This window comes from Panicum virgatum, chromosome 2K (assembly GCF_016808335.1).
Source record: "Panicum virgatum strain AP13 chromosome 2K, P.virgatum_v5, whole genome shotgun sequence".
In the NCBI taxonomy this organism is placed as follows: domain Eukaryota; kingdom Viridiplantae; phylum Streptophyta; class Magnoliopsida; order Poales; family Poaceae; genus Panicum; species Panicum virgatum.
The window spans coordinates 9,574,656-9,646,081 of NC_053137.1; the positions used below are offsets into that span (position 1 = coordinate 9,574,656).

Genomic DNA, 71,426 nt, shown 5'->3' on the forward strand with positions numbered 1-71,426 from the left:
TTGGGTTTTTCATGGGACTGCATGGCACTGTGCGGGGCTGTCGCTGGACCTGCGATTTTTGCCGTTCGCGCTCACATTTTCGGTGTGGCGCTCGCTGGACGTTTTGCCGCTCCTTGTTTTCGCGATTTTTGCTCGGTGGATGTTTTCGCGCTTGCGTTTTCGCTGGAAGTTTTTGGTGCCGCTCCTTGTTTTCGGCTTGGACGACGATTGGGTCCGTATATTTATACACCTGGCCGGATTGCAACACAAACAAAACACCCGCACAAATGGCCTTCGATCTAAACGTGCCTGTACTGGACCTCAACGAGCCTCTACTAGAGGACATCGGTAAGTTTGCTTCTTTTCTTGCTTCTTTGCTTTCTTGTTTCCTTGCATCCTTGCTTTTCGATCGGTAAGCAGAACATTGTTGTAGATGACGACGACACCGCACCCTTGCCGGCGCTGGAAGATGACGGCGGCGGCATCGATGAAGTTGACGACGACGGCGGTGACTCGACGGAGTCGGCGACTGTCACAGCCCTAGAAAAAAAAGAAAAGAAAATAAAATAAAAATCCCACACCGGGCCCACCCGTCAGCCTCCCCTTCCCTCCCTTCTCTCTGTTCCGCTCGGCGCCACGCGCACGCGTCGCCCGCCGCCGGCCATCCTCTGGCCACGTGCCGACGATCCTCGTTCCGCGCGTCCTTATCCACACCGGTCGCCTACTCCCCCTCCCCTCTAGCTCCCGTGCCCGACCGGCCCTCCTCTCCAACCCTAGCTCCCGTTCCCCTCTCCATTGCCGCCGCCCCGAGCTTCCTCCCCGCCGCCGATTCACCGCCCTCGGTGAGCGTCTCGCCGATTCCTTGCACGGGGAGCTCCCTCTCGCCCTCCTCCTCCGATCCCGGCGTTCATCCGGCCCTTTCCCCTCCCCTGCAGGACAGCCGCCGCGCCGGTCCGCCCGCCGCCGCCCCTGCTCGTCGCGCCGCCCCTCCGCTGCGGCTCCTCGCCTGCGCCGCCGCTGGTGAGCCTCGCCGCCGTCGCCTCCACCCCGTGCGCACGCCCTTTGCCCCGCTCTGGCTCCGCCTCGCTGCGCCGCCTTGCGCCGCCGCCGTTCGCGGTCGCCGCGCGCGACGCGCGCGCGCACGGCGTCGTGGCCGCGCCCACGCCGCGGTCAAGGCCCGGCCTGCCTTGACCCGGCCTGGGTGGGGCGCCTGCCCGTGGGGCCCACCTGTCGGCCTCTAGCTGACGGGTGTGGCTGGATCCGGGTGTACCTAGCATTTTTGCAAGGGTTTCTTTAGGATTTATTTATCTGCAATCTTGTAAAATCCATAGAAATTCATGTATAGCTCTAAAAATTATGAAACTTGTTTTGTTGGATTCCCCTGGCGTAGATCTACTCAAGAAAAATATTGTTTTGCGTGTTACTTTGCTGTAGATTTATCTATAGGTTTATTTTGCAAAAGTGAATTTAATGCTTATTTAGTTGTATACTGCTCGAAAAATGTCAAACTAAATTTTGTTAGACTCCTTGTGAGGTGTAGTTTTCAGTGGTTTAACTTGTTCACATGATTCTTTGCTGTTTATCAAAGTTTTAGTTTGTTTTCTTATACTTTGTCTGAAAATGGTTTAATATAGAACTTTTTGCTGGAAAGTGAGTACCTTTTGTACTCAGGTTGCTTTCTAAACCTAGTTGCAGGTGAACCCGAAGTGGTGTTTGGCCACTTCTACCCCGCTGATCCAAACGCGGGGGAAGAGTAGGTCGTGGTGGCTGTAATGATGTCCTTGAGCAAGGCGTCATGACTTTAGTAAGTCTTTATCATAATCGAGCTTCGTGAGAGCATGTAAATGCAATAAACTTTATGTTCCTGTTTAATATGACTTTCGGGAGCCCAAGGCTTGTAAGTGAAGTTTGAAACCCACCTATATAGAACTTGTAATATTAAGTGTGTAAAACTGCTCTTTGTGGAATATTGGCGATGTATTCGATTGTAAACGGTATGTGCATATGCTGATCCTGGGCGTATGTTGGAGCACATACCGGGACTACCGGATTTGATATTATTTTGGATGAATGACGTGTCGGTTATTCGTGTCTCTAGATGTGGGATAACCAGGGTTTTCATTCCCGACCGGACCGGCCTAACCGCCGGGCTCCGGTACCGGTTTACCGGTCCGGTTAGGCCGGTTACCGGTCGGAACCGGACAAAACCCCGTTTGAATTTGTTTGAATTCAAATCTCGGCGTTCAAACGGTACGGACCGGTATACCGGCCGGACGGGCCGGTTTACCGGCCGGTTCGGCCGGTATACCGGTGATGTGGGAGGGGCCGCTCGAACTGTTAAACCGGCCGGTTATACCGGTATACCGGCCGGTTACACCGGTATACCGGCCGGTTGGGCAGGTATACCGGTTAGTTTTCCGCCGCTTGAAAAATAGATCCCGGTGTAAAATAAAAGAAAATTTCGGCATGAGCTATGCACATTTTAATGTAAATGACCATACCAAAGCAACAAGTTATAATCATACATACAAATACAATAGTAATAAGCGTGCATACAAAACCCCATGAAATGAAAGTTCAACGTAGAAATGGGAAGACCCCCATTTGGGACGCGGTTTGGTATTCGGCGTTGGACATCAAAGCGATACCTCGCACTCTAAGCAGCTCAGCCTTGTAGTGTTGCCAAGTTTGGCCTGTCCACGCCGATGTTGTCTGCCATTCCTGAACTAACATAGTGTAAAAATGGGGGTCTTCCCATTCGTACACCCATCTCGTCGGTGGCTGCATGCTGATGTCAGGAATGGGATAGTGAAAAGAGTGCCTCGAATTGCTGTAGGAGGAAGAAGAGTGCTGTGGACTATCATGGTCCGTTGGTCCACCTGTTCTCCTCTGCGATTGCGGTGCTCCATGGTCGGTGTCCTGAGTAGCATGTGTGAACTGAGTCTCCCCTGCAATCAACCATATTTCATAATTAGTAGTCAATAGTCAGAAATATGTGTCTATTTGTATGTGCAATGTATACCTGTGAAACGAACACCACGAGCACGACCACTACCACCAGCAGCAGCATCAGCACCACTACCACCACCACCAGCATCAGGCTCAGCACCGTCACCATCATCACCATCATCACCATCATCGGCCGAGCTGCTATCATCGGACTCCTGATATGGAGGACTAAGCTCACCTTTGCCATCATCAGTCTCGGTGTCGCTGCTCACTGGTTTTGCTGTTCCTTTGCCTTTTCGACGCTTCGGGTCACCCTTCTTAGGTCCCTTCTGCAACTTTCTCTTCCCTAGGTGAGTGTCACCTATATTTGTACGTGCCCAATCGCTGATGGAATCATTCCCCGTAGCCTCACGTAGATCTGACTCGTTTATTTGATCTCTGACAATATGGGACGGGAGAGGGATGTCGCCGTCATCATCATCCTCGTCCAGAACTGGAGCCCGGTTAGATCTACCATATTCCATCCATTCCCGCACCGGATTATTCTCATCATAGAAAGAAAGATGGGCCAGCTGGTCAATGAAATCACCTTCTTCACGCATCAGTGGGCCGGATACCTCCTCAAGTCGGAGACGAAGGTTGTAGTTGACATAGACAAGCTTATTAAGTTTCTTGTGCGACAACCGATTGCGAACCTTTGTATGCAGCAAGGCAAAAGTACTCCAGTTCCGCTCGCATCCACTGGACGAACAACATTGTGAAACAAGTCTCATGGCAAGGTACTGCAGCTTTGGAGTACTTGATCCGAACATCATCCACCATGACGCTGCATGTGCAACCGAGTATGTAAGCAATATATTCGAATAGAGAAAACAACAATTTCATACGGAGTAACTCTTACTTGGGGATGTCTTTGGGTCCATCGCCATCCGCATTGCCATTTCACTGCTATACTCGCCAATCTTCTGCCGAAACATGTCAAACTCCTGCAATGCCTGGACGGCGCTCTGGAGATCCGTCATGCGCTGAAATGTATCCTTGAGACCACGAAACATTTGTTGAGTTGGATCCATCGTATATGCATACCTCGGATTTAGGACAGCAGCTGCAAAATATAAATCACTTCAATAAGCTTTTTTGTGGTTCGATAGAGTTTAAAAACAGATGACTCGTGTGTGCTTACCTGGACCCACATACGTGCCTAGGAACACGTCACCCAACCTCCCGTCCACCACCTCAATATACTCTTTCAGTGTTGAAATATTTGTTCTAAACAAAGACCGCAGCTCCTGTTTCATATTCTGGTAGGCCATTACGACTTCGCACATGTTCGGCTTCTTGTCCTGATCAGCGAAGCGGAGAAACTTGTATATTGGTTGAACCGTGTCGATGATATATTTCATTGCATCCCACCACTCCATACTTGAAAAACTTGCATGAGTAAATCTACCTTCTTCGGTATTCGCCCATTTGCTGTTTTGGAACTCAGTAGATGCCATCCACTGCATGAAACGATCGCGTTTCCGATAGATGCTCTCTAGGAACATGTAGTTGGTTCCAAATCGAGTGGCATTCCACTTCACCAACTCACCACCGATTGCGTTCCTCATCATTGTATTCAACTGACCATGATTGTGTAACCAATTTGAAATTCGCTTGCATTGCTTGATCATAACACCATGTTCAGGCCTTCGAGCTATATCCTTCAACATCAAATTGACGGTGTGTGCTAGACACGGTGTCCAAACTATGTGGTCATACACATCACTTAGTAGTTCTTTGCATGCTTTTTTGTAATTTGAGCCGTTGTCGGTGACTACGTGCACGACATTCTCCGGTCCAATCTCTTCCACCACCTTTTGAATCTCTTGCAATGGAAGACAGATTGTTTAGTAACATGTCAAAACATACACCATGCGAATGGAACATGTTTAGGGACTACCTTGAACAAATATGCAGCATCTTGAGTTCTTCCGGTCGCATCAATAGACTTATGGAACCACATGACCCCATTGCAATATATCAAAAATTTGATGACACTCATCCTCGTCGGACCAGTCCATGAATCACACATCAACGTGACGCCAAATAAGGGCCAGTCTTTCTGAAACTTTACGTACCTCGTCTTCAAGTCTTGCTCGTTCTGATCAAGGTACTTGCCATCAATATCCCGTCCAGTGGGTGATGCGATACCTTCACCTGCAACCATATGAAAATCATAAGATACAAAAATGTAAGCTTATAGGTATCATTGAAATGAAAGAAAACTTACCCCACTTCTGTGTCTCCCTGACCGCGCTGATAAAGTATGGACTGTCAGCCTGTCTTCCAGGTACTCCTGCAATATGGAAAAACTTTGACCAAGCTTTACCAATAGCTTCCTTTGCGTTCTTACCCTTCTGTGTCCAGGAGCCTGTATCAATCCTTGGTTGTGTCATTCCTCTTCTCCCACCAGCTGCCAAGTTATAGTCCTCCACCACAGGACTCTCCCTCTGCGAAGTGGACTTTCGAAACATTCTATGCATAACATTCCCCCTCGTCGAACCACTACCCCCTCCACGCTCATATGCACCTTCTCTCTGTTCCACCCCCCGTCGGAACTCTGCTTCCGCTCTCGATAGATCCATGGCACGCTGCACCTGAGCCTCCTCATCTTCTTCATCACCGGGATAGTTTCCCTCTGCTGCAGCCTTCTCCCGTCTCAACCTCTCTCGGGCCCGGTCAGCAGTTGCCTTCTTTGCCCTATCCAACTCACGCTGAAAGAAGTCCCGCACATCAGGAGGCACATTCCTGCAATGGATCACCTCTGCCCCGCGCCCAGCCAAATGTTGTTTCAATCTAGTCGCACCACCTCCTCCTTTCTGCGTACGACAATAGTTACATCGCCATCCGGGATAAAGATTTTCACCGTGTTCCCATACAACATCTCTGCTTGCCATTGTCTATCTGCATACATGCACAACAAAAATATATCATCTAATATTCTTACTCCTACCTAAGTTATAGTGTCAAAAATCATCTAATACACCTAAATTAAATCTAGCTAAAACCTACTACATAGTGTAAAAAATCATGTAATATAAATAAATCTTCCCTAAATTCTAAATATACCTAAGTCATACACCTAAATCCTAAAACAAAACATCTAAATACACCTAAATCCTAGGGAAAAAAAATAACTAACCTGACCGCGGCTTACCGCCGCTAATTGGCGGCTTACCGCCTCCCCAGGCTGGTAAACCGGCCTCCCCGGGCAGCAAACCGGACGGGACCGGTAGATCTGCTACCGGTCCGGCTTACCGGTGGGGGAGACCAGTTAGCCGGGAGCTGAGGGCGGCTAGCCGGCGAAGGGTGGCGGTCGGCGACTTCTGGCGGCGGACTGGACTCACTGAGGGGGCAGCGGATGAGGGAGATGCGAGTGAGCCTTCTGGTTCTCGGACGCCTGCTTAAATGAACGCTGCAACGCGATGGGCCCTTAATGGGCCGCGGCTTTTTTTCTTTTTCTTTTTTTATTTAACTTATAAATTCCGCAAACCATACTAAATGAACGAATTTTGGAGAAAATTTGACATCATTAGATTCATTGCACCTTGAAGTATTTTTAGGAATTTTTTGGGAATTTTTCATTTTTTTTTTGAATTCAAATTTAAATTTTGAATTTGGACCGGTTTCATACCGGACCGAACCGGTACCGGGCCGGACCGGTTTGACCGGTTACCGGTCAAACCGGACTGGTTACCGACGGTTCGGTTAACCCTGGGGATAACACGTGGCACGCTCTGCGGCAAGCACGTGTTAACTTGCATCTGGATGATAATGACCGGCGGTTCGTTTAAAATAGTATCAAATTGGGCGGTTCTCACAACGGGTATCAGAGCTGAGGTTCCATGAAGTGAATCTAAAATTTACTTAATGGGGTGAGAGTAAAATAAAATTTGATCACTTGCACTAAGATTTACTTTGGTTAAAACGTTGAACTTAAGGTAAAATGCTAGCTTTCTCCCTTTGTCTTAGAGCTAATTCTTTCTTATTGCTTCACTTGTTTAATTAAGATAGGCTTAACCCATCTTGTCTGCATGAGTAGCGGGAGCGTAGGAAAACACTTTCATCTGCTGGAAACCTTTTGAGCCTTTTATCAGGGTTGAGAAGGTGAGAATCACCCATTGTCCTATGTGCTAGTAGGAGGGCTGTAGCGCTGCTGGGCAATGCGGTTGTTTCGGGTCGTAAGTGAGTGTTAGAACGTTAAGACGTACTCACGATGTGAGGAGACGTCATGTTGCATTCATACCTCGCATGCATGCATATTGTCTTTTGGTTTTCAAATCTGCATTTAACCAGTCTAGTGTGTCGTGGTCTAGATTTCGTTGAGCTCGTTCTTGTTAATTTTTAGTGGGCCAAACCTACCCTTCCTCTTAGATATGTTTTTCTAGTGTTGGTATGTGTTAGATTTTTATCTACACATTATCTTTCCACCCTGCCTTTGAGTATCATTCTCCATCTTTCATTCCTGACCGCTAACCGTTTTGTTTATTAACAGGATGGTGTTGCGTTCGGGAACCGAAAGGGATGGTGCTAATGGTTCGGGTGGCAATAACAACCGCCACAACGAGGATCCCCTCCCTAATCCTCCAGTTCACCCAAACCTCGCGGACGTCTTGGCCTGGCAAACTGAACTTATGGCGACCATAGTCAATCAAATGGGTAATGCCGGCAACCATGGTCCAAGAGTTGAGCCCCCAGTGAACAGGTTCGGAGAATTCTTCCGTACCAATCCGCCCATCTTCCGTGGCTCCAAAGATCCTCTGGATGCAGATTTCTGGCTCAATGTGATTGAAGAGAAGTTGGGCCTGATTGAGTGTGAGCCCCATGAGAAGGTTCTTTTTGCTGCTCATCAGCTTCATGATGCCCCTGGGGTTTGGTGGCGGAATTTCAAGGCATCTCACCCTGCCAACTACCGCTTCACATGGGAGGAGTTCCGCTCAGCCTTTCGCTCCTTCCATATTCCCAAGGGGGTCATGGATATCAAGAAGAAGGAATTTCTGAATCTCACTCAAGGAAGTCGTGATGTGATGGCCTATGTTAATGCCTTCAACACCCTCTCCCAATATGCACCTGAAGAAGTGGCCACCGATGCCAAGAAGCAAGAACGCCTGTATGATGGGCTCTCCGCAGAGTTACAAGACAAGCTCTTCACTACCAAGTTTGAAGATTTCAATGACTTGGTGAACATCGCTATCAGAGCTGAGCACAAGATGAAGAATCTTGAGGCAAAGAACAAGCGTCCTGCTCCTACCTCTATGGGCGGTAGCTCCTCACGTCCACGTCTGGGGCCTTCTCCTTTTCCACCTCGGGCACCGGGTACTCAACCTCCCCGTCCTATGTGGATTGTGCGCCACCCTCAACCTCCTCAAGGACAAGCTCCTAGGCCGGTCAATGCCTATTGGAGCAATCCAGATGTTGACGCAAAGAGTCCATGCTACAATTGTGGTGGTATAGGCCATTTCTCCAGGGATTGCCCCTCTCCGAGGCGTGGTGGTGCCTTCAATGCACCCAGGCCTAATAATCCTCTACCTCAAGCACAGCGTCAAGAAGTTAAGCCACAACAAGCTCCTAAACATGGCCGCCTCAACTAAACCACCGCCGAAGAAATTTCGGAGAATGCCGAAGTCCTTATGGGTACGCTCCTAATCAATTCTCACCCTGCTATGGTTCTTTTTGATTCTGGAGCAACTTTTTCTTTCATTAGCAAGAAATTTATGCTGCATAGTAAGCTTGAGATGCAAAACCTACCAGTGCCATACCATATAGAATCACCGGGTGGGGAAATCATTGCCAGACACTTTGCTAGTGAGGTTCCAATTCTCATTGAGGGAGTTACTTTTCGAGCCAATTTTCTCATTCTAGACAAGCTGGAGTTAGATGTGATTCTTGGGATGAATTGGTTGGGTAAGCATGACGGAGTTATCAAATGTGGGCCCCGCACCATTGATCTTTTGCACCCTTCTGGGAGTAGAGTTTTACTCTCTCTTGCCAAGATGGAATCTTGTTTATATGCCTTGGCGAGTACCAAAGCCACGGCGTTGGAAGATATTCCTGTGGTTTGTAACTATCCAGATGTCTTTCCAGAAGAGTTACCGGGTATGCCTCCTGATCGTGAGGTGGAGTTCGTCATAGAGCTCATGCCCGGGACTGCTCCTATCTCTAGACAACCTTACCGAATGCCTCCCAATGAGTTGAAGGAATTGAAGAAACAACTCAAGATTCTGCTGGATAAGGGTTTTATTCATCCGAGCTCCTCTCCTTGGGGATGCCCGGCTCTTTTTGTGAAGAAAAAAGATGATAGTTTACGGATGTGTGTTGATTACCGTCCGTTAAACGAAGTCACTGTCAAGAATAAATATCCTCTTCCTCCGATTGATATCTTATTTGATCAACTCTCGGGAGCTCGATATTTCTCCAAGATTGACTTAAGGTTAGGTTATCATCAAATCAAGATCCGGAAAGAAGATATTCCAAAAACAGTCTTCTTTACTAGATATGGTCTTTATGAATTCACTGTCATGTCCTTCGGCCTCACCAATGCACTGGCTTATTTCATGTATCTGATGAATAGCATCTTCATGGAGGAACTTGATGTCTTTGTGATCATCTTCATTGATGATATTCTCATTTATTATAAGACCCAAGAAGATCATGCTCGTCATATTCATATCGTCCTCCAAAAACTTAGAGAGCATCGTCTTTATGCCAAGTTCAGCAAATGTGAGTTTTGGCTTGAAAAGGTCTCTTTTCTTGGTCATGTCCTTTCCAAGGATGGTATTGCTGTAGATCCTAGTAAGGTGCAAGATGTTCTTGATTGGAAGCAACCTCAGAATGTCCATGAGATCCGGAGCTTTCTTGGACTTGCGGGATATTACCGCCGGTTCATAGAGAACTTTTCTAAAATTGCGAAGCCTATGACCGAGTTACTGAAGAATGGGGTCAAGTTTGAGTGGTCTCCAGCCTATGAAGGAGCCTTTCAAACCCTTAAGGATCGCCTCACTACTGCTCCAGTTCTTTCTCAGCCAGATATTTCCAAGAGTTTCGATGTTTATTGCGATGCTTCTCGCATCGGTCTTGGCTGTGTTCTTATGCAAGAAGGCCGAGTGGTGGCCTATGCTTCTCGTCAACTCAAGCGACATGAAGAAAATTATCCTACCCATGATTTAGAGCTTGTGGCTGTTGTCCATGCTCTAAAGATATGGCGTCATTATCTGCTTGGTAATCATTGCAACATCTATACTGATCACAAGAGTCTCAAGTATATTTTCATTCAATCTGATCTCAATATGAGGCAGCGTCGATGGCTTGAATTAATCAAGGATTATGACCTTGAAGTGCACTATCATCCCGGTAAGGCGAATGTCGTCGCCGATGCACTAAGCCGAAAGGCTCAATGCAACTGCTTGACCATAGCTCATCATGTGCATACTCTTTGTGATGATCTTCGGAAACTCGGAATTTCTATGGTCAAAGAAGGCCATCTTGCTACTCTTACAGTCAGATCCGATCTTTATGATCAAATTAAGGAAGTCCAAAAGAAGAATAAAGGTATGGCTCGAATTCGGGAGTTAATGAATGAGGGCAAAGCTCGATGTTTCTCTACGGATGATCAAGGAGTTCTATTTTTTGGGAAACGTATTGTGGTGCCTAAAGATCATAACCTCAGACGGCTTATTCTGGAGGAAGCTCCTAGTTCTCAATTCTCTATTCATCCGGGCAGTACCAAAATGTATCAAGATCTTAAGCAAAGGTTTTGGTGGACTCGCATGAAACGAGAAATCGCTCGATATGTCGCCGAGTGCGATGTTTGCCAAAGGGTTAAAGCCGAGCATCTCAAACCAGCCGGTACCCTTCAGCCCATACCTATCCCATCATGGAAGTGGGAAGAAATTGGAATGGACTTTATCACCGGGTTACCTAAGTCTTCTCAAGGGTATGATTCTATCTGGGTAGTTGTGGATCGATTGACGAAGTCGGCTCATTTTCTTCCAGTGAAGACTACTTATCTTGTCAAGCAATATGCGGAATTGTACCTTACCCGCATCGTTTGTCTTCATGGTGTTCCCAAGAAAATTGTTTCTGATCGTGGTCCTCAATTCGTCGCTCACTTCTAGAGAAGTCTTCATGAAGCCATGGGAACTGATCTCACCTACAGTACTGCTTATCATCCTCAAACCGACGGTCAAGCCGAGAGAGTCAATCAAATCTTAGAAGACATGCTGCGAGCTTGTGCTCTCATATATGAGAAGAAATGGGTTACTTGCTTGCCGTTCGCAGAGTTCTCCTATAACAATAGTTATCAAGCAAGTATCAAAATGTCTCCATTTGAAGCTCTCTATGGAAGATGGTGTAGAACTCCGATCAACTGGTCCGAATCCGGAGAAAGACCTTTCTTTGGTCCGGATTTGGTGAGAGATGTTGAGGATCAAGTCAAAATTATCCATGAGAATCTTCGCATTGCTCAATCTCGTCAAAAGAGTTATGCTGATCGTCGTCGCCGAGAACTACATCTCAAAATTAGTGATTATGTTTATCTCAAGGTTTCTCCATTTAAGGGCACTCGTCGTTTTCAAGTAAGAGGAAAATTAGCGCCACGCTATGTCGGACCTTTTCGGATTATCAAGAAAGTTGGAGCAGTGGCCTATCAATTGGAACTTCCTCAATCACTCTCCGCTGTGCATAATGTTTTTCACGTCTCTCAGTTGAAGAAATGCCATCGCGTTCCAGCTGACACCGTCGACCTTGAGTCACTTGATCTTCAACCGGGCCTTACCTACGAGGAACACCCAATTGTCATTCTTGATCGTGATGAAAGAAAAGTGAAGCGTAGTATAGTGAAGTTTGTAAAAGTACAATGAAGCAACCACTCCAAAGATGAAGCCACTTGGGAGCGTGAGGATCAGTTACATCAAGATTACCCGGAATTCTTTTCCGATGAGTAAGTTCTCTCGCTACCCCACCCCACTTTCTTGATGAAGTTCATAGTTCTAGATGTTATATATGTGTACACAGTCACCATCAAGAAAACATTAGGAATGTCTCACACCACATCATTCCTGTCTTTGTGCACCATCTCTTAGATGTTCATCTTGTCTAGGTGAATATGGCCTCAACCTAGTCAGAGTTTTATCCTTCCCCTCTTGTCTACCTAAATCTCGGGACGAGATTTTTCTTAAGGGGGGGAGAGTTGTCACAGCCCTGGAAAAAAGAAAAACAGAAAATAAAATAAAATAAAAATCCCACGCCGGGCCCATCCGTTAGCCTCCCCTTCCCTCCCTTCTCTCTGTTCCACTCGGTGCCGCGCGCACGCGTCGCCCGCCGCCGGCCATCCTCGGGACACATGCCGATGATCCTCGTTCCACGCGTCCTTATCCGCACTAGTCGCCTACTCCCCCTCCCCTCTAGCTCCCGTGCCCGACAGGCCCTCATCTCCAACCCTAGCTCCCGTTCCCCTCTCCATTGCCGCCGCCCCGAGCTTCCTCCCCGCCGCTGATTCGCCGCCCTCGGTGAGCCTCTCGCCGATTCCTTGCACGGGGAGCTCCCTCTCGCCCTCCTCCTCCGATCCCGGCGTTCATCCGGCCCTTTCCCCTCCCCTGCAGGACAGCCGCCGCGCCGGTCCGCCCGCCGCCGCCCCTGCTCGTCGCGCCGCCCCCCCGCTGTGGCTCCTCACCTGCGCCGCCGCTGGTGAGCCTCGCCACCGTCGCCTCCACCCTGTGTGCACACCCTTTGCCCCGCTCCGGCTCCGCCTCGCTGCGCCACCTCGCGCCGCCGCCGTTCGCCGTCGCCGCGCGCGACGCGCGCGCGCACCGCGCGATGCGCACGGCGTCGTGGCCGCGCCCACGCCGCGGTCAAGGCCCGGCCTGCCTTGAGCCGACCTGGGTGGGGCGCCTGCCCGTGGGGCCCACCTGTCGGCCTCTGGCTGACGGGTGTGGCCGGATCCGGGTGTACCTAGCGTTTTTGCTAGGGTTTCTTTAGGATTTATTTATCTGCAATCTTCTAAAATCCATAGAAATTCATGTATAGCTCTAAAAATTATGAAACTCGTTTTGTTGGATTCCCCTAGCGTAGATCTACTCAAGAAAAATATTATTTTGCATGTTACTTTTCTGTAGATTTATCTATAGGTTTATTTTGCAAAAGTGAGTTTAATGCTTATTTAGTTGTATACTGCTCGAAAAATGTCAAACTAAATTTTGTTAAACTCCTTGTGAGGTGTAGTTTTCAGTGGTGCAACTTGTTCACATGATTCTTTGCTGTTTATCAAAGTTTTACTTTGTTGTCTTATACTTTGTCTGAAAATGGTTTAATATAGAACTTTTTGCTGGAAAGTGAGAAAATAGTAAAACCAGTTTTGTTGGCTTTGTTTTCATGCCTAGTATCTAAGATAAGTTTCTTCGATTTGTTTAGTTTAGTTTGCATTCCTTTTCTGATTTACTTTGTTTAGAGTGGCTGAGAACTGTTATATTTATGATTAATTATAGGAAAATGGTTTTACAGCAAAATCAATTTTCTTGAGTTCCTTGTTTGGTTCTCTGCATGCTCAAATTGTTTCATGATTTATACTTGTTGTTTATTCCATTTCTTAATTCTTGCATCGCATTCATGCATTATAGTGACCGAGCCATCGGAGAACGAACCCGTGGAGCCCGCCGAGTCCGTTGAGCCTGAGCCTGGAGTCCCGTTCGTGGTCGAGTCCGAAGCTAACCAAGGCAAGTAGCTAAGCATATTCCTTGCACCTATTTAATCTGTTTTAGTTTAGCTATTCCACTTGGGTATTGTGGGCTATATATGTGTAGTATGTATGTATTGCATTGTTATACCTATCTTTATGCATAAACCTTCCTTGATTTGTTATCCTTATTCTTGGCACTAGTTAGTTAGTTAATTACTTAACTTGACTAGATGCTTAGCCCTGCTTAGAATAGTTCTATTGCTCGCTAGAAGGGAATGGTTTGGAGGATCACATTTACCGTTAATCCTTGATCGCACTGGTTCGGTTTGGGTGGTGATGAAGTGGTAGTACTGAGATTCGAGCGGAATGATAGGGCCTAGAGAATGAAATCACATGGGCATAGTCCGCTTGGATCGATTAAGGACCGAGTGGACGACGTCGGTTTTGAGCACCTTTCCGTGCTACCACATATCCAATATAATGGAACGGATAAGCCAATTACCTTCTTTGACTTGATCATTGATGTGCAATCCTAACTACGTGGCTACGGGCTTTGCAGAGAGGCTTAGTGTGTCCCCAGGTGGACCTATGTGTAGGAAAGTTTAGAGATGTCCCTGGTGGAACTAAGTCTCTACTTGTAAGCTAGGTGTGAGGTTCAATGATCGAGCCTTGTTGGGAACGGTTGACGTGAGTACCCCCTTGCCCGGCGTGATCGGTTGGGTGAGTCGCATGGTCCTCATGTCGTGTGGGTAAAGTAGTACACCCTTGCAAGGTTATAATCAATTCGAATTGCCGCGCTCTCGGTTATGAGCAAGCTCTTTATCCCATGAACTCCTCATAGAATTTCGATTATGGTGGGAATGGTTCATGTTATAGTTATGATCAGTTATAGTTTATATTACTCTCTTAATTAACTAAAATTATTGGGGTTGGACAAGATTAATTAATTCTGATAGGTGATAGTGTAGGGAGCTAATGCTTATGTAATAAATACTTAACCTTAAAGCTTTTACTTGAGTCATTGCATGATCCTTGTATATGTAATCGCGTAAGTCTTGCGAGTACCTTTTGTACTCAAGTTGCTTTCTAAACCTAGTTGCAGGTGAACCCGAAGTGGTGTTTGGCTACTTCTACCCCGCTGATCCAAACGCGGGGGAAGAGTAGGTCGTGGTGGCTGTAATGATGTCCTTGAGCAAGGCGTCATTACTTTAGTAAGTCTTTATCGTAATCGAGCTTCGTGAGAGCATGTAAATGCAATAAACTTTATGTTCCTGTTTAATATGACTTTCGTGAGCCCAAGGCTTGTAAGTGAAGTTTGAAACCCACCTATATAGAACTTGTAATATTAAGTGTGTAAAACTGCTATTTGTGGAATATTGGCGATGTATTCGATTGTAAACGGTATGTGCATATGCTGATCCTGGGCGTATGTTGGAGCACATACCGGGACTACCGGATTTGATATTATTTTGGATGAATGACGTGTCGGTTATTCGTGTCTCTAGATGTGGGATAACACATAGCACGCTCTCCGGCAAGCACGTGTTAACTCGTATCTGGATGATAATGACCGGCGGTTAGTTTAAAATAGTATCAAATTAGGCGGTTCTCACAGCGACCTCCAAAACGGATTCCGCGACGAGCTCGACGGAGGCCAGCACCAACTCGGCGGAGTCCGCGACCTCAAGGACGGAGTCCGGGACGAGCTCGACGGAGTCCGCGGCGACCTCGACGTCCGCGGAGACCGGCTGGACCTCCTCGGCGACGAACACGTCCTCGGCGAACGTCTCATCCGAGTCTGCGGACACCGACGCCGAGCCGTGATCGAGCTTCCGGCTGGAATCCATGGCGGCGCTTGGCCAAATGGGACCCGGTGAGGCGAGGGCAGCAGACAGACCAAAGCCTGCCAGCGAAACTGAAAACCAAGTCCCAACCGCACAGATTGGTCTGTCTGCTGCCCTCCTTCACGCCCATGCATCGCCCACGGATCTATCTATTCTTTCTAACCATCACGTGCAGTGGCGGAGCTTGAACACTAAATCAGGGGGCCAGACGTACTAATTAAACTGCTAATCTGATAAACAAGTTCAAAATTACTATTTACCTAGTGTAAAATTTGCAAAGCCAGGGGGGCCATGGTCCCCTTTGGCCACAACTAAGCTCCGCCTATGATCACGTGTCAGGGAATATAGATCGTTGTATGTTATATTGGTAAAGTAAACTTGATCTTGATACATTATTCCTCATTCACAGAGGTTTCATAGTGCGCAAGTCATTTTATCATACAATTTTATTCAAGATGTCATGTTACCATTATACAAACTCCTTGTCGAATAATCGCTTTATGGCATTCAATGTTTTAAATAGCCAGCTAAGACATTTAGCTATCTATGTCCAAAAACAGGCTATAACCGGCTATAGCAGTAGCTAAGAGCTAAGTTGTATATGAAAAACTTGGTTAAATCTCTCTCAAACAGCTATAGGCGGAGATTTAAAACCTTGATGGTAGTGCAAATCATGTTGATACTCCCTCTATTTTTATTTACATATCTAAATTTGGCTAGCTTTGATCAAGTCTATAGAAAAATATAGCAACAACTATATTACCCAACATATATTTCATAGTGGATTCAGTGAAACAAATTTAGTATTGTAAATACTATTGGCTTTTCCTATAAATTTGATTAAAGTTGGCCAAATTCAACTTAGAACAAACCTAATACGATACGTAAATAAAAACAGAGGGAGTAGATTCATCATTTCCAATGGTTTTACAGTGAGTTCTTTCGGTTCAAATGCAAGCCATTTTCACATAAATCGTCAGTCGAATTGTCACATTTCCATGTGTACTCTGTCGATATCTAAAATGATTCTATTTATATTTACAAATAGTTTGAGGGTAATAGAAAAGAAAAAGCACCACATCCTACGGATAGGTCAAGCTGCGGCTTGTGTACTGTAGTTGTATACGTGTTTTTTTTACTCTGATAGATAATTCTCGTATACCTATACCGCGCTGTTCCTTCTCCTCTCCCTACCCACGGCGGGCGAGGCAAGCTGCCAAGGATGGCGACGAGCGAGCATGAGCGAGCGCGACGACAAGGGGACAGCACGCAGCAGTGACAGCAGCACCGGCAAATTCCTTTCTCTCTGTCCTCACGCGCCGCCGTGCCGGTGCCGTCGCGTCGCTTTTGCTGCTCGCCTTTGTCTCGCTCTCTAGCTGGCATTCTCGTTCCGGCACGCCCCCTCACGCGCAGCTCCCTCTCCACTCTCCACTGCCATTGCCACTGGCACAGTTCCACCGCCCCGCCGCTGGCCGTCCTCCATCTCCCCCGAAGCCCGAAGAGACGCGCGCGCGCCGGCGCCGCCGGACGAAGGAAGGATCCCTGAGTGACGGGAGTCGGGAGGCGACGCCAGCCGGGCTCCATTCCGTTGCGGTGCTCATTGCGCGCGAGGTGTTCGTGGAAAGGCCCGGGAGGGACGATGATGCGAGACCTGGCCTGCTTCGGGGACGCCAGCGTCCAGATCGCGGACGCGGCGTCGTCCTCGTCCTCGGGCACCGGCGGCGCGCGCGGACGCGGCAAGGACCCCGCGGCGGCGCGGGGCCGGGTCACGTGCCTCTACCACGCGAGGCTCGCCGGCCGGCCCTGCGCGCTCTCGGTCACGTGGACCAGGGGCGGCGGGCTCGCGGGGGCGGGGCAGGCGCCGGCGGTCAGCGTCGTCGCCGTCGACGCCGCGTCCGGGGACCGCCTGTGCCGGGCCGACGTCAAGCCGTGGCTCTTCGCCAAGCACAAGGGCTCCAAGAGCCTCGACCTCGCCGCCGCCGCCGGCAGGACCACCAAAGTCGACGTGTTCTGGGACCTGTCCGGCGCCAGGTTCGGCGCCGCGCCCGAGCCGTTGGAGGGCTTCTACGTCGCGGTGGTGTGCGGCCGCGAGATGGTGCTCCTGCTCGGCGACATGAGGAAGGAGGCGTACCGCAAGACGGGCGCTGGCCGGCCTGCCGTGGACGCGCTGCTAGTGGCCAGGCGGGAGCACGTCGTCGGCAAGAAGGTCTTCTCTGCCAAGGCCCAGTTCTGCCACCATGGCCGGTGCCATGACATTGTGATAGAGTGCGACACTGCCGGCGCCAGCGATCCCTCTCTTGTGATCCACATCGACAGGCGGCCGGTCATGCGGGTGAGGCGGCTGCCGTGGAAGTTCAGAGGGAACCAGACGATTCTGGTGGACGGGTTGCCTGTGGAGGTGTTCTGGGATGTCCATGGCTGGCTCTTTGGCTCGACAATGAGCAATGCGGTGTTCATGTTCCAGACATGCCAAGCGCCTGAGAAGTCCATGCCATGGGCGTATTTGCAGATTTTTAAGGAGCATCAGTTGGAAGGGCATGGTTTCTCCTTGATAATACATGCATGGAAGGTTGAGTAGGAGTGTGCAGGTTCGAATTGACTGCCACATATATTCAACTTCCAAGTGTTAGTAAGATTGATTTAGTAGTGCGTGTGTTGTGATCTGGAATTTGCCAGCCCCTATGAACTCTGTTGGCTATTTTCTCAAGATTATATGATGTTTTGTTAATTTTGTTAATCCCTTCTCTCATGTCCTGGAGGGGATTGTCTGTCTCTTTGCTCAAAGTTTACAAGCATTCTAGTCGCTGGCATCATAATGCTTTAATGATGAAAAGGTGCAAGAAGTTTCAGCACACTGTTTTTATGTTCCTTATAGATTGGAGGTGCTAGTTTGTATACATTTTTGGAGGGCAATACTCAGTATTTTAAGAGCTGTTACTTTGCAATTTGCATATAGGCATTGGCTACACACATTATTGTTTTTACTTGCAGCAGCCGTATTTTCATTATGTGGAGAAGTGGAGCTAATGAAGGATGTGAAGAAACACTTGCACATATCGTCATTGTTTTTTTGTAGTGCAGTTCATCTTTTTATCTCTTTCATGTGTTTTTTATCTCTTTCGTACCATGTTATGATTTATAGTATGAGTGCATGAGTGCGTACAGATAATGGCTCTACTAATATATACATGAAGGACTCTATACTCCTAACAATCCCTGAATCTGAACATGCCAATTCCTTGCAGGAGAAAGTCCAAATCATGGTAAGTCTAATTGATTGAACCAGTTGCAACATACTGTGTGGATAAAGATCAAGTAGATCTTCTAAAAGGTAATACTTTTGTCACGAAACTTTTCCTTTCCCACACAATTACTCTTCTTGCCTTCTTGGTGGCTTCATTGTTCTCTTCCTTTCTACTAATTTTCTACTCTGCTTGGCCATTCATTCAGAGGGTATGATGGACATACATTATGCTATTCAGTCGACAAATGGCAACAGAATTTAAAAACCTATTCAGAATGCTGCACTAATTTCTCACTGCCAGTTTATTCCTGTGGAGGATAGCTGAGGACCTAAGGTGTTACCTTTGCATAATCAAAGATGGCTTCTTCTGAGCACTAATTGCCCTTCCTGATAGGTACTGTACTGTTCTCTGTTTTTTTTTTGGTCTTATGTTATGCATATTGTATATGCTTCTCTAGGCTGATATTTCAATTGACACATTTCAGTGAAAGATACCATATTGGATGTATATAAGCATTAGTTGAAACTAGTCGATCAAGTCAGTGGGTGACAGAATAGTTAGTAAGTTTTCAACATCTTTGGAAACGTATGAGCTGCATTATAACTCATTTGTTTTGTTTATTGAATCTCCGGTCTTACTTCACAGGCAAATCAAGAATTCAGGCTCTTGCTTGACCAAATGCTCAATCTGGTCAGTTGGAGTATCTACCTTGGAGTCACTAAATTAAGGTTGAAGTTGTTTGATTGAATGTGTATCCTACATATTCTTGGTCAGATCATCTTAAAGCTTATTTGAAACATGCTAAATTCATACACAATAGGATCGTTGTTATCACTGCTAATATGGCCAGAGCAAAGTTTGGCTACATAGTCAGCTCTGCAGAGCTGCCTGAAGGTGAATTTTCTTAAATTCTAATTAGTCTGTTTGATGGGTGTTTTTCATTCATGTAACTAGACATTCTAAAGTTCAGTTAGCTTCTTATATTTAAAAGTTCTGACCAAGTTCATGATTAAGTCAATGAAGAAACGGTATGATCATCTTGGATCCTGACATTTGAAATGGACAGGCTAACTGACTGCAGTGATTGTCTAGTGGTTGCCATGGAACAGGATGAAAATCCAATAATGTTTGGAAAGTTTTTGTTAGCGCCAGCCTGAAGTACAGAATTCTTCATAGATCATACTGTCTCAGTAATTGTATCTAGATTCTAGACGTCATTTTCCAGAGAAAAGCGACTACCAGATGGTAGCATATGAGAATGACTCTGCCCATGCAGTTGTTATTTCAGGATCTTGTTACTACTTGGCAAGCAGGCGAGTTGCCGATGATGTCGGCACTATAGAGTGCCTACTTTGATATGCAGGTGTTAAAGGTTTTGGTTGATGAACCCTGAGCCGATGTTCTCACTTATCAGCAGCAAAATATCTCTTCAAGTTACACTATAATTTCAAATTTCTCACTATAGAGTGCCTACTTTGATATGTATTTTTCATACGAGCCAGGGATCAGCTCCTAATTTGTCAACAATACACTAAGGAGTGATAGTATTGGCATTTGTCCACTAATGCACACTTCAATTTTCAAGCATAATTTGTCTGTTCCAAATCAACCCCTGCTGTTGATTCTCATGTGCTGCAAGAAGAATTACTATAATTACGACATTGGATATCATGATTTTGCTGGACCTGTTCTCATTTGTTCAGAATAATATTGAATAGATAAAAGAAATTACTGTGCTTTTTTCTTCTTTTTCTCGAATATGCAATAGAGCTGCTGTATCAATATCAATAAAGAAGAAAATATGATGCAGAACCAATCCAAGGCTATGTTAACACAAGGCTAACAGCCTAAGCCCAGACCACAAAGAAGCCTCCCCTGTTGCCTCCCTAAGAACAGTACCGACTCCCCATAGAAAACACACTCATTGCGTTTTCTTTTTCTTTTTTTTTTTGGTTGTTACTAGTTGTGATGTAGCATCGGTTTATTCCTGCAAGTCACACAAACTGCTGTTCATGAAGTTTCATGTGCTGGGATGGTGATGGAACACAAAAACCTTGAAATTTTTGCACTAGTCTGGACTGGACAGATGTGAACCGATGGTACTGCTGTGGGCTTGTTCAGATTAACCATCAACAGCACACGTGCCCAATAAACTGTGTTCAAGAAGAAGAAGACCAATGGACAAGAACTGTAATTGGCAAGATTGAGTTTTACCCAATCAGTAATTGTAATGAGTGAATTGCATTTGCTTACATGCTAAGTCGAGTAGTTTGCATTTCTTTGCTGTTACACGACATTCTAGAAGAACAAGCAAACACAGAACAGAGGCCCCTGCTAGTCGACATCTAGACATTTTCCTTTTTTGATTGATGAACCTGTTCGAACCTTTTTACTGTTCCCCTCGATTTCCCTTGTGTTGCTACCCTATTCAAAGCATATAAAAATCTCACCAGCTCAATTTTTTTTACCTTCCTGATCTTACGTGTATATACTAACTCATCGCTTCAAAAAAAATTTGTAAATTGTTTGTGTAATTTGGGACGGCCATTCACTTGTTTGTATCTCTTATATGATTTGCCAGCGCTCTTGCCGTTTACTTCAAAAAATATTCACTTGTTTGTATCTCATCAACAAGCATTCAGAGCACCACCTCATGCATTTCTTCTTCGCAGTTTGAAGAAGCCAATGCAAGTCTTCGTCATGGACTGTACAAATACACACTGACAAGAGCAGCATACCAACAACACAACAGACAACATCACAAAGGTATGAGAGTACAATATCTATTCAAAACATCAATGATCACATAAAACAAATAAGTCACTACTACTGACATGTAGTATTTAATTTGTTAAATCATTCTTTTGGGGCACTAGCTTGTATAACAGTCCCAAATCACACCAACAAACCCGTATCGTTGCGAATATGAAACCAAAAGCTATGACCATGAGTGCTGGTTCAAAGACATTGTTCTTTCCTTTAACAAAGGGGAGACCAAGATACCGCATAAAACATAAGGATGGCGGCAAAGACTGACCAAACGGCACCCGCCTTCAGAGCACTAAAATCATAAATTTTTATAGCCTGCAGAAGATCATACACAATAATAAAACCAGAATCACACGCATATAACCACATATTACATTTTATAACATTCTGGTGTGGCACTACCTTACTTGCAAAAATAGTATTCTTTTTTGGGGAGTAGGTTAAAGGGTGCAAAATCGGGGTTCCAATGGGGAAAGCGAGGGGGAGGTAGGAAGGAGTGAGGAGCAGAAAGGGACAAGATACCAGAATAGATTGTAGGGGACACCACGATTGGGCTGCAAGGAACGAAGCAACCACAATGTGGCCGGGGTGACGGTACAGTGCAATGGACTTCACCCCTACCCCGTGCCAAAAGCAATGCCACCCTGATGGCTACCCCTCCTCCTCCACCACCTGCCTATTTCCTCCGGGCAGTTCTGGTGTAGGAGCCCGGCAGCCACAGCGTTCCTCGTTGCCATTGCTCAATGGGGTGGCTCCACTCCCTCTTCTCCCCTCTCAGGAGGATGTGGGTTCGGGCGCATTCCGAGCGCCGGAACCGTAAGTCCTCTATCCATCTCTGCTTGTGATCACCTTCCTACGATCGCATCCGGCATTCAATCTTTGTTATGGTGTTGGTGCACTGCAGACATTTCTCTTCTTCATTCCTAGAATATTTTCTTCCTTCTCTCTGAACTTTCTTTTTTTGAGAATTTCTCTCTGAACTTTCTTGCATTCGGTGACATGGTTTCAGTGGTGCTGTATCTGATGCTTTTCTTTGGCAGGGAGGGGAATGCACCTCCTGTACAAGGACGTGCAGTCCTGCCAGGACGAGGACGTGCAGGTCCTGTGGTCGATCCTCATCGACTCGCACCGCCACCCGGCGCTCCTCAAGCTCAAGCTCTGAAACTCTGGAGGAGCAGCCAGCAATGGCGTGTATTTATGTGTGAGGGCAGCAGCACCACTCCCTTGCCTAGGCCTCCCTAGAGTTCTCATCCTATGGTATTGTTTGGCTTCGATGAGGGTCCTCATTGGCCATTACCGCCTTCGCCTTCCGAAACCCGAAAAACCGAAAAAAATCCAGAGGTTGAAGAAGAAGAAGAGAGTGAATGAGAGGTTTGTATGATTTTCCCCCCACTTTGTGTTTGGTTTGAAATGTCCCAGTGAGGTTGAGATGCCTCCCACCTGTACTGTGTTGTTTGAGCTTGAAAAATGAGTGTGAGGTTGAGCTCTCTGTACATAGACACATGATTTGCTCAAGTGCCTTACCTTGGATTGTGTTGTGGACTATTGTACAGTTGTGTGTATGGGAGGCTGGTTGTTAGGGTGTATCTGTCCCTGCTTTTTTTTGTATTAAATCGCCTGTCGGTTTCTTGGTGTACCCTGAGGTGTCTCTTGCTCTCGTTCTCTCTCGCACGAATGGTTGCCAAGTGGTCGTGCTCATGCATTTTTTGGACTATAATATGTGTGTGATCAAAGTGTATCCATCAATTGTTTCTCAACGCATGGGATCCAAAGTCGTAGATGACAACTTGGCTTTATGGCTTGTATTTATTTATTTATCAGAAATTGCCAGAATAGGAGCAAATATCTTTCAGCGAAAGCCGGCATTGCCGACACTTGTGTGAGAGGGTGTCGTGGAGGCAAAGGTGTACTCTGGGATGGGGTTTACCTCTACAGGATTTGTTGAGCAAATTTTGAAGCAGAGATGTGTGTTGGATCAAATTATATTACCATATCTTGAAAGTAGTTTCAAATAGACATCAGATTTTTTTTTGTTTCGAAAGAATGTCAAGTTTAACTATACTTTAACCTACCGACAGATTTTTCTAACATGTTCATATGGTTCACTTTGCATCAGTAGCAATTCGGGTTGGTTAGACCTGGCCTCTTGGCAGGTGGGTCCCACTGCCGGACACCACACCTTTTGTGCAAACTGTCTAGTGTAAATTCACCTTTTGGTCACAATATACTGTTGAATGAGACATTTTTTTTGGTTCCTTTACGAATCATAAATCTCCAATAATATGGCCAAAAACAGATGTAACTATATAACACAATATAATTTCCTTCCCTTTAAATTCTAGGCATTTTATTTGAACGAACTAAATTCTAGACATTTTAATCAAAACTTCTGCTCGAAACATGTACTGATGCATGTTTCCCATGACGTCCTTGGAGCTACCAATTCTCATCAAGCTGCTGTTAATTGTGTTTGCGATAATTTGTAGGGGTATTTTGGTAATATTTTCTCCCTAAAAATTTATTCCCGAGCTACGCATCCAGGGGAATTTTTTTTTTAGGGCTACGCATCCAGGGGATTAGTAAAAATTGACAATAACTTAACCGCAGAGGGGCTATAATGGCTAGCTATTATAATCGCTGCAAACAGGAACCATAGAATTACAAGATCATAATTATGAAAACATGGAGTTATGTGATAAGTACGCCACAAATACTGTACTAATAGTGTGCCAGTGCATCATTAGCAATAAACAGAATGCCTGAAATCGATGTGGATTTATTCACGGCCCTGTGGGCGATTGCATCAGCAGGTTCTGTCTGGCCGGCGCAGTAAGCATCCTGGTCACTGAGAAGCATCACATGAAAGCAGAGTCAAATGATGGTGAATAAGCAGGGCATCTCTTTGTAAATGCATAGTTCAGAGGCAACCTATGGAGCAGAATATATGCTGACAGTGATTGTCACATTATGCCAAACAGTAAGAGTGGTAATAAACGTGCTATCAGGGTAATAAAGTTAATTTATTAGAAGAGGCAACATGAAATTCGATCAAGGTGGTGAATATAGAGATTTACAAATTTTGTTGGCTCATGGTACTCTGTTTCTAGAAAATGAAGAACCGAGAGAAGAGAAATTGCTAACCAGGCGTGACACGCAAGCTTTGAAGTAGGGTATGGCATCTGGATCTGTGCGGGAAAGAGCGCCCAAAGGAGTAACAGTAATCTGGAATAAGCAAGAAATATTTATTATAAATCTTTTCTATACGAATGATGGAGGTTTTATTATAGCTAGGTCATTCTTACATATCCATCAACTAGGGACTTGTGGTCCATGTCCTCTCCTTCCACTTCATCAGAACTTCTCCCTACAATCTGTTTGGAATTCCATCAAGGGAAAACTATTAATACACATTAACTCATCAAGTTTAATTCATAAAGTGAAATGTTTTAGTTTAGCTACCATAAAACAGAAACAACAAAATAAAATGAGAACAAAATGTCCGAAGATCCGCAATGAGACAAACAGTTATAATTTGTATAGCTACTCCCCATTTCAAACTGCTGAATATAAATAATGCAACACCATTTAAACTTAATAACTTAGAAGCATGCTGCATCAGACGATTATATTGAACCTCAGAAAATGAGAAAAGTAGAACAGTATGACCTCAAGAGATGAAATGAGATGAGGTTCCAATTCTCTGGTACACATTTGATGGTTTTATCTTAGGAAACTATTTTTCTTCGAAGATACCTATGAGATCCAGTTCAAATGTCATTGAGATATTAGCATGAAGTTTAGAAATGCTAACTTACCACTCTCTTAAACAGTAGGTCATTCTCTGCTGGAGTAACTAGTTCGCTGTCCTTTTCACCATCCACATCCATGTTTGCTGTCTGGTAACTTTCTACAGCAGGCTTCTTGTAAACAGTTTGCTCCCAACTAATTCTGGCCATATATTTTCCTTGTTTCGTAATTTTATACCCCTATTGCCAAGAAAAAGACAGTTAGAAAAACTCCATCTGTTCATAAACAAAGATTCAGACATAAATATTTTAGAAAAGTTCTGAAGCAAAATCCATTAACATTGAACATTAAGTGATACTCAGCAGAAATATAATAATTCTTAGCACTTTTGCATGTCAGGGCCATACTTTATAGTTTGTCCAGATGTAAATATATAGCTCAATGCGTTTATGTTTGCTTCCCTATACAACTCTAAAATCGCAGTGCATTACTTTACTTTAGATCACTGTTGCTGATTTACCTTGTGGTGTGCAGCATCTGTTGGTACATCTACATTCAAGAATGATCCTTGGGGATATGTTCCATTCTTGATCTCAGTCACGATGGTATTTATCAGAGGCATACAGACCTCTGCGGACACCTTGAGGTCATTGACGCTGCTCTGACCCGCAACCCTGAACAATTGGGAGATCAAATAGAGTTCTCAGTTTTGACTGACTTGCATAGATTCAACACACAGGATGGCATGGCTGAGAGCTGGAATATGCAAATATTGAGCATATGTACTTTGAAATTGACTTCTTGTATTTTCATCAATGAACAGTAGTAGAGTTATCTGGAATCTGGGGTTCTGAGACCTATTGAAATTGCAGAAGATCCAGAAATATTCAAATAATCTGAACAAGGATTATAAAGTTCTATAAGAAACCAGAATTAGTTCAACTTCCCAAAGAAGAAATATAGTTATTCCACACACGCATACACACAAAAATCTTTCTTATCAGAGTAATTCATCAATTCATTTTCTAGATCAACCATTGTGGCTGGACAACAGGCTTCCTGAAAGGCAAAAGCTATTATGCAGTTTGTGTCACCAAATATCAGTCAACTATTTTTCATACTTTAGACTGTATCATACCATTTGTTCTAACACTTCAGGACACAATTAAAATTGAAAGCGCACAACAGAGCAGGTAACGACTGCTTCTTTGCAGACAATGTATTGGAACCATCTAGTTCAACTTTATAGTCCATTTTGTCTAACAGAATTTGGTTCAGAGTTGTTATACAACACAGCATACAACATGTACTGAAGGATGGATATAGCCATGACTGAAGCCAGTATTCTTATGGTTTGATCAGCAGTAAAACCGAAGAGCCTATCAACATATAGGTCACTAACAGCTGCTGAATGTGAAAGAATGTGGTTTAGTACAGCAGACAAAATCAAAGAAAAAAAAATATTTGCATACCAATCATATGACATAGCTATGGAAGGAATCCCATATAAAAATGCCTCCCTAGCACCAGCAACTGTTCCAGAATAAATGCTGCAAATTAAAGCACAAAACACTGATGATTCACTGGCACATACATAAATTTGTTTCTGAACGAAAAATCAAAAGACATCTAAGATAATCAGTTATTACAATTTCCTAGATAATTTATAGGACTTCTTAACTCCAGTAATATTTTAAGATCATGAATACATATGTATTGACACAGACAGAGAATCAGAGATACTTACACGTGGTATCCACAATTGTTTCCAATGTTGATTCCGCTAAGTACCTGCATTAAGGATCATGTAGGAATGGAAATCAAGTACTGTTTATGATAAGAGGGCAGGTAAATAAAGAATCTATTTGTAACTAGATTTTAGAATAAAACCATAAAAAATAATTTCTGGTATATCTACCAATATACTTCAAAACTCACCAGATCAGGAACCACACCATCAAAGAGCTTCCCAGAGATGCCTAAAGAGGCGCAGTCGGCAGGAGTTCCTGGCATCAGTAGGAGTAAACATGAGCACTCAGCATGCAATGTCTTTGAAATTTTAATATGATTCCAAATATCTTATATGGGAAAGTTCTTATGAATAAGTTGAAGGAATCAACAGAAGACAAACCTGAAACTCCAAATGCTGTAGCACCACTTATATCAACACGTTTACAGCGGAGTGCAGGGCGCCATGTGATGCAGTGGCTAACACCCGATTTGTCTCTGCATTTTTGTTGAAAAGTAGATGATAAATATAAAAAGAGTTGGGACGAGGACTGGTGCCATAATAATATAAGATAGTAAGCATGACCCTTGACCAACTACAACGAATAAAATACTACATGGCAGGCTTTCTATTCTTCATGTGCATACATAAAACACCCATATTTTTTTTTTCAATTTCCTTCTCAACAACCAAGTCTACAAGTACGGTCAATAACAAAACACAATTTTATTAACAAAGCCACTGACTAGATGAACCATCAACCATAGTTGCTTCTTGGTTATTTGAGTTTTCCGTTTGGCTTAGCTACACCCATATCATAACATTTACATCTCAGCATACTCAAATACATTTTCCACTGAAAGCAACTTGGCAACTTGGATGGTGCATTTGCAACTAATGGGTGGAAATTATTACACAAAATGTTGATTCCATATTGTGCACAGAGCATCTTGCAAACCTGATGCTTCTGTACACAAAGCGGTTAAATTTATTATTTGTTTTCTTCCAAAGTGTTTTTATAGATTCATCGTGTCAATGGCAAGTTCGCTACTTTGTCCTTTTTTGAAAATGAAAAGGACTCTAGCCACAACGGAAGCAACTCTAAACCCACAGAAAACAAGATTAGTTGGAAACAAATTACTTGTAAGTATCAAAAATTTCTTTTTTATTATTTCTTTTGCAGTAAAATTAGGCCCCGCAATTTCACACCAATAGTCAACAGGGAGACAGTAACTATCAACTGCTGCAACCTGCAAATCCTGAAATTTACAAAAAAAAGAAAAGATTTTTTTCTATGACCATTCCTCTTCTTCGTCTTCGTGGGTGAGAATGCCAAAGGAGAAGGGATGAAAACAAAACTTTCCCCTCTAAATCCTTGTTCTTTTTTCTCGCATACTACTTCCTCCTAAGTCACTGACCAAATCCCGTGATACAACCACATAATCTCCAAGAGCACCAACTAAACAAGCAAGCAAGCAAGAAATCGGAAGGACACGAGCGAGAAGAGGGGATGGATCGCAAGGCGAAGGGGGGGACATTTACGTGTCGGGCGCGCAGACGAGGACGCGGTAGCGCCGCGCGGCGACGAGCTGGTCGACGAGGAAGCGGAGCCCCGGCGCGTCGATGCCGTCGTCGTTCGTCACCAGCAGCACCGGCGCCTGCGCCGCCGCAGCAGCCGCCGTTGAGTCCATGCGAGCGGAGCACGGATGGGGAAGGGGAGGCTTTCTGTTTCCGTTCGCGGCCACGGCTTCCCGTTAGGCAAAATAGCCACAATCCTCCCTCGGGGGCGCCCGACTATAGAAATATAAAATTTTAGATTATTTAACCCGAGAACGTATTAAGTGCAAATCAATCTCTTCGTGTGTAAATTATAGAAATTTTAATCTAAATCATCGGATCGACATTCAAAGGCCATGAGGATGGTGTAATTTTATAATCTGACTCCGCTCTTGGATTGTGTAATCACACTTTTGCAAATCCCCCTCCCACCCCTACGCCTCTCCCCTTCAATGTTGATTTGATGGTTTAGATTAAAGTTTTCATAGTTTGCACGGAGAGGTTAGTTTGCACCTAATATATTCCCATCCAAAGCAACCTAACTTCGTCCATAAATAATCTGATGTAGTATGCCACGTTTTTCAGTCACTATTCAGTCAACTTGAGATGTGAAATATCGCTTTTACCCTCTATCCATATAACAAATTTAACACAAGCAGCTTTCAACTAGCATCGTGCCAGATCACTCCCTCCGGTATCAAATCGCCGCCCCTCCCACAGCGCAGCTCGCCGCCCCCTCTCTGCCAGTGAACACGGTCCTCCCTTTCCAGGTCAGGTTGCCGCCTCTAGCACCAAAGAGGCCATCGCAGCTAGACCGCTCCTAACCACCGCTCGTCGCCTCCTCCCTACCAGCTCGAGTCGCTGCCCCTCGCCATACCAGCGAGGCCACTACACCCAGACTACCTGTAATCACCTTCCTAGCAGTTCGCAGCGATGCGGACTGAAAGCTACCTGCATTAAATCTGCTCTATGAATGGAGAGTAAAAAGAATATTTCACACCTAAGCTGACTAGGCGGTGATGATTTTGCCTATTTCGCCGCTCCCGTAGTCCCGTTCATGCACCTATTAGCGTTTTTTGGTTGGGTGTTGTCAATTGGCAACCGCACCCTGCTGTCGTTCCTGGGATTCTTGTCAGATTCAGGGCCGGCTCCAGGGCCATGCAGGAGAGGCCATGCCCGGGCGCCCACAAGACAAAGGCCAAATATCGGGAATTCTATTCATCGCGCAGGTGGGATTGTGCTGTCGCAGAGAAATGCTTCGGCCCATAAAAAAACTGCTTCGGGCATTTGGTCACGAGGAGATAAGAGACGCACCGTGGACGATCCAGCCATCCAGGAGGCCGCAGGATTGCAGGAAACACCAAACGTGATCAGCGATTCATCGGTCCTCGCGACCTCGCCTGATTTTCATTCAGGCGTCTGCCGGCCAAGACCATCTCCCCTACGTGGCGCACGGGTGCGTGCCCAGCTCATTTTGAATTCGTGAATCAAGAAGTAGCGATTGATCGGCTGAAAAAAGTTTCTCAAAATTAAAATTACTGAAAAAATCGTTTGAGATCAACTGTGTTGTCATAGAGAGGAGTGAATAGCTTAGCTATGTGTAGCATTGAGAATGATATCTCATCTTGTTATTGTTCTCAATGCTTTTGCATCAAAAAATGCCCGAAACAGTTTTTTTATGGACAAAAGCATTATTGTTGATGCCATTATTGTATTCACCGCACCATCGATGCGGTGCGGTGCTGCCATGATTTTTAAGTAGATACCAGATTTTTTTTTTCAAATGGAAGTCTTGTTTAACTATACTTTCACCCACTGACGGATTTTTCTAACATGGTTCACTTTGCATCAGTAGCAATTCGGGTTGATTAGACCTGACCTCCTGGCAAGTGGGACCCACTGCCGGGAACCACACCTTCTGCGCAAACGGTTAGTGTAAATTCAACTTTTGGTCACAATATACTGTTGAATGAGACATTTTTTTGGGTTCTTTACGAATCATAAGGCTCTGTTTAGTTCCAAAAACTTTTTTACAGTATCCGTCACATCGAATCTTTGGACACATGCATGGAGCATTTAGCTGAAAAAATAACTAATTACATAGTCTAACTGATTAACATGAGACGAATCTTTTAAGCATAATTAGTCCATAATTGGACATTGATTGTCAAATAACAACGAAAGTGCTACAGTGTCAAAATCTAAAAAAATTCGCGAACTAAACAAAGCCTAAATCTCCAATTATATGGCCACAAACAGATATGTAACAACAGAACATAATTTAATTCCCTTCTCTTTAAATTCTAGACATTTTTAGTCAACTTCTGCTCGAAACATGTACTGATGCATGTTTCCCATGACGTCCTTTTCTTGGAGCTACCAATTCTCATCCAACTGCTGTTAATTATTGTCGGTACCCTGCAACTAGGGTACCCACTCCTACTGTGCCAAGACTCGCGTAGTTATCCGTAACTACGCCCTAAGGAGCTGAGCAGCCGGACTCCTAGGTTCCGACTCCATCTCACCGGACCAACGGTCCCAGACCTGCTTCCCGTTCGGGGATGGGTCCGGTGTCACCACGTGTCCCAGAGGTGGAAATGCTCAGCACCTGTGGCCGCGGACCCGGACCCCCGCAGGTGGGTCCGGGACCTCCACGTGCCATCTGGACTCCCGCAGATGCGTCCGGGACCTCCACGTGCCTATCCGGACCCCCCGTGAGCTCTCGGCTCAGCTAGCTGCTCGGGAGGGGTCCGGAGCCGCCACGTGTTACGCAGACGCGGGCACGGGTGCAAGCCTTCCGCAGGAAGCTCCTTCACCCACCCGCATTAAGTGCGAGTGGTTGAGGCAGGCTCTGCTGCCGCTGGGCACGGGGTAGCTTTTGTCAGTCCACACTGTGGATCGCCAGTTACCGAGGCGGCTCGTCAGTTACCAAGGCAAGCATTAAAGACGCAGCGCCGCGCCCATGGGCGACGAGTCATGATGACCAGCTATTGACTGGAGCAACAGTGCACGCTGCTACAGTGGACTGAGTCAGTAGTTCGGCGCTTCATCATGACCTCGACGCGCGGCTGCAGAGGATAGACTCTACTCTGACAGGACAACTCAAGACCATCCTTGGTCAGAAGCTACGCACGGAAGCCGACGACAAGATCTCCGGATCTGAGGCATTGAAGGCAATACAACACTAGTGGACGTAGAGAATTACGCTCCGGCGGCCCGAACCACTCTAAACCGGCTGTGTTCATCGTGTTCTTGAGTGAGATCGGACTAGGACTAGCTAACCCCCGAGTACACACCTTCTGGGCTTAGGCGGGTGCATTCCGCCACCCGGCTGTGGTTAGCAGCACCACGACATCTGGCGCGCCAGGTAGGAGGGCTTTAGCTAGTTTTAGCTCATCTCTTGCCCCATCTCCATGGCTCGGGTGGTTGAGCACTCCCACCACCACGACGTAGAGATGACGGAGGGTGTGGCATCATCCGCGCCACACGCCTCTCGCCTTCCTGCGCCAGGGGCAACCGTGCCCGTGGAGCAGCCACCGTCGGCAGCGCGCGCGCGCTGCACGTCAGCAAGAGTCAGGGCGCCCGTCAAGGGCCCCCTCACAAGCTGCGAGCGGCGGAGCGACAATTATGTTTGAGATAACTTGTAGGGGTATTTTGGCAATATTTTATCCCAAGAAAATTATTCCCGAGCTACGCATCCTGGATTGGTAAAAACTGACAGTAACTTCCGCAGAGGGGCTATAATGACAAGCTATTATAATCGCTACAAAGAGGAACCATAGAAATACAAGACCAATGAATACCACAGTTTTGAAAACACGGAGTTATGAACACCACAGATACTGTACTACATAGTGCGGCAGTGCATCATTAGCAATAAACAGAATGCCTCAAATCGATGTGGATTTATTCGCAACACCGCCGGCGATTGCATCAGCAGGTTCTGTCTGTCGGGCCGGCCTGGTAAGTATCCTGGTCACGGAGAAGCATCACATGAAAGAAGAGTCAAATGATGGTGAATAAGCAGGGCATCTCTTTGTAAATGCATAGTTCAGACTTCAGAGGAAACTTAGGAACAGAATAAATGCTGGACAGTGATTGTTACATTATGCCAAACAGTAAGAGTGGTAAACGTGCTATCAGGGTAGCAAAGGTGGTGAATATAGAGATTTAAAAATTTTCGTTGGCTCATGCTACTCTGCTTCTAGAAAATGAAGGACCGAGAGAAGAGAAATTGCCAACCAGGCGTGACACGCAAGCTTTGAGGTAGGGTATGGCATCTGGATCCATGCGGGAAAGAGCGCCCAAAGGAGTAACAGTAATCTGGAATAAAGTAATGAACAAGACATGTTTATTGTAAATCTTTTCTATATGAATGATGGAAATTGTATCATAGCTGGGTCATCCTTACGTATCCATCAACTAGGGACTTGCGGTCCGTGTCCTCCTCTCCTTCCACTTCATCAGAAAATTTTTCTACAATCTGTTCGGAATATCATCAACGAAAACCATTAATACACATTAAGTGATCAATTTTGATTCACAAAGTGACATGTTTTAGTTTAGCTACCATAAACAGAAACAAAAAAAATAAGAACAGAATGTCCAAAGATCCACAATGACACAGCAAACAGTTATCATTTGTATAGCTACGCCCCATTAAAAACTGCTAAATACCAATAATGCAACACCATTTAAACTTAATAACTTAGAAGCAGGCTGCATCAGACCACTATTGAACCACAGAAAGAGCGAAAAGCAGAATAGTATGACCTCAAGAGATGAGATTAGGTTCTAATTCTCTGGTACACATTTGATGGTTTTATCTTAGAAAACTATTTTTCTTCAAAGATACCTATGAGAACCAGTTCGAATGTGATTGAGAGATTAGCATGAAGTTTAGAAATGCTAACTTACCACTCTCTTAAAAAGTAGGTCATTCTCTGCTGGAGTGACTAGTTCACTGTCCTTTTCATCATCAACATCAATGTTTGCTGTCTGGTAACTTTCTACAGCAGGCTTCTTGTAAACAGTTTGCTCCCAACTAACTCTGGCTGCCATATATTTTCCTTGTTTCGTAATTTTATACCCCTATTGCCAAGAACAGGACAGTTAAAAAAACTTAGGTTTCCATCTGTTCATAAACAAAGATTCAGACATAAATGTTTCAGAAATGTTCTGAAGTGAAATCCGTTAACATTGAACATTAAGTGAAACTCAGCAGAAATATAAAAATTCTTAGCACTTTGGCATGTCCAGGGCCATGCTCTACAGTTTGTCGAGATGTACATGTATAGCTTAATGCGTTTAGGTTTGCTTCCCCCATACAACTCTAAAAATCGTAGTGCATGATAGAATTAAGTCCTGATGGTAAATTAGAATAATCTGTTAGTAGTGCCTGTGAGCACTTATCACCAATTATGCTTTGCTAGTGCCTATGTGCACCTTAGATGCTCTTTAGATGCTTTGCATAGCTTCTAAGCCACCTACTCATGGTTGGCCTATATATGTACCTAAGACTGCCATCTATTGGACGAGAGAGAGAAATGGAAAACTTGTCATTTGGGCCAAAAGTTCAATACTTAACTTCAGATCACTGTTAGTGATTTACCTTGTGGTGTGCAGCATCTGTTGGTACATCTACATTCAAGAATGATCCTTGGGGATATGTTCCATTCTTGATCTCAGTCACGATGGTATTTATCAGAGGCATACAGACCTCTACAGACACCTTGAGGTCATTGACACTGCTCTGACCCGCAACCCTAAACAATTGGGAAATCAAATAGAGTTCTCAGTTTTGACTCAGTTGCAGCAGACAGGATGGCATGGGCGCATGGCTGAGAGCTGGAATATGCAAATATGGAGCATATTCATCAATGAACAGTGGCAGTTGTCTGGAATCTGGGGTTCTGAGATCTATTGAAATTGCAGAAGAGTAAAAAAATGTTCAAATAATCTGAACATAGGATTATAAAGTTCTATATGAAACTGGAATTATTTCAACTTCACAAAGAAGAAATATATTTATTCCACACACGCATACACACAGGCATTGGTCAATAATTTTCTATATCAACCATTGGCTGAACAACAGGCTTCCAGAAAGGCAAAAGCTATAATGCAGTTGGTGTCACCAAATATCAGTCAACTACTTCTATGCTTTCATACTTTAGACTGTATCATACCATTTGTTTGACACTTCAGAGGATTCAATTAAAACTGAAAGGACACAACAGATTAGGCAACGACAGTTTTTTCGCAGACAATGTATTGGAACCACCTTGTTCAACTTTACAGTGCATTTTGTCTAACAGATTTGATTCGGACATGTTATACAATGACAGCATGCAACAGGTACTGAAGGATGGATATAACCATCACTGAAGCCAGTATTCTTATGGTTTGATCAGCAGTAAAACCGAAGAGCCTATCAACATATCATTCACATGAAATGCACAGCTCTATAACATTTTATACAAACATACATCATATTTTTTGGGTCACCAATAGCTGCTGAATGTGAAAGAATGTGGTTTAGTACAGCGGATAAAATCAAAGAGAAAAGAGTATTTCCATACCAATCATATGACATAGCTATTGCAGGAATCCCATATAAAAATGCCTCCCTAGCACCAGCAACTGTTCCAGAATAAATGCTGCAAATTAAAGCAGAAAACACTCATGATTCACTGGCACATATTTCTTTTAACCACTAATCAGTTGTTACAATTTCCAACAGATAATTTAGAGGACTTCTTAACTCCAGCAATATGTTTAAGATCATCAATACATATGTATTGACAGAGACAGAGATACTTACACGTGGTATCCACAATTGTTTCCAATGTTGATTCCACTAAGTACCTGCATTAAGGATCATGCAGGAATGGAAATCAAGTAATGTTTATGACAAGAGGACAGGTAAATAGAGAATTTGTTCATAATTAGAATATAGAATAAAACCATAAAAAATAATTTCTTGTGTATCTATCAAGATACTTCAAAACCCACCAGATCAGGAACCACACCATCAAAGAGCTTCCCAGAGATGCCTAAAGAGGCGCAGTCAGCAGGAGTTCCTAGCATTAGTAGGAAAAAATATGAGCACTCAGCATGCAATGTCTTCAAAATTTTAATATGAATCCAAATATCTTATATGGGAAAGTTCAGATGAATAAGTTGAGGAATCAATAGCAGACAAACCTGAAACTCCAAATGCTGTAGCACCACTTATATCAACACGTTTACAGCAGAGTGCATTCCACCATGTGATGCAGTGGCTAACACCCGATTTGTCTCTGCATTTTTGATGAAAAGTAGACAAATATAAAAACAGTTAGGAAGACTGGAAGAGGACTGGTGCCATAAAAAACTGAAGAACCCTTGGCCAACTACAACTAATTAAAGACTACGTGACAGTTTTTCTTTTCTTGACATGAATACATAAAACACCCATATTTTTTTCAGATTCCTTCTCAACAACCATGTGTACAACAGTACAAGTAAGATCAATGACAAACCACAATTTTATTAAGAAAACCATTGATTACATGATATATAGTTGCTTCTTGTTTCTTTTTTATCTTTTCGCTTAGGGATGTTCGTATCATAACTTTTACATCACAGTATACTAACAGACATTTTGCACTGAAAGCAACTTGGCCACTTGGATGGTGCATCACTGCAGCTGCAGCTGCAGCTAATGAGTGAAAATTATTCCACAACAGACCCGATTCCATGTTATGCAGACAGCATCTTGCAAAACTGATGCTTCCGTACACGAGCGATTAAATTTATTGTTTGTTTTCTTCCAAACTGCTTTGTAGATTCATCATGCCAAGGGCAAGTTCACTATTCCATTCTTTAAGAAACAAAGACTCTAACCATAGCGGAAACAACTATAAACTTCACAGAAAACAAGATTAGTTGAAAAAAAAATACTTCTCAATATCAGGATTTTCTTTTTTATTTCTTCCACAGAAACATTAGGCCCCGCAATTTCACACCAATGGTCAACAGAGAGAACAGTTACTAACTACTGCAACCTGCAAATCCAGAAATTTACAAAAAAAGAAAAGATTTCTTTTTCTATGACCATTCCCCTTCTTCGTCTTCGCCAAAGGAGAAGGGATGAAAACAATACTTTCCCCTCTAAATCCTTGTTCTTTTTTTCTCGCATACTACTTCCTCCCAAAGTCACTGACCAAATCCCGTGATCCAACCACATAATCTCCAAGAGCACCAACCAAACAAACAACCAAGCAAGCAAGAATTCGGAAGGACGCGAGCAAGAAGAGGGGATGGATCGCGAGGCGAGGGGGGGGGGGGGGGGGGGGGGGGGGGCATTTACGAGTCGGGCGCGCAGACGAGGACGCGGTAGCGCCGCGCGGCGACGAGTTGGTCGACGAGGAAGCGGAGCCCCGGCGCGTCGATGCCGTCGTCGTTCGTCACCAGCAGCACTGGCGCCGGCGCCGCCGCCGCCGCTGCGGAGTCGTCCATGCGAGCAGAGCTTTCCGTTTCCCTTTCCGTTTGCAGCCCGTTCGTGCGCCTGTTGGCGGTTTTTGGTTGGGTGTTGTCAGTTGGCAACCGCACCCAGCTGAGGTTTGTGGGATTTTATACCGAATACTCGCACTCATCACATACAAATATAAAATTGCGTTTTTATATTCAATCGAAGTTTATCAAATTTAATTTTCAACAAATTATGAGATATTTAATTAATTCAGAAACATAAAAAATAGCACATATTGGTCTTCTTCTAGATGGTGCGATCTCTATAGAAGATATGGGTTCTCCAGAGTGGCCGATCTAGAAAAAAATAATAAGAGGAAATATTCACTTTGTCTTCTATCTATAGCTACTCATTTTAAGTTTCAATGGCTACATATTTCTAGAAAAGGCTTCATGCTTCTAGTACGGGTAGAATGCCCGATCCAAAAAAATAATAGGAGGGAATTAAATTCTTAATTTTTTTTATATTGTGCAAAATTAATTCTGCATCTAATAGTGCAATCTACGATTGCACCAGGGAATACAACAACAACAACATAACCTTTTTTCCCAAGCAAGTTGAGATAGGCTAGAGATGAAAACCGAAAGAAATAAGTTCAAGGTTCAGGCACATTGATAGCTAGTCTACAAACGCTCCTATCCAAAGCTATCTCTTTAGAAATATTCCAATCCTTAAGGTCTCTCTTAACCGACTCATCCCACGTCAGTTTAGGTCTATCTCTACCCCTCTTTACATTACCGACCCGCTCAAGAACCCCATTACGCACCGGCGCCTCAGGAGGCCTTCGTTGGACATGTCCAAACCATCTCAGCCGATGCTGGGTAAGTTTCTCCTCAATTGGTGCCACCCCGACCCTATCCCGAATAACTTCGTTCCGAACTCTATCTCTCCTTGTGTGCCCGCAAAACCACCGCAACATCCGCATCTCTGCTACACTCAGTTGCTGGACATGTCACCTTTTTGTAGGCCAACATTCAGCACCGTATAACATCGCCGGACGAATTGTTGTCCTATAAAATTTGTCTTTTAGCTTTTGTGGCACCCTCTTGTACGATTGCACAGAGAATATTATTAAAAAAATAGGAACTCTAATTAAAAGTTAGCAAAAAGATAGTGCGTCGACCTGTGATCCAAATAAGTCCTAGGACTAACATGTTGGTGGGTTAGGTTACCAGGAGCACTCACGTTGATTAGTATTTTTTGACGAAGATACTGCAACGCGCATAGCTGACCAACGAGGCATTGTGTAACAATCTAGCTACAAAACCTTACCTTCCATAACACGATGATGAGTATAAGAATGGAATGCAAACAATGACATGATGATACGCATCAACACGGTTCCGGTTGTCCCCAATAGTTGTCACATTGGAGGCCGACAGGAACAACAATACAGTGATACGCCTTGTTAATTAAAATCTCGTGTGCCATGAGAGAGAAAGCTTAGAAGGAAATGTGTCACATGCATGGAAGGAGTTAATGATAACTCAAGCGCCTAATTTAAAGGCAAAATTAGAAACAATCACCCTAATCCGGCGAGTTGGGTTCGGTCCACCGGAGCATGACTTCCATTTCCAAGCACATGTCTTGACTCTGCCCAGCGCGCGGAGACAAGTTTTAGCCAACACATGAAACTTGCGCCGCCACCCTGTAGCTGCAGGGAAGAAGATGCTCTTGGTCGTAGGCGTGCAGTGCCTGATCGAATATCGTTTGATTCCTCCGTACACGGGTCCAAATCCACGGGATCCGGTTCGTTATTATATAATATTGGTGGCCATCAGAGACCATATGCGCTGGCAGAGGATTATCTACAGTGCCGTGCTGCACGTGAAACAAAGAAAAATCAAAACATAACTATCAACTTAAAATAATATTGAAAACTGATAGCAATGAGTAATTTTCGTTTTTACTTCTTCGAAAATAATCACGGGCATGCTAAGATGTCAATTACCTTAACTATTAAGAACGGCTTTGTTCGGCTGGGTGGAATTTGGCTGGGCTGGCTGGGCCAGCCGTTCGGCAGCCCACCACCGGCCGAACAGCTGGAATTCCTTTTGGTCACAGCTTCACCGACGTGTTGAATATTATTCAATACGCTGCAACTAGAACAAGTATGTGTCCATACCTCCTCTGAATCCCCAAGGATTTCCCTCACTACCCTCTCATGCAGGATTTTTTTTAAAATAATATTATTTTAATAGTTAATTGTAGAAATGAGTAGCGAAAAAATTGGAAAAATAGGTGCCAGTCGGCTCTTGGAGAGCCGACTAGTGTCTTATCGGCTTTTGGGCAGCCGACAGACACAAGTCGGCTACTCCACAGCTGACTGGATGCGCCACCGTGGATCGGGCCCCCACCACCGTGGCCTGTCGGCGGACAAGGCCAGTCGGCCCAACAAGGGGAGTTGTCGGCCGTTGAGGGGCCGATAGGCCTTATCGGCCGATTAGCGGCCCTGTCGGCCCTTTAACCCCCCGCGCCCTTCACTTTGACCGCGCACCCCGATCGGAAAAGCAGCCGCCGCCGCCGGTCTCCCGCTAGTGCCGCCGCCGCCCCTCCACCGGCCGTCCCCGGCCCGCCACGGCACCGGCGTCGGCGCCCCCCACCCGCCCGCGAGCGCCGCCGCCTGCCCCACCACCGGGCCTCCCCGGACCTCCATGGCGTCGGCGGCCCTGACCCCCGCGAGTGCCGCCGCCGGCACCCCCCGGCCCGCCAGCTCCGCTGCCACCCCGCCGTCGACCGAGGCCGTGCCTGCAAGGGGGCGAGCGCGGGCTGCAGGGGAGCCGCTGCTCCTCCCTCGCGGCTCCGCCAGTGTGCGGCCGCGGGGGGCAGCCGCCCCTCCCTCGCTGCCCCGCCCGTGGGGGGCTTGCAGGGGGCCGCCACCCCGCCCCGCCCTTGGGCGGCTGCAGGGCTGCCCCGCCCCCGCCCGTTTGCAAGGCGCGGCTCCGTCCTCGGCTCCCGCAAGTCCGACAACGATCGAAGGTGAAATATTTAACTAAGTCTTATTTAATTACAATTTAGTCACACTTAGATTAGTTTAATATAGGTTTGTCGTGAACGCCGTCGTATAGTGTAGGAATGACATGATGTACTTCTAGGAAATTGAAACCAATAGATTGTATGCACATGATTGAGTGCGTTGATAATTAACTTTGTTTAATTGATGTTTCTGAGAGATTTTGAAGGAAGTTTTATAACTACATTGCAAGCACATGATTATATGCACCCGTTTGTTCATTGTTTTGAAATGATGAAATGACTTTTCCATAGCTATTATTAGAAATTAGAGTTCATTATTATGTGTCGTTATTTGTATTGTGATTATATATAATTATTGCATAGGAATACTGATTTTATTTGAATTACTTTTATAACGTCGTTCTTTGTTCGCGGTTGGGTTATATAAAAATTGATTAAGGATGTTCCGTCTAACGTACGATCATCTAATGCATTACCAGGATGAGTTCTGAAATAGTAAATATAAGAGTTCACTATGGCAACAGATTCATCGAGTATTGTGACTCCGGGATAGATTTGAGTCAGTTTCAGTACGTAGATACAACTGTGACCAATCCATTGCACATGCGACATGCGGATATGTTAAGTTCGATGCATAATTTTCTACAAGTGGACCCAAATCACAGGACGATAAAAGTTAGTGGTGTTGTTCCAAGGCATCGTGAGCACGGTTGGCGGTGGGAATTATGTGAGTTGAGCAACTCAAAATGTTGGCGTGCATTAGTTCACATGGCCACCAACAAAATGAAATTCCCTCTTGTTGTGCTCGTTCAGCAACAACTGGCTAACGAAACTCAAGGGGAGAGTAGCCATGATGTTCCTGCAGCTGAGGTGGTCGCTCAAACCGATTGGCCGTCTGAAAATTTAGTTGCAGAGGATCAGTAGTCGCAGCCTGAAGTCGACCAACAAGCTAAGCATGATATTGAAGGTGGCGATTGGGAATTCGGAGGTCACATGATTGCTGATAAGGGGGAATTGGATGAGACGGTAGTTGATGAAATGGACCTAGATGGCGAGGAGTACAGAACTTTTGTTGAAGATAAGAGATGGTCGTCTATTTGAAAATGATGATACCGTCCATGAGGATTGGGGCAACTTTGGCATGGACGAGCTTACGGTTAATGACGGCCATGACAGTAATTGGGTGTACAATCAAATGGAGATCACAAGTGGTCAATTGTTTTATGATAAGAAGCACTTGCAGACTGCTGTTAAGAAGTGCTCTTTCTTAGAAAAGAAACCATTCAAGGTGGTCATTTCCAATCCGACCACTTATGATGTCAAGTGTCTCACCCCGGGTTGTCCCTGGCGCGTTTACGGGTATCTGCCGAAGGCTGAGAGCAACTTTGTGGCCTCGATCGTCGTTGGCCACTCGTGCAAGCTTTCTGAAACTGTTGTGAAGCACAAAAACATGACAGCAGAATTTGTGGCTACTGTGTTGTATGGAGAAATTGTGAAGAAGACTTCTATCTCACCTTTCCAGATTATGCTTGCAATATCAAATAGGTACTCCTATGAAATATCATATGACATGGCATGTTGAGCAAAGCACGCTTGAGTGGAGGTTCGGGTCGTACAAGGATTTGTACCACCACCTCCCCCATCTCCTAGCACTACTACAGAGTAGAAATCCTGGAACTATAATCGATATAGATGACTACCAGAATGCTAATGGTGATAGAGTTCTTAGACGTGCGTTCTGGTCTTTTGGTTGCATGATTGAAGCTTTCAAACACTGCAGACCAGTTCTTTCCATTGATGGTACATTTCTTATAGGAATGTATAAAGGTCAGATGCTTACTTGCATTGGGTGGACACAAATAACAAGGTTGTGCCAATTGCCTTTACTTTTGTCGAATCTGAAAATGCTGAAAGCTAGCTATGGTTCCTTTCACTGATCAAGCGGGCGGTGGTTTGTGAGCGGCCAAACATGTGTGTACTCCATGATCGCCATAAGGGCATACTATCGGCTGTGAAGAAATTGCAGGAAGGTCGCAATGTTGACGTTGCTTTGCCTGACTTGCATAGTCGATGGTGCATGCGGCATATGGGTGCAAACTTTTACTCGTAGTTTCGAAGCAAGCGGCTCGAGGATCTCTTCAAGAAATTGTGTAAACAGAATCAGCATTGCAAGTTTGATGAATTATGGGCCCTTCTCGATAAGCTGACAACCAGTCATATGGAGGATGTTCGGAAGAAACCTGTTGTGGCACGTGAAGAGGAACCACAGGGGTTAGAACCAATTGAGGGCGAGCCTGCACGCGTCACACGAAGACGGAAGGGGGGAAGATCGGTGAAATGCTTCTCTGAGTGGATAAAAAATGAGCCCCTAGAGAAATGTGCTTTGATTGCAGATACCAATGGATCAAGGCACGGAATTATGACAACAAATCTTGCTGAGGTCTACAACTGGGTACTAAAGGCATGCCGCTCACTTCCTCTAGTGGCAATTGTTGAGTGCATTCTTCGAGGTATAGTGGCATATCTTCGTGAATGCTTTCAGAAAGCTTCAATCGCAGTGTGAAATCCTCAAATAGTGTATTGCAACAAAATGATAGAGATATTAGACAAAATAAGTGCCAAGGGGATGGTACATCGAGTGGAATTCATAGGCAACCAAGATTTTGTTTTTGAGGTGACGGTGCGAGACAAGGGGGGTGTGGGGATCGGCAATACTACAGTGACCATGGAATGTCAGCTGTGGCCAGAAACAAATCGATGTGTCTGCACATGCAACAAACCTGAGCTGCTACACATTCCTTGTTCACATGTGTATGCTGCTCGTGGGAAGGAAGGAATTAAGGGGACATACGTGTCGCCGTATTATCTCAAGGAGGCAGTGCTGGCCACTTGGAGTGGCGAACTTCATGGTTGGAGAGCGCTAGCTGACTTCACTAGGCCTCCGGTGAATGGCCCGGATTGGATACCCGATCCGGACACGAAGATAATTCACCGAGGCCGTCGGAAGAGTCGTCATATTAGAAACGACATGGATGCTTCAGAGGCTAGAGGTGGTGAAAAAATTTGCTTGGCATGTGGTGAAACTGGCCATTGTTGCAAGGATTGCGAAAGCTACCCGACACATAGGGTTGCTGGAGGGACGGCGGAAAGGCATGTTCCACAACGCACCATTAAGAAGATGTATTTTCGACCTCCTACATGTATCACTTTCAAGACTATGTGTTTTACATTTGCATCAGATATGTAATTTATGGTTGAACTGTATGTGTTTTTTGTTTGTACTATAATCGTAGTTTATGGATGGACCAAAGGTGTACTTTATGGTTTGAACATTTCAGTACTTGTATTGTCATCGTTGTTGTACTATATTCTATCTTGTATTGTCGCTAATTCATATGTCATCATTGTTGTACTATATTTCATTGTTTATGGTTCTGTATCCTTTGTTTTTTAAAATTAAGTATTGTCTTCACTAGCTTACATTTGTTCAACACATGTGTTCTTGCTGCAGGTATGGCAACCTAGAGCTGGTCGATCCGGTGGTTGATGCGAAGCACCGTTAGAACTTGGTTGACGGATAGCTACCTCCGCCGTTGAGGTTATGGGCGCACGACGAGTGCTGGAGCCTACACGCACGTTGGCTACCCAGGTTTGTAAAGTAGTGTCAATGAGTACTCATTTCATCTTTATAGTTTTAAGTGGTAATCTAATACACTTATTTTGTATAGGTTGAGCGCGTCCGGGTTGCTACCGTTGTGCCGTTTGGTGGAGCTGATAAGAGAGGGCAGTCTTCGTTTTCTGGTTGATCGTGCACTTTGGAGAGATGGCTGACACTACCGGACGTGTCTTTGCTGCTTGGTTTGCCACACGCTGGCCGAGCCGTCGCAGCTCGAGCTATTGGGCCTCACTGGAGGCAGGAGATCTTAGACAGGATTGCTGGGGTTATCGAGCCGGCCGAGGACGAGCCACCTCAGACGGAGTTTACTGAGAAGCACGGGCCGACGAAGGCTTGGCTCCTTCAGTTCCGACCGGAGCACCTGGCTGCTGATGCCGAGGATTGGAGGGTGAGCATGCACCTGGAGGCATATCTGTTGTGGCTCTTCGGATGGATGATGTTTACTACTTCGCACCACGACAGTGTCGACAAGCACTTGGTTTGGTTTGCTCAGCAGATTGTGAACGCTCCAGAGGACGCGGTTCCTCAGTTCAGTTGGGGATCCGCCCTACTCAGTGCCACGGACAGAGCGTTGTGCGATGTGTGCACACGGCACTCATCCACCGGTACGTTGGATAGTTGTTCGTTGTTGCTTATGGTGTGGTCATTCGAGAGGTTCGACATCGAACGGCCTCAGCTTTCGAGCTACGAGCCGTACAAGAATGCCATGTACCACCTAGACGCGGATGGTGCGATCGACGTCATCGATTGGCCGACCATGGGGACGATCTAGGCAAAAAGAAACATAAGTACAATTTATTTATTTTTTATCATAAAAGAGCATACCTGCTATTAAATAAATTCTAACTACTGAATTGTCTGCAGTCTAGGTGGGCTACAAGCACTGGACGCTTGACGTATCCAGCTTTTGTCGCGGCTTTTGACCAGTTGACTGCGGACAAGGTTCGGTGGAACCCTTACACTGCAGCCTTGACTGCAGCACGCGCTCTATAATGTTTGTCCTTCTTGTGCTACCATGACCAGTAGCACTGGTTCACGAAGAAGCCTTTGGTTTTTGATATTTTTGTGGAGCCCTACTGCGTGCACCGAGTGATGCGGCAGCTAGGTGTGAGGCAGGAGTTTTCACTACCACGAGAGCAGATCGACAGAAGTTCGCACCTATAAGTCTTTAAATTGGTTGTTATTTATCTATACACGAACTGTACAATATTTGAAAGTATTGAAAGTTTGTTAATTTTGTGCAGTCTCACGAGAAAAGGGCAAGGTATTGCGTACGAGGCTTCTTGGGCATCCAAGATTGAGCTGTGGGCGCAACAGTGTGATCACGCTGCAGAGGAGGTACACCAGGCTGCACTACCGTACGACGTGTCCACCTACATCACGTACCTGAGATGGTACCACGGCGCCACATGGTGGCGGTGCTTCCCCGTCCCGGAGGACCCCGAGCCCCACCATGCAGAGATTACGGAGATGTTTGCCATAGAGTCACCAGCAGCTTTTCACGTTCTCGTAAGTGCTCGACAACTTTTCATTTCGAACTAATTGTTAACTGTGTCCTTCTTATGCTTCACCTACTACATCTTTTTACAATTCATTTTGCAGATGGATATATGCAGCGATGTGAGCGAGGAGTTGATTGCGTACGCAGAACGTCTCGAGGCCAACCCGCCTCGTGTCGCGAGGATGGAGTTGGCCAGTGGCCTACGTCGACTCGCACAGCGCTGCATTTGGGGAGTACGTCGTGCTTCGTGCAGGGGCACGACGGACGCGGCAGTTCCACAGCACAGGTCCAGTACCGCGCACACCGCCCACGCTGGTATATTAGACACAACTCCTTCAGCTGGCGAGTGTGCAGGAACTTCTATGCCGACCGGATCTGCTGGTACGTATAATCATTTTGTGTTACAATTATTTACAATTAATCAGATTCTGTGTCTAACGCAATTTGCTTTTACAAGTAGCTATACATGCAGCTTCAGGTAGCGAGCATAGTTTCTTCGCGGCCGACCAGGACATGTGGCCTGAAGCGGACCTCCTTGGTGGCGACGAGATTGCCGGAGCCCCCTTACCGACTCAGCTAACCCAGGAGCTGCCAGAGGCCTCCACTCCACTGCACCGTCCCCCCCCCCCGTGATCGCCACGCACACCGTGACAAGTTCACGTTTCCTACGGATCAGTTAACAAAGAGGAAGCGGTAGGATTCCATTTTCGTGACTTGTCTAGAATTTAATTACAGTACTATGTACCTATATCATTAGGATTGCATGTGTTCGTATGATGTTGGGTTATATGTGTGGCAGCTTTGGATTCGGTGTATGACATGTCATTGTGTTGGCTTTTACCCTATCCATTGAAATCATGACATTGCATAGGCTCGTACTGCTAGGTCAGTGCAGGCCTATCATCGCTAGACCGGTGCAGGGCTATCAGAGTTAGGCCGGTGCAGGGCTATCATCTCTAGGCCGGTGCAGGGCTATTAGCGCTAGGCTGGTGCAGGGCTATCAGAGTTAGGCCGGTGCAGGGCTATCATCTCTAGGCTGGTGCAGGGCTATTAGCGCTAGGCCAGTGCAGGGCTATGATTGCAAGGCATGACCAGTAACTCACAGGGTCAAATCAGCCGGGACTAAGCAGTCACGTATATTGTTCCATGGACTTTGATTAAAAAATTTGGAACAATCATTCCATGGACCGTGAATAAAAAAATTGGAATAATTCGAACTACGCCTGTGCCTATATATACATGCAACGTTTGCGATGCAACTTCAAAACCATAACTCAACTGAAGTAGATAGTCTGGAGGGTCTTCTAGTGCAAAGGGTTTCGGCCGTGGTAGCGGAAAGGAGGGCAGGAAGGGTCCTCCTATAGTGTGGGAGGACGGACCTACTGTTGGTCCGGAGTTCTTTGGTGAAGCTGTGTATGAGTTCCTAGTTGAGTGCAAGTCTGATTTCACCAAAGACAGCCCACTGAGGGGATACGATTATCACATGGAAGAGTGGCCAAAATGTTCACATGGTGAGAACTGCGTAGTGCAGATGATGGCTGAAGGGACGGATGGAGGACGTTGCTTCTTTAGATGCCGGCGAGCATGGGTAATTGCTATAACTCTTCGTTTCCACAAACTCTTTCTCATGTTTTCTAAAATTAACACGGGTTTATTTATTTCAGTCTTCCGAGGCTCCGGAAGGCTGCAAATTTGCTAGATGGGTTGATCCTCCTCCTATTCATCCGCACGCGGAGTACATCTACAACCTGCAGAATCGTATCTTCGATCTAGAAATGGTAGTGACCACCGATGACATGGAAGATAACATTAACAGTGATGATACCGATTCATAGCAACTACTCTGCACTGATCCCTATTGCAAGTGCCCGTATCACAAGAACAATGGTCCTCTGCCTCCTTCTCCTACCCCACCGCCGCCGACAAGCATGGGAGGATATTGTGGAGAAGGTTCAACTCAGTACGCTAGGTGGGATCACTACTAAGTGGATTACTGCTTTCTGTAACGACATTAGATCATTTGTACTCATTTATATTCCCTAAGGCATGTTAGATTTAGTTATGGCACCTCTGCCATTACATGCCACTGCAGCGATTGTGTTGTTTAAATTTCCCAAGGCATGTTAGGTTTAGTTATGGTACCTCTGCCATTACGTGCCAATGCACCAGTTGTGTAATTTAAATTCCCTATGTCACGTTCAATTAAGTCGAGTATTGTAAATACCATATAATGAAGTAGGAAACCATCCATAAATTCCCGGCTCCTATTACATGCAGCTATACATGCAGCTTCAGGTAGTGAGCATAGTTTCTTCGTGGACGATCAGGACAAGTAGGAAACGATCCTTAAATTTTCGGCTCCTATTACAAAATACAAATGCTGGTGAGATAGATAAGCTTGCATCGGACCATTGCATCTCTACTACTATGGTAACATGACACAAAAGGCCTTTGCTCAAAATGATAAACTTGATGAACGAAGTGCAGTGGCATGTGCAGCACGATAGCCTCATGCTGAAACTAAACCTAACATGCCTTAGGGAAAATAAAATGCCGGGACTACAACTCTTGTGATTTACTGAGTGCACCGAGGATATTTTCCCTTCCTAATTGCATCGGGCCCTACTTCCTTTGCACGGCGTGCCCTCTCTCGTTTCCTCTCCCTATCCGCTTCCCGTTCCTCCGCCTCCTGACACTCCACTTCCTGAATCCTTTTGCGGATCTCTTCTTTCTCTTTCTTGCGCTTCTCCTCTTTCTCTTTCTCGTGCAACATTCGCTACCACCTTTCCGTTGCCCACCTTGCTTGGAGTTGAACCCACTCCTTATCTTGCTGGGTCTGCTCTGTGTCCACCCACTGCATGAAATCACAAAGAGGGGGTGGACTCTATGTCCAACGCAAGTTAGAAGTTGCTGTCAAATCCATAACTACAAACATTACATTCATGTTGTACCTTAGGTCTATCCTGGCCGCGATGCTTTGGCAGGTCGTGCGCGTAGTTGTCGCACATAAAAAACCTCATTCCAAAGAAGTCGCCCAAAACCTTTGACTTCATGAGCTTGCATAAGGAACCGCAGAAGCACATAGGCACCTGCATTCCTTCAGGTGCTAGTTCCCTCACCTTGTTCCATGGGATGTCGGTCGATCCTGAGGAAGACATCGTGCAGAGATGTGGTGGTTCTGCTGTGCGGCTGCATGCTTCCGGGGAGTGTCCTGTGGGGTGGAGGCTCTATCGTGCCGATATTTGTACATATTTTGGGAGTGGTCATCGCATTGCCTGGCGTGCGAGCGCAGTAGTGCGCGGTAGTGAGTAGTCGCGTCCACGAAAGTGGATTGGCAGCGAGCGCGGCAGTGCGAATCAATTAGTGCTCTTGTCCATGCAAGGCGTGCGAGCGTAGCACTGCGTACCAGTGACTTGTCACTTTTGTGCCTAGGCAGCAAGCGCGGCAGTGGGAATCAATTACTGCTCTTGTCCGTGTATGGCGTGCGAGCGTAGCAGCGCGGACCAGTGACTTGCCATGACCGAGCGTACACAATGAGAGCGTCAGTGCGAATTAGTGAGTGGTCTTGTCCGTGCCTATCGTGCTAGCGAAAAAGTGCAGAGCAATGAGTGAAATGAACCGGGTTGTCAAACGGACAACCCGACTCCCTATATCGTCGTGATAGTCCCTAGATCAGTAGCTATCACATACAGAACTCATTTCAATTACATATCACAGTCATACTTTGCGATGAAACACAACAAAGGTTTAATTATTACATAATCCAGTGGATTGTAGTACGAAATTCTGGTACAAGCCCATTGGGCTAAGGAGAAAACAAACAGAACACGGAAGCGGTAGCTAGACTTCTGGGCGTCCTCCATCTTGATGTCCTTCTTCCAAAGGTGAACTTGAGCGAAGCATGAGTCGTCCTTAGTCCTTCCTTTAATGTCGTCGTCGATCTTCGAGTCAGATCCTGCATCTACCAAACTATCCCCAAGGGCGGGATAGGTTCATGTCACCATCCGTATGCAAGCTTTAGGTGGATGAATTATGGTATAAAGAAATAGCGAACGGATAAGGCTAGGGTTTCCTATGCGTAGCATCAACAAAGTATATCATCTGCCAAGTCACCTGACGCGGGCCATTCCGGCATCCCGGACTCCATTCCGGCATCCCGGACTCCCGGTCAACCCACACCTCCGAGACTCACCCAAGTCCCTGATATCTAACCAAGTTGGTGCGAGAACTCCCTCTTCTCGTACCTCAGCTGCTATCCAAGCAGGAAAGTAGACTAGAGGGAGGTAGAAAAGTATCAAGGCACACTAACTAATGGAAGTAACAGAAGAGTTGGAATGTACATGACCGAGTACGCGGCTATACGTATAGATTTCACCCTGCAGGGGTTGTACACCTGGACCCACTCAAATCGCGGCCAGCCAGAGGCCAACCAACTGACAACGAGACACCGGTCTACTGAGAACAAGAACTAGCAGCCATGGTACCATCCTGCTTTCCCGAGTTTGGGCGCGTTCTCTCGCAAGAGGTCGCCCCGGGACTGTGAAGCCATCTAGAATAGGACTCCCATGAATCCCGCGAATCGGGGAACGTCAGGTCCACACCTGCTCCCACTACACCGATACTACATCTGCCTACAGGCTTCGTACCACACTTACTAGCCTCGGAGCAGATCCACCCGCATAGTGGATAAGTGGTGTGCATGCTCACAAAGTCCCACAAATCATAGTTACACCAACTGGTTCCTTATATGCCGGGGTGAGCCTCTCCGTCCTCATGCGTATCCGCCACAGCAGTCCGCGAATGGCACCCATTACAGGTAAGGCCCACAAAACACCTCAAGAGTCTAACCGTGTCCAACGTCACAAACATGCACCCGCAACAGGTGCTCGCAGGGTGTGCCCAACACACTCCCCCAGCAAAGTCAACTTGCTCGCCCCTTGCTAAAAGCCCTAATCACCAACTCCTGATATAGTGGATCTCCACTCACGCCAAGACTATCATATCACGAGGAAATCCCACACATACACATGCAAGCATATCAACCATTCAACATGGTTTATATTAGGAGTTCAAGGAATAAGGGCACACAAGTGGCTATGCAGGTTTATCTCATCAACAATAATAAAGCATAGCAATCTAGAAAGCAATGCCTAATAGGTAAATCAAGTCATAGATGGGCGTGAACCTAAAACTTCTCGTAGTCATCCTAAGTCTTTGGAGTCTTCTCGTAGTCCGAGACGTCATTCTAGGTCCTCTAGGTGTCCGAGGCGTCAATCAGCTCCTCCTCGCTAAGGGCCTATTCGCAACTACAAATTACTAAAGGGGCCAAAGTGCAAGAGTGCACAAAAGTATCCAAATAAGATCTAAATCACACCAAAAACTACTCTAATGGGTAGATCATGATTTTAGAAAAATTATGAAACTAGTTTCATAATTTTTGGAGCTCTGGTTAATTTATCATAAATTTTTGAAGCCTAAATCTATTTTTGAAATTAATAACTGATTTTCGGAAAAAGAAAAGCACACAGTCAATAGTCAACACCTGGTCAGCGGGGTCCACGGGTCAGTGGCCCCACCTGTCAGCCGCACACTGAGGCTGACGCATGGGACCCGCGTGTCAGCTGGTAAAAAGGAAAAGGCAGTAGGGAGTGGCGGCTTGGTTACTGGGCTCAAAGCTAGGTCGGGCCGGCTCAGTTCGGCCCAAAAGCTAGGCTCGGCTCAGCGACTGGCAGCTCGGCTAGAAAGGAAATGGGCCTTGGCCCAAAATGATTCCTTCTCTCTCTCACTGGTGGGTAGGGTCGGTGGGTCCGCGGCTCGCCACCCACTGACAAGTGGGGTCCGCTCGTCAGTGAGCGTGGGATCCGGTGTGGATGAAACCAGATCCGATGTGGCTGTGCCCTGTGCGGCCTATGTGTGCGCGAACGGGGTGTGTGGATGGTGTGTGCACTGCAGGTGCTCGACGAAGGGTCTCTACGGGCCGGTGGCGAGGCGCACGTGATGTCTCGGCCCTGGCCGCGGCAGCCGTGCGTGTCGTGGGTCGGCGAGGCAGCGGCGAGCTCAGAGCAAAACCAAGGCGTGGCCTTTCGGCCTCGACGGCGAGCGGCGGTGCCACGAGACGGTGAGCGGTGTGGTAGAGCGGAGCGGGGTGAGGTCGTGCGCGCGTGCGGCAAGACGGAGCTGGGCCAGGCACGGGCGTGCGCGAGGCGGTGTGGGCGCGCTCCGAACGCGACATGGCGCCGCAGCGGTGTGTGCAGGCCAAGAGGGCGTGGCTCAAGCCTGGGCGGTGTGCTCGTGTGTGCTGGGCATAGCCACGGTGTGGTGATGGCGCAGCACAGGAGTGCCCAAGGGGCGGCGTGCAGGGTCAGACGAGCGGCCAGGTCGGGCGCGTGCGGCGGGAAAGGGCGGCGTGCGTGTGCGCAGACACTTGGCTTTGGCTGAGGCCGAGGCATGGCCATGGCGCTCGCTTTGCTCCAGCGAACCGGGCCGCGACGGAGCCAGGCTGCAGCGGGGTTTCGACGGCGCCACCTAGTGCGACTACGGGGGCTCATCGATGGCGTACGGCGGCCGAACAGCGGAACAGGGTGGAGAAGGGCGGCTACGGTGGCAGGCTCACCAGCGGGTCTGGGGAAGAGGGTGCTCGGCGCCGTGGCGAGGCGACGCAGGTGGGTCGACATCGTGCTGTGCCGCGCAGGTGCGTCGGTGTCATCGATCAACACTGGCGCGGGGAAGCTCCGGCGGCGGCGGCGGCGTCCTCCTCGTGCTCCGGCGGTGGTGCGGCGTCGTGGTACCGGCGCGTTGCTTCTCCTCCTTCGCTCAGCGTGGCGGCAGCGCCAGGCTCTTCCTTCCCTTCTCCTTTTCCACTTCTCCTGGCTCCTTCTCCCTCATTCCTCTATTCTTGGCTCCACTCTATGTGGCGGCGGTAGGGAAAAAGCACTGGGGGGGTCTAGGGTTTGCGGCGGCCGATTGGGGGTCTTATAGGGTGTGCGCGAGGGCTAGCCCGAGTCACGGACGTCGAGGATCGACGATCCGGCCCGGGGGCACATGTGGGGATGCATGGCATGAATCGTAGAGCCATCTGCTCGGGAGCTAGGGTTCGGGGGGTGTGCGCGCGGGGTGGTTTCGCTCCCTTGTCGCGGAGCGGGGGCGGCGCGCATGCGAAGGCAGGTGGAGGCGTGATCGCGCGCGCTGACTCGAGCCAAGGCGCGCGGGGCGAGCTGCGGTGAAAAGCAGAGACACCGCGAGGGGAAGGGGAAAGGTGTACATGGGCGGGGCTCACGTACGGGCCCGGGGTGTCAGCGAGCGTGGTGAAAGGGAGGCGGGCGGCGCTAGGCTGAAGGCGTCTGGGCTGTGCTGGGCCGGTTCGGGGGGAAAAGCTGGGCTGGTGGTGGTGGTGCGCGAAGCGGGCCGGAATGGGCTTTGCGGGCTGGTCTGTGCAGGCCGACGGGGGATATCGGTTGGGTCTAGTTAGGAGTTTAGGCCTGTTAGCAGGTGAAGGGTTTGAGTTAGTTTTTGCAAACAATTTGAATGGCTTAATAAAAATTATTTGCCACCCAATTTTAAACAAAATTCAATCAAACCAAATTTAAACAGGGTAGATTCGAATAAACTCCAACTCCATATATAGCACACTAACATTTATATCCTTATATTTGTTTTGCTTTTAATTTACTAGGAATTCGAGATGGAAGGAGAGGTCAACCTTACATTATTTCTACCTAATTACCCATGCACACAAAAAGTTTTTGAAATTTCACATTTTTGCATTATATAATATTCCGTAAAAATACGGGATGTTGCAATGAGTGGTCATGTCTTTGCCTGCACACCGAGTAGCATGTGGAAGCATCCAATGCTAAGTATCCAATTTAAATTTTTGTGACCACATTTTACAATCCGACATACAACTGTTGACGTGAAACGTCACTGAGAATCCTAAATGATAGACTTCGGCGTGCTTCAACTCGTGACTCCATCGCTGTTTGAAAGGACATCACAACATGGGAACTCACTATTTACAATACTGTTTTGATATGATTACATCCTGAGTCCTTCTTCGGTGTTGTAATCTCATGATTCCGTCGCTTTTTGAAAGAATGATGGAGGCAGTGTTGCGTGTATAAAAGGCGAGGACGTTGTTGTCAAGAGTAGAGACCATTTACCTTCGAATATATTGGAACCGTTAGGAGCTCCTCATCTAGGGCAGCTATGCGTCGGGAAATGGAGGCGCATTTAGGAGGCCCTCCTAACGATCCAACTAGATGTGTTACGGATTGCAAGATATGGCTAAAAGGTGTAGAGCCACCCTATTGCTATTGCCAGATGCGTTGTGTTCTCAACATATCGTGTGAGTACGAGATTTTTGGCCAGAGGTATTGGTCTTGTAAGAACATTGAGGAAGTCGAAAAGGTATAGCTATTTTTCTAATATGTTTGTATAGTTTTTTTTGAATATTTCTAACAATTTTGTTTCGTTTCTTGTTTATGAAAGCACGCATTATAGGAGACGAATACTCATTTCTGTCATTTCCATGTGTGGATTGACACATCCATCAGTCGTCGTGATCAAGAATATGTGGCATGGTTGAAGAAAGTGGATGATGATGTACGCAAGTTTGGCATTGACAAAGCAAAACCTGGCAAAGGTAGTGGCCATGAATGATGGATGTCGTACTGGTCCGTTTCATTCGGATCAATCCTGCTGTGACAAACCAATATCATGCGTCTTGAATAAGTTAGGTTCCTTTCCGAGCAATATGTTGCGTGTTTGTTTCGGAAGCCTCTTCTGGCTCCCTATGTAATATTTTGTTCTGCGTGTTTTCTATGTGTACTCGTTGTAGTTCTGGAAGTTGTTCTTGTTCGTAATAAAACTGTGCATCGTTCTCTGAATAGCCGGCTGGAGCACGGCAGTAACACATAACGTCGTTTCAACAAAAGTGAAATTTGAAGTATATATTTTTGATCAACTATCCAAAAATAATGAAGTCTATAAATAATTTCGTATACTGGGAATTCAAAATTACATTTCTAGGTTGCTGGGTCGCTTATTGGCCAAATAAGGGGGCCTGTCGGCTCCCCAATAGCCAATAGGTCTTTTGGGCCGACTGGGGAGTCCGAACGACTGGGCTGTTGGCCCAAAAAGACTAGTCGGCTATTCAGAAGCCGACAGACCTACTCGTTACTTATTTCTATGATTAACTATTAAAATAATATTATTTTAAAAAAATTTCTCTCATGCATGTTCAGCATCCTATCATCCTCAGTACCTCACTAGTGGATCATGCATGCTCTGCTCTATGATCCAGTCCATTTTTTTCTTGGCATGTGATGCAGTGCTGTTGGAGAGACGAAAGCGTCACATGGAGAATCATGGTGGCAAGGTACTACCACATACTTTTTTTTGAAAGCTAGTACCACCACATACTCGCGCAAGGCTTTGCAAGTCACAGAGTTGAAGAAGCAAGCATAATAGAAATTTGGGCAGTATACATTGGTGGATCGGAGTAGTCGCATGATCAAATTTACATTAGTGAGAAATTTTACAATGAATGAAAAAAAATAGGAGCCGTCCATCTGGTAAAATCTTACGGTGGTGAAGATAGGAAGTACCTAGAAGTACATAGAGTAAAGTACCTGGTACTTCTAAAATGTGGGATCAAGTACCAAAAGTAGCGAGACCAAATACTAATTTAATTTAATTTTTGGTAATGACTTCTCTATAGCCGGCTGTATTCTTATCGATTGGAACAGCCGGCTGGGAAGCATTTAATTTAATTGGAACGCTCCTCTTTTCCCACCGCCCCACCCACCCACGCCTCTTCCATTCCGCTGCCGGTTGCCCCCTTCCTCAGTTGATCCGCCGCCGCCGCCCCTAGGGCCCACACGCCCTCCACGCCCGCGCTGCCGCAGGCCCTCGCCGACGTCCCCTACGTTGGCACTCGCCGCTACGACACCGCAGATCCTTGCCTCCATCACCGAGGCCATCAACGAGGAGGACCGCACCGCCGACCACCCCGAGGAGCTCGTTGTCTCGTCTTCAGCCTGCTTGGCTCCGGTGACCACAGGTGTTGCTCCCTGGCCTGCTGCCACTAGCTTGCTGTTGAGGCCGCCTCCCTCCTCCGCCTCCACCTTGCGCTCGGAGCCCAGGCGCAGTTGCTTTGACGACGAAGCCTCCACCTCTCCCTGCCTCCTTCCTCTACAGCAACGTAGCGCAGCCCTTCCTCTCCCCGCCGAAGCCTCCTCCTATCCCCCACGCCGGCGCATCGTCCCCTCCTCTCCCCGCCACCCCTCCCGTGTCGCGCGGTGCACGGGTCCACGACAGCAAAGGCAGGGCTGTCGCTCTGGTGCAGTGGTTGCGGCACATAACTGCGCAGCGTGGAGGAGGTGCAGGCGCACATAGAGGTCACCAACCATGCCAACTTCATGAGTCCACCAAGGCCATCCTGAACCTCGTCTGCTCCGACTGCGGCAAGCAATGCCTCTCCCAAACCGTGAGATCCAGCTTGCGCCCTCCCACAATTCCTCTCTCGATTTCCCCCCTGTTGGATTTGGTGGCCAGTCGATCCAGTCCGACACACCTCGGCAATGTCCTAGATCTGATTTCGATCTCGTGTGGGCTCGTGCTTGCTGATTCTGGCAAGTATATGTGTGTGCGCATGACCTCCTTCACACCAAACGCACGGGCCACAAGGATTTGAGGCGGCCAAGCCCATCGATCTGAGGCTTCACTGAATCCGGCCTCCTCCTCGGAGGCCATGCATGTCGACGCCCCAGCCTCAGCAAGCGAGAAGCCTCAAGGTTGGGTTATTTAATATTGTACCACTATTTGTGAGATGAGCAAAAAGGCTTTAGCTGGCCGTGGCCTCCGACCTGGCAAGACCTTTATGGAATGCTACTTATGAAATGCTTAACTGATATTATTAAAATGTCTAGGGAATATTAATCAAAATGCTTATGATACTAACATCATGAAATGATTCTAGAATCATATTTTTATTTGTGGCTTGGGTCATAGTGCTTGTATCTCAATGTTGCTTGCCAAAGCATGCTAGCAGGCCAAACAAGCAATATCTGAAAAATGTTGCGCTCAAAATCAATGTCAAGGTCTAAACATCTATATTCTTCGTGTAAAGTCTTTGTTTCGGTTTTTTCTTGCAGGTGTATTGATTCTTTTCCTTAAACAGGTCGGAGGACGCAACATAGTTCTTGAGCGAGCCTTTGTACGCAATGGCATACCCTTTAAGTCAGAAGTCACAATTATCATCTATTGTGCTGATGTCACACACCCACCACCAGGAGAAGACACTGCTAGAAAACGGGGCATTCGTCCCTGCACGCGCCATTTTATACCAGTCAAAAAATCTTAGCCTATTAGTACCGGCTCGTGGCTCCAGCCGGTACTAAATGACTCCTAGCCGTTGCGCACCGGTGTCCGTGCCGGCTCTTTAGTACCAGCTGGAGCCACGAGCCGGTACTAAATCGCTCCGAGGAAATTTAGTATCGGCTGGTGGCTCCAGCCGGTACTAAATGAGAGATTTAGTACCGGCTAGTGTCTCCAGCCGGTACTAACTTGCCCACTATAAATCAGCTCGCCTTCTTCCTCCCCGAGCTCGAGCCAACCATTTCTTCACCGAGCTCGGGGTGCTTCCATGGCGTGAGAGAGGAGGTGCTGCCCATTTTTTCAATTTTTGTGCTGATTTCACTCATCCAAGTGTGTCAAAGGTTTGCAACTTCATCCTCTCTTGTTTGATGGTCTTTATTCTTTATTTAATGCTCCATATTTAGAGAAATTTAGAATTTTTAGAAAGAGTGAGTATGAGCTTGATTTATTTGATTTATACATTGTTTTGAGATGTATAGAACTGATAAATTGAACATAGAGAAGATTTATTAGATAATTAGATGTATACTCTAATGATGTATTTATTCATGCTCATATTGGAAACTATCGAGAAGTTTATGTTTTCATTTTAATTCTAATAATTTGTTCATTTTTTATATTTATTTGATTAGTGTACTAAAATTAGTTTTGTTTCTTAATGAGACATATAATTGACCTGTTATTAATATTACTTCTTAGAAATGCCTTTGCAACATGATGCCTTTGAGCGTCGAGCTGCGGCTCGGGCGGCGGTACGCAATCAATTGGAGCGCACCGGTCATTCGCTTGAGTTCCACCCTGCAGAGCGTGTTGGTCTTATTAGCGGTCATATTCGTCGTTTGATTAAGAAAGCTTTTCATATATTCTCCTTTGGCAAAGAAAGCCGTAAATTTTATCGTGAATTTAACATCGAGTTGCATGGTATTGATGATGATCGTGAGTTGATGGCTCGATATAATGCAAGATGTGAAGAGTCGGGGCTGGCGGAATATGACCGTTCAGTGTCAAGACTTCGCGAGGCAGTTCACGAGGCATCGGTCAAAAGATCTCATTATGAGTAGTTTGTATTAGGTAGCTAGCATGTAGTGTAATCTATATTTATTAATTTGGACTTTTACTTATCATTTTGTTTATTTTAAGCACATTATGTGATGGATATTCGGACCTTTTGTATTTCAATGTTAAATTCACAAAAATGGCAATTGTATTTCATTATGTTATGTGCCAAATGATACGAATACAAGTAAAATAATATTGTTATTTAATACAAAATTGTAGATCGATGGACCGACAATGGATGTACGGCGACCGGTGCACCATGGCGTGGATTAATGGTCTAAAGTCTTTTCTCGATGCAGCGGAGGCCCACAAGTCATCGAAAGGTTTCATGTATTGTCCATGCCGCCTTTGCCAAAATAAAAAGGAATACTCTAAGAGAAGCACTCTACACGCCCACATTTATGAAAAGGGTTTCATGGATAACTATACTCTTTGGACCAAGCATGGTGAATCTAGAGTTGTGATGCAAGTCGGTGAAGGAGATGATGATGATAATATTGCAGACTGAGCTCACTTATATGAAGCAGGAGCCTTTGAAGATGAACCCATGGACGATGCTAAAGAAATGGACGAGGCTGGAGAAAATACAGCAGAAGACCAACCACCTGATGAATTAGGTCAGGTTCTAGTGGATTCACAAAGAGACAGCAAAACTTTGAAGGAGTCAAAGAAGCTTGAGAAGATATTGGAGGATCACAAAAACTTGTTGTATTCAAATTGCAAGCTAGGACTAAAAAAGTTGGGTACGACACTTGAAATGCTGCAGTGGAAGGCAGCTAATGGTGTCATCGATAAGGGATTTGAAGAGCTATTAGGAATCGTAAAGAACATGCTTCCAGTGGGGAATGATCTGCCCTCTACAACATACGAAGAAAAGAAGGTTGTTTGCCCTCTTGGATTGGAGGTTTAGAAAATTCACGCGTGTCCTAACGACTGTATTCTCTATCGTGATGAATATGAGAAACTGGATGCTTGTCCTGTCTATGATGCGAAACGGTACAAGATCAGGCAAAATGATCCTGGTGATGTCGACGGGGAGCCCGTTAAGAAAAAAGTTCACACAAAGGTGATGTGGTATTTCCCAATAATACTATGTTTGAAGCTTCTTTTCAGAAACAAGGACCATGCTAAGTTGATGCGGCGGCATAAAGAAGAGCGTAAGCAAGATCAGATGCTGAGACACCCCGCTGATGGGTCCCAGTGGAGAAATGTGGATAGAGAATTTCCAGATTTTGATATGGACCCAAGGAACATAAGGTTTGATTTAAGTACGGATGGAATGAATCCTTTCGGCGAATGGGGCAGCAGTCATAGTACATGGCCTATGACCCTATGTATGTTTAACCTTCTTTCTTGGCTATGCATGAAGCGAAAGTACATGATGATGCCGGTGCTTATTCAAGGCCCGAAACAACCTGGCAATGACATTGACGTGTATCTAAGGCCGCTGATTGATGAACTTTTACTGTTGTGGAAGAATGAAGGTGTACGTGTGTGGGATGAGTATAAACAGGGGAATTTTGACCTCCGAGCATTGCTTTTCGTAACCATCAATGATTGTCCAGCACTTAGTAATCTCTCCGGTCAGTCAAATAAGGGGTACCAGGCGTGCACCCATTGCCTTGATGAAACTGATAGCTTTTATTTGAAAAATTATCGGAAGGTCGTATATATGGGTCATCGTCAATTCCTGCCCCTAAACCACCCCTTAAGAAAGAAAGGGGAGCATTTCAAAGGGGAACCAAAACGTGTTTTCTCGATGATAAAGGATGTTCATGTAGTGTTTGGAAAAGGCCCGGGCAGCCAATAAGTTCCGAATGATGAAAGCGGACGTGCTCCAATGTGGAAGAAGAAGTCAATATTGTGGGAGCTACCTTACTGGGAAGTCCTGGAGGTACGCAATATAATTGATGTGATGCACTTGACAAAGAATCTTTGCGTGAACCTGCTAGGTTTCCTGGGTACGTATGGGCAGGCAAAAGATACCTTAGAAGCAAGACGTGATCTAAAAGAAATAAAATAATGAGAAGACTTGCATCCTGAAAAGAGAGAGAAAGGACAACACTACTTGCGCCCTGCTAGTTACACTCTCAGCAAAGAGGAGAAGGAAAGTTTGTTTGATTGGTTGAACAGTATGAAGGTACCGTATGGGTACTCCTCGAATATGCAAGGAAGAATAAATATGAGAGAGAAAAAGTTCACAAACTTAAAGTCTCATGACTACCACGTCCTAATGACGCAATTGCTTCCGGTTGCGCTAAGGGGTATTCTACCAGAGAATGTCAGATTGATGATTGTTAAGCTATGTGCCTTCCTCAATGAAATTTTGCAAAAGGCTATCGATCCAAATAAGCTCACAAAGCTACAAAATGACGTGATCCAATGTCTTGTTAGCTTTGAGATGGTGTTTCCACCTTCGTTCTTTAATATTATGACACATCTCCTGGTTCATATTGTGAAAGAGATAAACATTTTAGGTCCTGTATTTCTACACAATATGTTCTCTTTCGAGAGGTACATGGCAGTCCTAAAGAAATACGTCCGCAACCGGTCTCGCCCAGAGGGATGTATCGCAAAGGGCTATGGAACAGAGGAGGTCATTGAGTTTTGTGTTGACTTTATTGATGATCTAAGTCCAATTGGGGTTCCCATGTCATGGCATGAGGGGAGACTGAAGGGAAAGGGCACACTAGGGAAGAAATCTAATATGCAAATCCCCGAAAGTGAAATCCGGAAAGCAAACTTCACCGTTTTATAGAATTCAACTCTCATAGCTCCACATATGGACGAGCAGATGAATATTGTACATTCCAAAAACCCACGGAAGTCTGAGGCCTGGATTACACGTCATCACATAGATAGCTTTGCTGTTTGCTCAGACGAAAACTCATTGGTGACAGAACAATTGATGAACTTTCAATGGCTGGCTAGGGGGCCATCGATCATAGTAATGCAATACCAAGGGTACGAGATAAATGGATATACATTTTACACAAGAGCCCAAGACGAAAAGAGCACCAACCAAAATAGTGATGTGCGTATAAATGCAATAGGCAATGATGGGAATAAAGACAGCTACTTTGGTGTCATTGAGGAGATATGAGAGCTTGACTATGGGCCTTTGAAGATTCTTTTGTTTCGGTATTAATGGGTGAACCGAGCACGAGGCGGCGTAACAACAGACCAGTACGGGATAACGATAGTGGACTTCAAAAAAATTGGATATAAAGACGAACCATTCGTCCTCGCCAAGGATCTCGCGCAGGTGTTCTATGTGAAGGACATGTCTAGCAAACCTAAGAAAAATCAAGGCAAATCCGACGACGAGCCAAAACGCCACATAGTTCTTTCAGAAAAAGAAAAATTATTGGAGTTGAAGACATTTCGGATAAGTCAGAAGACTTTGTTCAGTTTGATGACCATCCTCCATTCTCTGTCGATGTTGACACCAGCATCCTGTTATCCAAAGAGGACGCTCCTTACTTACGTCGCGATCACGATCAAGGCACTTTTGTAAAAAGAAAGGTTATCAATGTTCTATTAAATAATGATGTGTAATCATTATGTTGTACTTTAATGTTCATGTGATCAAATAATTTATGTAATATATTTGCAAGGGTAAACTCACAAATGTTAGTATTTTTAATGAATTCATTTTATATAAACTAATTATATGTAATCGTTTTCGACTAAAGATGACGAAATTAAGTACGTAAATGTATATTCAAATTAACAAAATGATACAAATTACAATAATTTTAATAAAATTATTTAAGTTACTATGGAACACATTTCAAATTAATTTTTGACTCAGCATGACGAGTTCGGAGCATAAACCTATATTCAATTTGATGCAGTGATGCAAAATACAAAACTATTAACCTTTTTATGATCAGAACCCTAAATATTTGCAATTTAATCCATATATAAAATAATTTATGCACAAAACAAATTTGAAACACAAAATAAGAAAAATTGGAAACAGTATGACAAATTAAGTACATTACATATACTAGAACTAAAAAAGTGGCTACAAAAATATAATTTTGCATGGGCAAAATAATGTATATACATAATTTTTAGTGATTAAGTTAAGTTAGTACACATTAATATCATATAGGACATGAAAAAACAAAAAATGGATTTAGGATATTTAGTACCGGGCCATGTAAACGCCCGGTACTAAACTGCCTCAACGAAATTTACACGCCAATTGTGGCTGTTTAGTACCGGGCCCCGGTACTAAACATGCCAGTTTAGTACCGGGCACAGCCTCCGACCGGTACTAAACTGGCAGATCATATATATAACAAAGCTGCAAAGGACCTAGCGCCGATCCGCAATCCACCCCCGCCCCCTCGCTCACTCGATCTCATTGTCGTCAACGGCCGCCTCCGCCACCTCTGCGCCTCGCCGACATCCCGCCTCCAGCCCCGGCTCCTCCGCGCCTCGCCGACGTCCTCCACGCCGCGCGGCCTCGGTGGCGCCTCTCCTCTCCCGCCCCCGCCCGGCCCCTTTGCGTGCCGCCGCTACGCACGCCGCCGCCGCCGCCGCCTGGGCTCCGCCACGCGTGTCTCCGGCCCGGACCTCACCACCGCCTGGCCGCCGCTCCGTCGCCTCGCCTCCGCGTCGCCGCCGAAGCCTGACGCCGCCGCCGAAGCCCGCCCGACGCCGCGCTGCCCTGCCCTGCTCACCGCCACACGCCACCGCCGCCACCGCCGGTACGCAGCGCGGCCTCGAGGGCTCCGCCACCTCAGTATTTTTTTATATATTTTTAAGGTTTTTAGTTTATATAGTTATATATAGGAGTTGTAGAAAATTCGAGAAATGGTACAAAAAAATAGAAAATTGGTAGAATAAACTAGAAAAATTGTAGAATAAAATAGAAAAATGGTAGAAAAAATATAAAAATGGAAGAAAATTGTAGAAATGGTAGAATAAAATAGAAAAATGGTAGAATAAAATAGAAAAATGGTAGAAAATTGTAGAAATTGTAGAATTAATTAGAAAAACTGGTAGATTAAACTAGAAAAATGTTCAAATAGTTTAGTTGTTTTATTGTAATAAATTATGTGTTGTTTTATTGTATTATTGGTTAATACTCTTTGTAAATTATTGTATTATCGGTACGCCGCGCCGGCCACGCCCGCGCCCGCGCAATTAAGCAGAAGTCAGCCCTGACGTCAGTTTTTCTTGTTTTTTAATTCTTTTTTATATTATTAGATAGTTATATATAGGAGTTGTACAAAATTATTGAAATGCTAGAGTAAATTAGAAAAGTGGTAGAATAAAATAGAAAAATGGTAGAAAATTGTAGAAATTGTAGAATTAGTTAGAAAAATTGGTAGAATAAACTAGAAAAATGGTAGAATAATTTAGTTGTTTTATTGTAATAAATTATGTGTTGTTTTATTGTATTATTGGTTAATACTGTTTGTAAATTATTGTATTATCGTCTTGTTTTTTAATTCTTTTTTATATTATTAGATAGTTATATATAGGAGTTGTACAAAATTGTAGAAAAATGTAAGATATTGTAAACTTCATGCATGTATTATATGTATCTTGATATTTATTGTAACAAATGTTGTATTTTATGATGTAAATTATGTGCTGTAGAACTTCATTTATTTAACTTGTAATTTGTTATATACGATGTTAAGCTGTATAACTTGTATAACATTGCATACCTATGCAACTGTTATTTCACGTAGACATCAAAATGGAACCTATTCGGCGTGAGGACGATGATTCATTCCTTCAAGACATAATTTTTGAAAGTGGAGAAGATGCCGAGTATGATGGCAGCCAGTATTTGAATGATATTGGTGAAGGTGATGCTGACCAGTCAGAGCAAATGACTGCGCAAGACGATAGAGCCGAAGTTAGTATATATTGAAATTCGTACATACATATATATGTACAACTTCATGATGAGTTATGTTACTACAATTGTTCAACATTGTAAGGATCGATGGACCAAGAGGGGGGGTGAATTGGGCCTTTTTCAAATTCTAAAACAAAGTAAAGCAACCTTATCCTATGCAATGCTAGTAGGGCACCAATTCACCAACCGGATAACTAAGCTACTAACACAAGCTAAGAGAGCTAAAACAAAGTAAAGCCTAGCAAGGTAGAGCTAAGTTATGATCTCTAAGTCAAGCACATGAGTAAATTGCATGAAAGAAAATGCTTGAATAAAAGGAATGGACAAGAGACAACCGGATTTTTTCCCGTGGTATCGATGTGTTGGCACACACCCCTAATCCACGTTGTGACACTCACAAAGAGTATTGTCACCTCCCAAGTCACCGAGACTTGGGCGCTCACTAAGAGTCTCCGTTCACCATCCCGGCGTGGTGGAGCTCAAGCCACGTACAATCTTCTTCTCCGGGCTCCCACAATCCTTGGCAAGCTCCGCGAGAAACACCTCGATCACCAAGATCGCCTAGGTGATGCCAATCACCAAGAGTAACAAGCTAAGGCCTTCACTTGAGCAAGAACCGATCACCAAGAACGGATGCACACTAGCTTCTCTCTACTCAAGTCCTTAATCTTGCTTCTTGATTGATTGAATGCACAAGTATGTGAATGATGAAGCTCAATGGTGGCTCTTGACTATGGTATGAGTGTTTGGATGTTGCCTGGTGTCAAGAGTGGGCGAAATGACCCATTGGAGGGGTATATATAGGCAGCTCACACAAATAGAGCCGTTGGAGAAAAGCTGCCAGAAAACTGCGTAGCGCCGGTTAATCCGACGTACCCCCCATTGTCATCGTCGGTTTAACCGGTGAATGTAAACTGCCTCTTCTGAAAACTAGCCGTTACAACTGGGGCAGATTAACCGACGTAGCATCGGTTTAACCGGTGAGTGTAGTTGTCCACTGAACCACTGAAAAATCAAGTCTCTGGACAACTGCACCGACGTTAACTCAAACCTATCGTCGGTTTAACCGGTGAGTACAACTTTTAAATTCCTCTGAAAAACCATCTCACTGGTCAATTGCACCGACGTCTTGATTCAAACAGCGTCGGTTAATCCGGTGAATAGAACTTGAATTTCCCTGGAAAAACCAACTCTGGACCAATGCACCGACGTTAACTTCAAACACGTCGGTTTAACCGGTGTATTGAATTTGTCCAGACTCTGCTGACTTCGTTTAACCGACGTATAGAAAATTGAGAGCGTCGGTTAAACCGGTGTATAGACTTTTTCTGATTTTGTCTTTTCTGATTTGAGTCTTGAATGAAATCCAAATATTCTTGAGATATAGTTTGAGAACCACTTATTTGAACTTCTAGAAACCTGAGTGACCATAGTGTGCATCCATTTTCAAATGACCATGTCCATGCTCAAGTTACTTAGCCTTAACCCCTCTTAATAGTGCGATCACTACAAAACTATAAAACCTATACTAACCTAAGTGTCCTTCTCAACCTTATGACACTTAGGACTAGAAAGATCCTTAGTCTTGACATAAAATTTAGTTGAATACCGAGATCGCCTTTTTGAATAATGAAATTGAGGGGCCTCTTTTGACATATGACCAAATGAGCGATAATGATCTATTAAGCTGCACAAACTCATTAGTCACAATAATGGTTGTCATTAATCACCGAAACATACCTTGAGGGCCTAGATGCTTACAATCTCCCCCTTTTTGGTGATTGATGACAACACAAACATAAATAACGAGAGAGCGAGAAAGATAAAGCAGGATAAACACAAGCGAACTCGAAAAGAAGGACCAAAGAGCTCAACGGCTCAAACGAAATTCATAGATATGTCTCAAAGCACGGCATACTCAAGCGACAAATGTACATATCCATGAACTAACACCAAATGTGATACAAATAATCAAAGTCCTGATAACTACGAGCTCTCTCTAGCTCTACCCTCCCCCTAACTCTGGTGCTCCCCCTAACACCTCTCCCCCTTTGGCATCAAAGCACCAAAAGGCGAGCTACGGGTCGTGCTGTCGTGGTACGGCGACGAAGCGGTCCGGGTCGTCGTCGTCGGACGGAGAGCTCTCACCCTCGGTGACAGACGGAAGCTGCTGGTCTGGGTCTGAGCTCACTGGGGGGGTGACTGTCGTGGAGGCTCTCGTGCTGGCACTGCCTGGTAGAGGATCCGTAGAAGTCGTAACCGGGTCAGCAGAACAAGTATCAACATCTGAAGAGGTGACTGCTGAGGCTGCCGGCTGCGTCGACTGTGGAAGCAGGGACTCCTCTACTGCTCCTCCCCCTGAAGGTGCTGCCTGAAGTGAGGAAGGGAGTGCGACCGACTGAACCGCTGGCGGTGAGTCCTGAAAGAGTGTGGTCGCCGGCAGCGGTGAAAAGAGTGGACGACCGGCAGACCCAAAGAGTGCTGACATCGTGAACATGGTCTCCGGTGTCGCTGAGGTAGCTGGAGCTGCAGTAGGAGCTGGAGGAGGAGGTGCTGGTGTGACGGCAAGCTGAGGTGCTCCAACACCCTGAAGGCCTGGCTGTCCTGGCTGCTGCGGGGCGAGTCCGGTGTGAGAGTAAAGCTGTGAGATCATCCCGAACATCGCCATCATCCCCTGCTGCATCTGCTGAAACTGAGCGTCTGTCCTCTGTGAAACTCTGTCGATAAGCCCGACAAAACGCTCCTCGGTCGCAGCCCGCTCTCGGGCGGCCTCTCTCTGTATAGCAGCAATCTGGGCCTCATGGGCTCTCCTGGCCTCCTCCTGAGCAAGCCTGTCCTCTCTCTGCTGAGTCACGAGCTGCTGTAGCAGTGAAGTGAGCTCGGACGGCTGAGTCACCTGAGACTCAGAGACTGTAGCAGCTGCTGAAGTCGGAGGTGCTGGCTATCCTGAACCTCCTGCCTCGTGATCGTGACTGGCTGGGGCAGCTGAAGGAAAGTACTCAACGTCGTCGGAGGAGTCTGACTCAAGCTCAGACCAGTGAATCTCATTATCTCCCCCGGGAAGCTGTGCCTCTGCTGCTAGGAGTGCCTCATCCTCCTCTGCCACTCGTGCCTGAACCTCCGGTGACAGTCGAGCCATTGCTGCTCTATCTGCGTGTCTGCCCCTCCTCCTGTCCTGTGGAGCTGTGGGTCGGTAGACAGGGAACCTGGGAGCCTCGTCGTGACGGTAAGGGGCACTGATGGGTGACTCTGCTGGCACTATCATAGAGCATATGTAACTGATCCAGTGCGCATAGGGAAACTGTCGCACCACACCCATCCCATCAGTGATCACATCCTCGATCTCAGCCAAAATAAAGTCAACTATATCAAATGGCTCGTGAGTGAGGATGTGTAGGAGCAAGAGCTGCTGCAAACCTGTGAACCCCTCTGGGTAGCCACTCCTCGGTAGCAAAGTCCTCCGGAGTGCCATGTGTACTGCGTAAGCCTCTGGGGTCAGCAAGCTCGGCACTCTGGCGTAAGAGGCTGGGAACGGCTGGCGGAAGCACTGAGTGATCGCCTCGTGAGAAGGAGCAATCCCGCCAACCATCGCCCTGCGGGGTGGATCTGAGTCCCCGTAAACCCTCTCGTGCAGCGAGACGTCGACCAGGTCAACTCCAAGAATACCAGCAATGGTCGCCCTCGACAAACCAAAGTCCTGCCCTCCAAACATGAAGTGTACGGCTCTGCGCTCGGGGGCTATCCAAGCTGTAGCGTAGAACACTCTGACCCAGTCCTCGATATAACGGTTCTGCTCCATCTCTAGCAGTCTGGGCAGACCTCTGAAGTGAGCAAAGTGTGCTCTCACATCTGCTCCCCCTGCGGCTGTCCTCAGTGAGACCCAGTCAAGAATCCTGTGCTGAAAGATCCGGTGGCCCCGCCTCTGGTAGGTCTCGTAGAAACTGGCCTGTAGCAAAGTCCAGAACCTCCTGTCGACTCTGCTGTCTCGGGTCACCGGGAACCAGACCTCCTCGTCAACACTCCACCTGAGCCTCTTGACCTTGGCCGCATTGGCTCGGGTCAAGTTCTGGAGCAGCACACTTGGCTCCAGACGCACAACAGTGTCCATACGGAACACTGCGCGCTCGGCCTCTAGGGCCTCGGCTCTACGAGCTGCTGCTGCTGCAGCTGTGGACCTGCGAGGCTCCTGTGGCTGGTGACCTCCTCGCGTCCTCGGTCCAGTGCGACGCTCGGTCGCTGGTGAAGTCTCTGCTGCTGGGGATGTCTGCCGAGTGCGGCCAGACCGTCGTAGAGTCGGTGACTCCTGTGTGCTCTGCCCCTGAGACTGCTCGGACTGCTCTGCCTCTGAATCTGAATCTGCAGCTGTATCTGACTGATCTGACTCTGCTGCTGCTGCCGTCGCGGCTCTGGTGGCCCTGGCACCTCTGACTCTACCCATGCCCCTGCCTCTGCCTCTGCCTCTGCCTCTGGGGTCCTCCCTGATCTGGAACGGACGAGCGCGGCCTGATGCCTGCTCCTCGGCGGCCTTGGCCACCATCTCGGCCCTCTCGGCCTCCTTCTCTGCACGAGTCCGCTTGCGAGCGGGCTTCTCGACCACGATCTCCTTTCCCTTTCTCTTCTCGCGACCCATCTCGAACTAGCAAATTGTCGAGCACCTGGTGAGCGCTGATCGGGTGCAGCTGCGGCGTGGAACTGTGGCTGCGGCGTGGGGCTGCGGCTGCGGCGTGGTGCTGCGGCTGCGGCGTGGAAGGCGTGGAGCACGGAGGCGCGCGCGGCTGGCGTGATGGCGGCGGCGGCGGCTACGCGCGCAGGCGGCGGCGCAGAGTGTTTGCGCGGGCGGCGCAGGCGCGCACGGGCGGCGCTGGGCGAGCGCGAGGGCGCGGCGGCGGCGACTCGTCGTGCAGGCGAGCGGCGGCGAGTGGTGGCGGCGCGGAGGCGAGAGGCGGCACGAGAACGAGGTCGGCGGCGGCTGGAGTCGGGCGAAACAGAGAGGAATGTCCGCGGGCAAGACACATATATGACAGGTGGGCCCGTGTTTTTCTTTAACACCGGTTGATCCGACGCGTAGGGTTTGAACGCCGGTTGATTGCGTCGGTGTAGTTCACCCGAGACTTCTGCAGTTCTGTTTTTGAACGCCGGTTGAACCGATGATGCCAAAAGTGTCCTCGTCGGTTGATTGATCAAAACACCGGTTGATTGCTAGGTCTGATTTGCATTTACTATCACCGGTTGATCCGATGCTCTGACTTTTGTATACGCCGGTTGAACGCCTGAAACTTGACTGAGCTGAGACAAAACTTAGTAACGCCGGTTAAACCGATGATGATGCTCCATTGAACGTCGGTTTAACCGGTGAACCCGAAAACCCTCTCTCAGCTCACTCTTCTATGCTAAGTCCAATTAACTTATAAGATTCAAATAAACTCAAGTTAATGGACTTGCATAGGCGACTTTACCCCTCAAAATAAATAGAATAGCACACTTGCTTAAATAAATTTCTTTTCAAACACAAGGAAAAGCCGCAAGAGAGACAAAGCGCCAAATAAAATGTATGAGCCATGTCATAGGAATATTGAAGATAGAAAACTTCAAACTCATCATGACATTGCTCACTAGGTAATAACGCACCTAACACTTTGCTCTTTTCACTTTTCATGAATTAAGATCTTGTATATGAAAACAAGTCTCATTTTCATCAAGTGATCTCCTTTGTGACCCTTACGCATGCAATGATGATGCAAACTACAACCACATGCGAAAGTATAGTAAACATGAAGTGCACATCTATATGACAAGAAATGCATAACAAGAAATTAAGATCTACTTGTCAAGTTTGAACCCACGGGAAGCTTCTTCATGATGAGCCTTTCTACAAGCCTAGAGGAAAACAAGTGGACCACCACCTCTAGCTAAACCCTTGCTCATCACTATCTTACCATGGTTAGACAAGTGTCCTATATGTATGCATTTTTCTATATGACATGGCAACTTACATGACGTTTGCCGCATCTAACACATTAAGCTCATTCCTTAGCCTAACAAAGGTACTCTCGTCTAAAGGTTTTGTGAATATATCCGCCAATTGCTCCTCGGATCTCACACCTTGAAGGGAAATGTCCCCCTTGGCTTCGTGATCACGCAAGAAGTGATGGCGAATATCAATGTGCTTTGTGCGAGAGTGTTGAACCGGATTCTTGGCAATTTTTACGGCACTTTCATTGTCACAAAGGAGTGGGATCCTATCTAGTTTCACACCAAAGTCCAAAAGGGTTTGCTTCATATATAGGATTTGGGCACAACATGCACCGGCCGCTATATATTCCGCTTTCGCGGTGGACAAAGCCACGGAATTTTGCTTCTTACTTGACCAAGAAACTAGAGAACGCCCAAGCAAGTGGCAACCCCCGGAGGTACTCTTGCGATCCACACGGCTTCCGGCAAAATCCGAATCCAAGTATCCCAAGAGATCTAAACTAGCGCCTTTGGGGTACCACAAGCCTATGCTAGGAGTGTGCTTGAGATACCGAAGGATCCTATTCACAGCCGAAAGGTGTGACTCCTTTGGGTTAGCTTGAAAGCGGGCACACAAGCACACACTAAACATTATATCGGGCCTAGATGCGGTAAGGTAAAGCAAAGACCCTATCATAGAACGATAGAGGGATTGATCAACCGGTTTACCGTCCACATCCAAGTCGAGATGCCCATTGGTTGCCATGGGTGTCTTGATTGGCTTGCACTCATCCATCTTGAACTTCTTCAAGATATCTTTAGTATACTTTTCTTGATGGATGAATGTCCCTTCCTTCATTTGTTTGACTTGAAAACCAAGGAAGAAAGTCAATTCGCCAATCATGGACATCTCGAATTCCCTAGACATCATGGTAGCAAACTCATGGCTTAGTAAATCATTAGTTGAGCCAAAGATAATATCGTCAACATAAATTTGACAAATGAAAAGATCCCCGTTGACGTCTTTTGTGAACAACGTGGTGTCCACCCTCCCGATCTTGAAGCTTTGCATGATTAGGAAGTCACGAAGCCTCTCATACCAAGCCCTTGGAGCTTGTTTGAGCCCATAGAGTGCCTTGTGCAACCTATAAACATGGTTAGGATTCCTCGGATCTTCAAACCCGGGAGGTTGCTCAACATAAACAAGTTCGTTAATAACGCCATTTAAGAATGCACTTTTCACATCCATTTGATACAACTTAATGTTATGATGTGAAGAGTAAGCAAGAAGGATACGGATAGCTTCAAGTCTTGCGACCGGAGCAAAAGTTTCACCAAAATCCAAACCTTCGACTTGCGAAAACCATTTTGCCACAAGTCTTGCTTTGTTGCGTACCACCACCCCATGTTCATCTTGCTTGTTCCGGAAGACCCACTTGGTGCCGATGATGTTCTTGTCTTTTGGAGGAGCTTCGAGGACCCAAACTTCATTGCGGGTGAAGTTGTTCAACTCATCTTGCATGGCCATCACCCAATCCGAGTCCTCAAGCGCTTCTTCTATGCTAGTGGGTTCAATACAAGAAACAAACGAGTGATGTTCGCAAAATGAAGCATGTTTAGAGCGAGTTCTTACTCCCTTGGAAGGACTACCAATGATTTGACCAATTGGATGATCCTTGGAGATGCGACCATGCTTCACTAGCGGTACTTGCGTCGATGCTTGTTGGGGTGGATCATGAGTGACTTGTGCTTGTGGTGGAACACTTTGCTCTTCTTGTTCTTGAACTTGGGGTGTTGGCGTTGGCACATCTTCTTGAGGTTGTGTATCATCTTTTTCTTGATCTTCATCCACTTGGGGCGCCGTGGAGGTGCTTGGTGTAGATGAGGAAGGTCCTCCCCCTTGATCATTGTCTTCATGCACCTCTTCCGGCTTGATATCCCCAATGGACAT

General features: G+C 46.1%; 3 protein-coding genes across 6 annotated transcripts; 1 reads left to right on the forward strand and 2 right to left on the reverse strand.

The window, feature by feature from the left end:
- Nucleotides 1–16,658: 16,658 nt before the first annotated feature.
- LOC120665599 lies at nt 16,659–21,498 on the forward strand. Of its 3 annotated transcripts, XM_039945213.1 has the most exons (6): nt 16,659–18,115; nt 18,732–18,817; nt 18,937–19,124; nt 19,216–19,291; nt 19,377–19,459; nt 21,404–21,498. In XM_039945213.1, the coding sequence occupies exon 1, from the start codon at nt 17,126–17,128 to the stop codon at nt 18,062–18,064; it is 939 nt and encodes a 312-aa protein (XP_039801147.1). In that variant the 5' UTR covers nt 16,659–17,125; the 3' UTR covers nt 18,065–18,115; nt 18,732–18,817; nt 18,937–19,124; nt 19,216–19,291; nt 19,377–19,459; nt 21,404–21,498. The 3 variants fall into 3 exon arrangements, with proteins under 3 accessions (XP_039801147.1, XP_039801131.1, XP_039801137.1); XM_039945197.1 differs by lacking the exon at nt 21,404–21,498 and having other exon boundaries at nt 19,377–21,391; XM_039945203.1 differs by lacking the exon at nt 21,404–21,498 and having other exon boundaries at nt 16,659–18,074; nt 19,377–21,391.
- Nucleotides 21,499–24,097: 2,599 nt separating this feature from the next.
- Nucleotides 24,098–37,083, reverse strand: LOC120665622 (5'-nucleotidase SurE-like). Of its 2 annotated transcripts, XM_039945237.1 has the most exons (11): nt 37,009–37,083; nt 28,519–28,634; nt 27,379–27,473; nt 27,186–27,253; nt 26,995–27,038; nt 26,720–26,797; nt 25,768–25,921; nt 25,316–25,486; nt 24,803–24,871; nt 24,642–24,722; nt 24,098–24,345 (listed from the first exon to the last, which is right to left on the reverse strand). In XM_039945237.1, the coding sequence occupies exons 1-11, from the start codon at nt 37,033–37,035 to the stop codon at nt 24,343–24,345; spliced, it is 906 nt and encodes a 301-aa protein (XP_039801171.1). In that variant the 5' UTR covers nt 37,036–37,083; the 3' UTR covers nt 24,098–24,342. The 2 variants fall into 2 exon arrangements, with proteins under 2 accessions (XP_039801171.1, XP_039801164.1); XM_039945230.1 differs by lacking the exon at nt 37,009–37,083 and having other exon boundaries at nt 28,519–28,747.
- Nucleotides 32,213–37,123, reverse strand: LOC120665614 (5'-nucleotidase SurE-like). The gene is made up of 10 exons (XM_039945219.1): nt 36,887–37,123; nt 35,740–35,834; nt 35,548–35,615; nt 35,357–35,400; nt 35,115–35,192; nt 34,145–34,298; nt 33,451–33,624; nt 32,945–33,016; nt 32,776–32,856; nt 32,213–32,505 (listed from the first exon to the last, which is right to left on the reverse strand). The coding sequence occupies exons 1-10, from the start codon at nt 37,033–37,035 to the stop codon at nt 32,467–32,469; spliced, it is 954 nt and encodes a 317-aa protein (XP_039801153.1). The 5' UTR covers nt 37,036–37,123; the 3' UTR covers nt 32,213–32,466.
- Between the last annotated feature and the right edge of the window lie 34,303 nt (nt 37,124–71,426).

Bases quoted from the DNA above. Each gene is read 5' to 3' on its own strand.
- LOC120665599 (XM_039945213.1), top strand. From the start codon at position 17,126: ATGATGCGAGACCTGGCCTGCTTCGGGGACGCCAGCGTCCAGATCGCG.
- LOC120665622 (XM_039945230.1), bottom strand. From the start codon at position 28,667: ATGGACTCAACGGCGGCTGCTGCGGCGGCGCAGGCGCCGGTGCTGCTG. The intron at 24,872-25,315 runs GTAAGTTAGCAT...AATTCCAAACAG, and splicing joins ACCTACTGTTTAAGAGAGTG to ATTGTAGGGAGAAGTTCTGA. The intron at 24,723-24,802 runs GTAAGAATGACC...TGCTTATTCCAG, and splicing joins AGTCCCTAGTTGATGGATAT to ATTACTGTTACTCCTTTGGG.
- LOC120665614 (XM_039945219.1), bottom strand. From the start codon at position 37,035: ATGGACGACTCCGCAGCGGCGGCGGCGGCGCCGGCGCCAGTGCTGCTG. The intron at 35,616-35,739 runs GTTTGTCTGCTA...TACTAATGCTAG, and splicing joins TACAGCATTTGGAGTTTCAG to GAACTCCTGCTGACTGCGCC. The intron at 32,857-32,944 runs GTAAGGATGACC...ACTTTATTCCAG, and splicing joins AGTCCCTAGTTGATGGATAC to ATTACTGTTACTCCTTTGGG.